The sequence below is a fragment of the Clarias gariepinus genome, chromosome 9, assembly GCF_024256425.1.
Source record: "Clarias gariepinus isolate MV-2021 ecotype Netherlands chromosome 9, CGAR_prim_01v2, whole genome shotgun sequence".
In the NCBI taxonomy this organism is placed as follows: domain Eukaryota; kingdom Metazoa; phylum Chordata; class Actinopteri; order Siluriformes; family Clariidae; genus Clarias; species Clarias gariepinus.
This window is the reverse complement of record NC_071108.1, coordinates 21,539,619-21,611,707: the sequence shown is the minus strand read 5'-3', so window position 1 is coordinate 21,611,707 and position 72,089 is coordinate 21,539,619.

The following is a 72,089-nucleotide window of genomic DNA, read 5'->3' as shown; positions in this document are numbered from 1 at the left end:
CCTGCGAGTCAAAATAGATCATTTTAGCCATGGAATTCAAACATACATACACTGTCACTTCCAAAGAAAACATGCATTAAACAATCTCTATTCTGGCTTCCTTACAGTTAAATTGCATATTTATCACAAAAATACATTTTACTCGCAATAAACCAACTATAATTAAACTTTTTTTTTTTTTCCGCTAGCGCTCCATCAGAACTCACCTCTCTCCAGCCACGCTAACCGCGCGCGAACTAAAGGTGAGCAGATGCCATTACAACCCCTGCTATGACAAACAGAACGCAGATTTGTTCTTTTCAAGAAAACTATAGTACCAGGTTTTTAACACATGGTCCTCGTATATATATAAGCATATGTAAAACCGGCTAGACTTTTACCCGATCTGTTGGGTCAGTTCATCATACCATTCCTGACAAAATGATCATGGCACAAAGTGCACTGATAATTCACGGATCAACTTTTGTTCCTTCTAATATTACTAATCACTACACACACGGTCACCTCAGCTCTAGTGTTAGAGAACTTTTTAAAAGACATAATAGGCACAGTCCCACCTAAAAACTGTGTTCAGAACAACAGAGTTAGATAAGCACTGAAAAATAAACACCTTTCGCGACTAAGCAGAAGAGGCGGAGGCGGGGTTCCGTCACGCGCAGATCCGGCCAATCACAGCGCTCGAGAGGAAACCCGTTTGATTCCCCTTTCACCAAACTCTGGCCGTACCAGACGCGAACTCGCTGTTCATGCGCTACACGCTCTTAACATCGGACAAGCTCACGCTGCAAAAACGTTTACGCGCAGACCTCGCGCTTGTCTTCTTTACTCTTTTCTTAGACTCGCGGGCATATTCGCAACAACGTTTTAGGCGTATCATCGAGACCAACTTTTTCCTTCTTCTTCAACGACTCGGGGCTCTCGCCCTCTGGTAACGTTTATTCTTCTTCTCTTTAAGTAACTTAAAAACTAACAACTTCAACAGTCTTCAGTCATTCAAAACTCATCAAGTTTTTTTTACCAAAGTTAATAAAATGTTTCATTGTTCACCCTTTGGTAATAAATAAATTCACCCTGTCTTAATAGTTAAACACAAGCACCTTGAAATCGAGTCCCCGCACCAAGCATATTTTTTTCATATAAAAAACACCCTGAACAAATTCTTATAATAAATAAATAAATACGTATATAAATAAATACGTATATAAATGAAATAAATCTATGGAATAAATAAATTAAATAAGTGAATAAAACGATGTCTAGCGCATAAGCATCGTCCCCCCCCCCCCCCCTTTTTTTATCGGAAACTCCAGGTCATAAAAAATCCTAAAGGTCATCCAAAGGTCAACTCAAAGGTCATAAAAGGTCATAAAAGGGGCAATAAAACTGTCAAGATTGAGTTTGACGAAAGGTTGTTAGGTACTATTTTTCATATGCTACTTCTACTTCTGAGAGCACAACACAATACCACATGCTTATTTATAGCATTGTTGTTGATTTATTTGGGTACATTCATTGAATATATATTAGGTAATATTTTAAATAGGCTTACACTATGGTAGTGTATATATGTTTTTATTTTCTTAGTGCTTAACACTTTGTGCACTGTATATCTTAAATAAGTGAACAGTACAGATAACATTCATTATAAGTGAAAACCTCTAACACTACAAATATTGTTATGAGAAATTTCTCTTTGTTTTTTTTAACAAAGATACTCACTTGAAAACTCACCTTTTTGTTCGCACAAACGAAAACAAGGCTGTGCTCCAACCGGCATAAATAATGCTTTCGTAGGGCACTTCGAAGGGAGAACAATTGCGATGGTATCGCTGTTATATCGTTTTAAAGTGAATTTGTAATCAAAATAACCAAAAAATTAAAAACCTAATATCTGAGCACCAAAATATTAAGTTTTCCAAATCGCTCAAAGTGGTTGGGAAGATTTTTAGAAACTAATAGTGCGTAGGGTTGTGAACTGTGAATAGAACACACCCAGCCGCGGCAGGGAACTATGCTTCTAACCACAGGTCGAAGGCTGTAGTTCCAACCACGTAAGTTTGCGACGCTGTTTGCGAATGTCCGTTTGAAATATGGTTTCGAGAAACACCGAATTGTTGAACTATGGTACCGACGGAATTTGCGACCATTGTTGGCTAACAATGCTTTTGGGAAACGCACCCCTGGTGGACATTACTGCTGTCAGCATGCCAATTGCACGCTCACTCAAAACTTTCAACATCTGTGGCATTGTGCTGTGTGATTCAACTGAACCTTTCAAAGTGGCCTTTTACAGCTGGCCAGTCTAAGGTACACCTGTGCAATAATCATGCTATCTAATCAGCATCTTGATATGGCACACCTGTGAGGTGGGATGGATTATCTCGGCAAAGGAGAAGTGCTCACTATCACAGATTTGTGAACAATATTTGAAAGATATGGTTATTTTGTGTATGTAGAAAATGTTTCAGATCTCATAAAAAATGGCAGCAAAAACAAAAGTGTTGCGTTTATATTTTTGTTCAGTGTTGTTAAGTAATATTTTAAATAGGCTTACACTATGGTAGTGTACAGTGTTGCCAACTTAGCGACTTTGTCGCTATATTTAGCGACTTTTCAAATCCCTCTAGCGACAATTTTTTAAAAAAGCAACTAGCGACAAATCTGGCGACTTTTTCTTGTGTTACTGGAGACTTTTGGAGACTCTGATGTGTCTGTACTGACTCTTCTCAACTTGCCACAGCAGCTGCCGCCGCCGGCCCCTCCCCCGTCGGCCCCTCCCCCGTCCCAAAGCACTCACAGACCCCCCCCCAGCTGCAGTTACTGCAGGAGATGCTCACTCCGACGAGTCTTGATTGCAAATAAATTGCCCATGCGCAAATCCGCCGTTAAGTGATCCCGCCTTGACGACTTTTTTTTTTTTTTTTAAGCGCCTAGTGACAAATCTAGCAACTTTTGGACAAACCTTAGCAAGTTTCCAAATGTCGCCAATACTGTCCTGTAAGCACGAGGTCTTGCTTTCCCGGTACAGTTACTCATCTCCCTGTGTCTGCTCTGATCAGTGAGCGCTAGCTCCGGCTGAAAGGAGCAGCATATTCCCCTGACTGCACAGCAGCTAACATGGATGTGAATGAGCTGCACACGTGCAAACGGTGTTGCAACGGACCTATCACTTACCTACTTCTCCTTTGCTTGAAATAAAACTATTTAATTTGACCATTTTCTTTTTTTTTCTTATTTATTTATTTTTTTCTTCCGATGCACTTATATTACTCACTGTTACAAAGCTTAAGTTCATAATTATATTGGACACATGAGGAAGGATTAGGAAAAACACGCAAAATGCAAATACGACGTAATTACGTCATCAATATGCAAATATACGCATGACGTCATCTAGCGACATTTGGCGACTTTCCGAGCAGACTTTAGCTACTTTCCGTTGAAAATAGTTGGCAACACTGGTAGTGTATAATTTTTTTTTCTTAGTGCTTAACACTTTGTGCACTGTAGATGTTGAAAACGTGAACAGTACGAATAACATTCATTATAAGTGAAATCCTCTAACACTACAAATATTTTTATGAGAAATTTCTCTTTGGTTATGTTTTAACAAAGATACTCACTTGAAAACTCACCTTTTCTTCGCACAATCGAAACCAAGGCTGTGTTTCAACTGGCATAAATAATGCTTTCGTAGGGCACTTAGAAGGAAGAATAATTGCAATGGTATCTCTGTTATTAAAATAACCGAAAAATTAATAACATAATATCTGAGCACCAAAGCATTAAGTTTTCCAAAGCGCTCAAAGTAATTGGGGAAATTTTTTAAACTAATAGAGAGTAGGGTCGTTAATTGTGTATAGAACACACCCAGCCGCGGCAAGGAACTATGCTTCTAACCACAGGTCGAAGGCTGTAGTTCCAACCACGTAAGTTTGCGACGCTGTTTGTGAATATTCGTTTGAACTATGGTTTCGAGAAACACCAAATTGTTAAACTATGTTGGTAACGACGGAACTTGCGACCATAGTTGGCTGACGATGCTTTTGGGAAACGCACCCCTGCTCTGTGCAGCCAATGTGGCCACAGTCTATCCATTTTCCTGGAGCAAGAGACCAAGACCCAGACCCTCCCCCAGGGACAGTGGGTCTAGAAGTTCCCAAGAACCTCCCTCTGAAGGTGGAAGCCAAGAAGTACATCAGGCCATTTAAGATCAACAACGGTTAATTTCGGTTGCGTACCACCGCTCACTCTCTGGTTAATGAAGATAAACCCTACCTCAAGCTCGCGCAGAACTGTGCAGCACTCTGTCACAAAATATTGTATAAGTTTAAGGCACGACATAAGTTTAAGGCACGTGTCATTCTATGCATCATTGCTACTGATTGCTTGGTGGCGTCTGTTATGGCGCAGGTGCTTGGGTCGGTCATGGTTTGTGTAGGATGCGTAGGGTGTGTGTAGGCTGTGTATTGTGTGTGTGTGTGTGTGTGTGTGTGTTAGTGTGGTGGGATTTCTACTGTATGTGTGGTATAAATGGTTGGGTGTGCCTTTGTTTCTGTGCAGTATGTGTTTGTGTATGTAGTGTGTGTGTGTATAGTGTGTGTCTGAAGGTTTTGTGTGTACTGAATATGATGTGTAGTGTTTGTGTGTCTGTAATATGTGTGTATGTAGTTAATGTCTGTGTATGAGTAGTATATGTGTATTTGTGTATGTTTGTGTACGATATGTGTGTGTGTGTGTGTGTGTGTGTGTGTGTGTGTATACGTTTATAGAAAGTAATGTCTGTAGTGTGTGTGTGTGAGTGTACAAAAATTTAAATCACATGGAGATGGCCGAAGGGCTGCAGGATGTGCTAGGTGAGCGATTCATAGTAGGCTGCAGTACGTTTGTGAAAATTCATGGGATACTTGTGCCATTTTGACGATCAGATAGTGTCTTATAGTCTGGGCTATCTTAACCACTCACATGCACATTCCCCAGAGTTTCACAAACAGGTGGACTTATAGGAGGTATTCTCAAGGAGTTAGGGCCTTGCTCTCTTCCCCCACAAAGATCCTAGGATCTTTTCCTACAATCAAACTGCACTCAATTTTGTTACCATCTACCCATGTTCCCAGAGCAAGCCCCTAAGGAATGTAAAAACCAAGAAGAGGGCCATGAAGATTTTTTTTTTTTAAATAGCAAGAAAAACAGTTACAAGTTAAAATAAGCCCTTTTAAACAAATATGACAAGCCATCCTCAAGTTTGGACGTGTCTTTCTGATCTGCCATTGCTAGCTGTCACTCAGTGTAGACGGGGTTTGGTGGTGACTGTTACGGCTCAGGTGCTTGAGTAGGTCATCATTTGTGTATGATGCGTAGGATATGTGATGTGTGTGAGACGTGTGTGTGTGCGTGTGTGTGCGTTTTTTATGCTATGTATGTCTGTCTGTAGGATTTGTTGTGTGTATTTATGTGTGTTGTGTGTGTGTGTTATGTGTCTTTGTAATGACCGTGTGTATATGCGTATGTGTATACTATGCCTATGTAATGTTTGTGTGTGTGTGTGTGTGTGTGTGTGTGTGTGCAGTATGTGTGAATGTAGGATGTATAGTGTTTGTGTCTGTGGTAAGTATGTGTGGTAAGTGTGTGTGTGTGTTCAGGATGTGTCTGTATTCCTGGAACTAACCCTAAACCGCCAGCTCAGTTTATCGCTGCTGTCTGCCACAACTTTTCCTAGGACCCATCTTTGTGGCACAGAAATAAAAAGCACAGTGATGACGCTGAAGCACTGTATGTTATGCTATCTGAACCGATCACATGCCAGTGTTTTACAAACAGGTGGAATTATAGGAGATATTCTCAAGGGGTTAGCGCCAAAAACCAGGCCCAATACCCACCACAAAGTTGGGATGTTAGGATCTGGTCTGTGCAGACAATTTGGCTGTCGTCTACCGATTTTTCCAGTGCAAGCCCCCAAGGCCCATGACCCACCCACAATACAGGAGGTCCCCAAGAACCATCCGTTGAAGATTGAATCCAAGAAGTTATCCCTGTGTCCTTTTGAAATAAAGAAGAAAAATTGTTACAAGCAACAATGAGTGGGCCCAAGCACCTGAGCCATCGCCTCTTGGGTGTACCTCACAACCTGTGTACTTTTCCAGCACACTAAGACCTGTTAAACATATATGACATGAGTTTAAGCCATCATCATGGATGGACGTGTCTTTATAATTTTTATAAAAAATTTCTTCTCGCTGTACATCAAAATGTGAAAAAGATAAACAGTTGTTATTCATAATATAACAATATTGAATGTTTTTTAATATGTTTTCCAAAATGCATGAATGTGACCTTTTATTTGACCTTTAGGCTGCTGATGCTTCAATAATGCGTATCCATTGTTCTTGATCAAAATTTGAAAAATAATAACAAAGAAAATATTTTTCAACATTTATTCTGGATTTTTATTCAGACTTTTTGGCTGCTGATGCTGAAATTGTACTGCTGATGCTGAAACTATGCATATAATGAATGACGAATTGTCTGAAAGACATTTTTAATATACATTAAATTAACATTTTTGTGATTTTGTGAACATGGAACAAGGAATTCTTTCAATTGACATACATCATGTTCTAGTAGTTTAAACACGTTTATGACATTTTTATTATTGTTTAATGTGCCATCAAATTTGTTGTGACAAATAAATTGGAAATAAATTAGAGTGAAACTTCTTCTTCTTCTTCTTTGTCTTTCGGCTGTTCCCTTTCAGGGGTCGCCACAGCGAATCATCTGCCTCCATCTAACCCTATCCCTAACGAATGTATAGTTATGTAAAACATACAAAACAAGTTTATAATTATTTTTAAGCATCACAATATGAAAAAGAATAACGAAAAAGTTGATTTTTTTAACATGTATGCCAAAATGCATGAATGTTGTGGAAATCTTCATTCATTAGAGTCTTTTGCCTTGTTTATGTGAGAGAAAGCGTTTGCTGCGTTCTTAGCGCTGTACGAGCTCAGGAAAGCGGTTTTCTCACACAACTAATGTATAATTATGTAAGACATACAAAACGAATTTATAAACCTTTTTTCAGAATCAAATAATAAAAAAGAATAACGAAAAAGTTGTTTTTTACCATGTATGCCAAAATGCATGAATGTTGAGGAAATGATCATTTATTAGGGTTTTTGCCCATTTTAGCTGTGAGAAAGTGTTTGCTGCGTTCTTAGCGCTGTGCGAGCTCACACAACTAATGCATGGTCATTGTAAAAGATGCAAAACAAGTTTATAAGCATTTTTTTAAGAATCAAATAATGAAAAAGAATAACAAAAAAAGTTGTTTTTCAACATGTATGCCAAAATGCATGAATGTTGTGGAAATGATTATTTGTTAGACTTTTTTGCCTTGTTTATGTGAGAGAAAGCGTTTGCTGGGTTCTTAGCACTGTACGAGTTCAGGAAAGCAGTTTTCTCGCACAACTAATGTATAATTATGTAAAACATACAAAACAAGCTTATTAGCATTTTTCAAAGAAGTAAATAATGAAAAAGAATAACGAAAAAGTTGTTTTTCAACATTGTATGCCAGAATGCATGAATGTTGTGAAAACGATCATTTATTAAATTTTCTTAATTGTTAAGCTGAGATAACGCGTTTGCTGTGTTCTTAGCGCTGTACGAGCTCAGGAAAGTGGTTTTCTCACACAACACAATGGAAAGTTATGTAAAACATACAAAACAAGTTTATAATCATTTTTAAGCATCAAAATATGAAAAAGAATAACAAAAAAGTTGTTTTTCAACATGTATGCCAAAATGCATGAATGTTGTGGAAATGATCATTCATTAGAGTTTTTTGCCTTGTTTAGGTGAGAGAAAGCGTTTGCTGCGTTCTTAGCGCTGTGCGAGCTCAGGAAAGCGGTTTTCTCACACAACAAATGCATGGTCATTGTAAAAGATGCAAAACAAGTTCATAAACATTTTTTAGAATCAAATAATAAAAAAGAATAACGAAAAAGTTGTTTTTCAACATGTATGCCAAAATGCATGAATGTTGTGGAAATGACCATTCATTAGAATTTTTTGCCTTGTTTAGGTGAGAGAAAGCGATTGCTGTGTTCTTAGCGCTGTACGAGCTCAGGAAAGCGGTTTTCTCACACCACACAATGGAAAGTTATGTAAAACATACAAAACAAGTTTATAATATTTTTAAGCATCAAAATATGAAAAAGAATAACGAAATTGCTGCGTTCTTAGGGCTGTACGAGCTCAGGAAAGCGGTTTTCTCACACAACTAATGTATAATTATGTAAGAGATACAAAACAAGTTAATAAGCATTTTTTAAAGAATCAAATAATGAAAAAGAATAACGAAAAAGTTGTTTTTCAACATGTATGCCAAAATGCATAAATGTTGTGGAAATGATCATTCATTAGAGTCTTTTGCCTTGTTTAGGTGAGAGAAAGCGTTTGCTGCGTTCTTAGGGCTGTACGAGCTCAGGAAAGCGGTTTTCTCACACAACTAATGGATAATTATGTAAGATATACAAAACAAGTTCATAAGCATTTTTTAAAGAATCAAATAATGAAAAAGAATAACGAAAAAGTTGTTTTTTTAACATGTATGCCAAAATGCATGAATGTTGTGGAAATTATCATTCATTCGAGTTTTTTGCCTTAGCGCTGTACGAGCTCAGGAAAGCGGTTTTCTCACACCACACAATGGAAAGTTATGTAATGTATAATTATGTAAGACATACAAATCGAGTTCATAAACATTTTTTAGAATCAAATAATAAAAAAGAATAACGAAAAAGTTGTTTTTCAACATGTATGCCAAAATGCATGAATGTTGTGGAAATGATCATTCATTAGAGTTTTTTGCCTTGTTTAGGTCAGAGAAAGCATTTGCTGCGTTCTTAGCGCTGTGCGAGCTCAGGAAAGCGGTTTTCTCACACAACAAATGCATGGTCATTGTAAAAGATGCAAAACAAGTTCATAAACATTTTTTAGAATCAAATAATAAAAAAGAATAACGAAAAAGTTGTTTTTCAACATGTATGCCAAAATGCATGAATGTTGTGGAAATGATCATTCATTAGAGTTTTTTGCCTTGTTTAGGTGAGAGAAAGCATTTGCTGCGTTCTTAGCGCTGTGCGAGCTCAGGAAAGCGGTTTTCTCACACAACAAATGCATGGTCATTGTAAAAGATGCAAAACAAGTTCATAAACATTTTTTAGAATCAAATAATAAAAAAGAATAACGAAAAAGTTGTTTTTCAACATGTATGCCAAAATGCATGAATGTTGTGGAAATTATCATTCATTCGAGTTTTTTGCCTTAGCGCTGTACGAGCTCAGGAAAGCGGTTTTCTCACACCACACAATGGAAAGTTATGTAATGTATAATTATGTAAGACATACAAATCGAGTTCATAAACATTTTTTAGAATCAAATAGTAAAAAAGAATAACGAAAAAGTTGTTTTTCAACATGTATGCCAAAATGCATGAATGTTGTGGAAATGACCATTCATTAGAGTTTTTTGCCTTGTTTAGGTGAGAGAAAGCGTTTGCTGCGTTCTTAGCGCTGTGCGAGCTTAGGAAAGCGGTTTTCTCACACAACAAATGCATGGTCATTGTAAAAGATGCAAAACAAGTTCATAAACATTTTTTAGAATCAAATAATAAAAAAGAATAACAAAAAAGTTGTTTTTCAACATGTATGCCAAAATGCATGAATGTTGTGGAAATTATCATTCATTCGAGTTTTTTGCCTTAGCGCTGTACGAGCTCAGGAAAGCGGTTTTCTCACACCACACAATGGAAAGTTATGTAATGTATAATTATGTAAGACATACAAATCAAGTTCATAAACATTTTTTAGAATCAAATAATAAAAAAGAATAACGAAAAAGTTGTTTTTCAACATGTATGCCAAAATGCATGAATGTTGTGGAAATGACCATTCATTAGAGTTTTTTGCCTTGTTTAGGTGAGAGAAAGCGTTTGCTGCGTTCTTAGCGCTGTGCGAGCTCAGGAAAGCGGTTTTCTCAAACAACTAATGTATAATTATGTAAGAGATACAAAACAAGTTAATAAGCATTTTTTAAAGAATCAAATAATGAAAAAGAATAACGAAAAAGTTGTTTTTCAACATGTATGCCAAAATGCATGAATGTTGTGGAAATGATCATTCATTAGAGTTTTTTGCCTTGTTTAGGTGAGAGAAAGCGTTTGCTGCGTTCTTAGCGCTGTGCGAGCTCAGGAAAGCGGTTTTCTCACACAACAAATGCATGGTCATTGTAAAAGATGCAAAACAAGTTCATAAACATTTTTTAGAATCAAATAATAAAAAAGAATAACGAAAAAGTTGTTTTTCAACATGTATGCCAAAATGCATGAATGTTGTGGAAATGATCATTCATTAGAGTTTTTTGCCTTGTTTAGGTGAGAGAAAGCGTTTGCTGTGTTCTTAGCGCTGTGTGAGCTCAGGAAAGCGGTTTTCTCACACAACAAATGCATGGTCATTGTCAAAGATGCAAAACAAGTTCATAAGCATTTTTTAAAGAATCAAATAATGAAAAAGAATAACGAAAAAGTTGTTTTTTTTAATATGTATGCCAAAATGCATGAATGTTGTGGAAATGATCATTGATTAGAGTCTTTTGCCTTGTTTAGGTGAGAGAAAGCGCTTGCTGCGTTCTTAGGGCTGTACGAGCTCAGGAAAGCGGTTTTCTCACACAACTAATGCATGGTCATTGTAAAACATTAAAAACGAGTTCATAAACATTTTTAAGAATCAAATAATTAAAAAGAATAACAAAAAAGTTTTTTTAACATGTATGCCAAAATGCATGAATGTTGTGGAAATCTTTATTTATTAGAATTTTTTTTGCCTTGTTTATGTGAGAGAAAGCGTTTGCTGCGTTCTTAGCGCTGTACGAGCTCAGGAAAGGGGTTTCCTCTCACAAGTAATGTATAATTTTGTAAGACATATAAAACAAGTTTCTAAGCATTTTTTAAAGAATCAAATAATGAAAAAGGATAACGAAAAAGTTGTTTTTTACCATGTATGCCAAAATGCATGAATGTTGAGGAAATGATCATTCATTAGAGTTTTTGCCTTGTTTATGTGAGAGAATGCGTTTGCTGGGTACTTAGCGCTGTTCGAGCACAGGAAAGCGGTTTTCTCACACAACTAAAGTTGTTTTTCAACATGTATGCCAAAATGCATGAATGTTGTGGAAATGATCATTCATTAGAGCCTTTTGCCTTGTTTAGGTGAGAGAAAGCGTTGGCTGCGTTCTTAGGGCTGTACGAGCTCAGGAAAGCGGTTTTCTCACACAACTAATGTATAATTATGTAAGACGTACAAAACAAGTTTATAAGCATTTTTTAAAGAATTAAATAATGAAAAAGAATAACTAAAAAGTTGTTTTTTTAACATGTATGCCAAAATGCATGAATGTTGTGGAAATTATCATTCATTCGAGTTTTTTTGCCTTGTTTAGGTGAGAGAAAGCGTTTGCTGGGTACTTAGCAAATACCTGTTCGAGATCAGGAAAGCGGTTTTCTCACACAACTAATGCATGGTCATTGTAAAACATTAAAAACAAGTTTATAATCATTTTTAAGCATCAAAATATGAAAAAGAATAACGAAATAGTTGTTTTTTTAACAAGTATGCCAAAATGCATGAATGTTGTGGAAATGATCATTCATTAGAGTTTTTTGCCTTGTTAAGGTGAGAGAAAGCGTTTGCTGCGTTCTTAGCGCTGTACGAGTTCAGGAAAGCGGTTTTCTAGCACAACTAATGCATGGTCATTGTAAAACATTAAAAGCGAGTTCATAAACATTTTTAAAAATCAAATAATGAAAAAGAATAACGAAAAAAAAATTAACATGTATGCCAAAATGCATAAATGTTGTGGAAATCTTCATTTAGTAGATTTTTTTTGCCTTGTTTATGTGAGAGAAAGCGTTTGCTGCGTTCTTAGCGCTGTACGAGTTCAGGAAAGCGGTTTTCTAGCACAACTAATGCATGGTCATTGTAAAACATTAAAAGCGAGTTCATAAACATTTTTAAAAATCAAATAATGAAAAAGAATAACGAAAAAAAAATTAACATGTATGCCAAAATGCATAAATGTTGTGGAAATCTTCATTTAGTAGATTTTTTTTGCCTTGTTTATGTGAGAGAAAGCGTTTGCTGCGTTCTTAGCGCTGTACGAGCTCAGGAAAGCGGTTTTCTCACACAACTAATGTATAATTATGTAAGACATACAAAACAAGTTTATAAGCATTTTTTAAAGAATCAAATAATGAAAAAGAATAATGAAAAAGTTGTTTTTTACCATGTATGCCAAAATGCATGAATGTTGAGGAAATGATCATTTATTAGGGTTTTTGCCCATTTTAGCTGTGAGAAAGCGTTTGCTGCGTTTGCTCCGTTCTTAGCGCTGTTCGAGCTCGGAAAAGCGGTTTTCTCACACAACTAATGCATGGTCATTGTAAAACATTAAAAACGAGTTTATAAACATTTTTAAGAATCGTATAATGAAAAAGAATAACGAAAAAGTTTTTTTAACATGTATGCCAAAATGCATGAATTTTGTGGAAATGTTTATTTATTAGATTTTTTTTTTTTCCTTGTTTATGTGAGGGAAAGCGTTTGCTGCGTTCTTAGGGCTGTACGAGCTCAGGAAAGCGGTTCTCTCACACAACTAATGTATAATTATGTAAGACATACAAAACAAGTTTATAAGCATTTTTTAAAGAATCAAATAATGAAAAAGAATAACGAAAAAGTTGTTTTTTACCATGCATGCCAAAATGCATGAATGTTGAGGAAATGATCATTTATGAGGGTTTTTGCCCATTTTAGCTGTGAGAAAGCGTTTGCTGCGTTCCTAGCGCTGTTCGAGCTCGGAAAAGCGGTTTTCTCACACAACTAATGCATGGTCATTGTAAAACATTAAAAACGAGTTCATAAACATTTTTAAGAATCATATAATGAAAAAGAATAACAAAAAAGTTGTTTTTCAACATGTATGCCAAAATGCATGAATGTTGTGGAAATGACCATTCATTAGAATTTTTTGCCTTGTTTAGGTGAGAAAAAGCGTTTGCTGTGTTCTTAGCGCTGTACGAGCTCAGGAAAGTGGTTTTCTCACACCACACAATGGAAAGTTATTTAAAACATACAAAACAAGTTTATAATCATTTTTAAGCATCAAAATATGAAAAAGAATAACGAAATAGTTGTTTTTTTAACATGTATGCCAAAATGCATGAATGTTGTGGAAATGATCATTCATTAGAGTTTTTTGCCTTGTTTAGGTTAGAGAAAGCGTTTGCTGCGTTTTTAGCGCTTTACGAGTACAGGAAAGCGGTTTTCTGGCACAACTGATGCATGGTCATTGTAAAACATTAAACACGAGTTAATAAACATTTTTAAAAATCAAATAATGAAAAAGAATAACGAAAAAGTTTTTTTTAACATGTATGCCAAAATGCATAAATGTTTTGGAAATCTTTATTTATTAGATTTTTTTGCCTTGTTTATGTGAGAGAAAGCGTTTGCTGGGTACTTAGCACTGTACGAGCTCAGGAAAGCGGTTTTCTGACACAACTAATGCATGGTCCTTGTAAAACATTAAAAACGAGTTCATAAACATTTTTAAGAATCATATAATGAAAAAGAATAACGAAAAAGTTGTTTTTTAACATGTATGCCAAAATGCATAAATGTTGTGGAAATCTCTATTTATTAGAGATTTTTGCCTTGTTTATCTGAAAGAAAGGGCTGCGTTCTTAGCACTGTGCGAGCTCAGGAAAGCGGTTTTCTTATACAACAAATGCATGGTCATTGTAAAAGATGCAAAACAAGTTCATAAGCATTTTTTTAAGAATCAAATAATGAAAAAGAATAACGAAAAAGTTGTTTTTCAACATGTATGCCAAAATGCATGAATGTTGTGGAAATAATCATTCATTAGAGTTTTTTGCATTGTTTAGGTGAGAGAAAGCGTTGGCTGCGTTCTTAGGGCTGTACGAGCTCAGGAAAGCGGTTTTCTCACACAACTAATGTATAATTATGTAAGAGATACAAAACAAGTTTATAAGCATTTTTTAAAGAATCAAATAATGAAAAAGAATAACGAAAAAGTTGTTTTTCAACATGTATGCCAAAATGCATGAATGTTGTGGAAATGATCATTCATTAGAGTTTTTTGCCTTGTTTAGGTGAGAGAAAGCGTTTGCTGCGTTCTTAGCGCTGTACGAGTTCAGGAAAGCGGTTTTCTAGCACAACTAATGCATGGTCATTGTAAAACATTAAAAACGAGTTCATAAACATTTTTAAAAATCAAATAATGAAAAAGAATAACGAAAAAAAAATTAACATGTATGCCAAAATGCATAAATGTTGTGGAAATTTTTATTTATTTGTTTTTTTTTTTGCCTTGTTTATGTGAGAGAAAGCGTTTGCTGCGTTCTTAGCGCTGTACGAGCTCAGGAAAGCGGTTTTCTCACACAACTAATGTATAATTATGTAAGACATACAAAACGAGTTTATAAACCTTTTTTCAGAATCAAATAATGAAAAAGAATAACGAAAAAGTTGTTTTTCAACATGTATGCCAATATGCATGAATGTTTTGGAAATCTTTATTTATTAGATTTTTTTGCCTTGTTTATGTGAGAGAAAGCGTTTGCTGGGTACTTAGCGCTGTTCGAGCTCAGGAAAGCGGTTTTCTCACACAACTAATGCATGGTCATTGTAAAACATTAAAAACGAGTTTATAAACATTTTTAAGAATCATATAATGAAAAAGAATAACGAAAAAGTTGTTTTTAACATGTATGCCAAAATGAATAAATGTTGTGGAAATCTTTATTCATTAGATTTTTTTGCCTTGTTTATGTGAGAGAAAGCGTTTGCTGCGTTCTTAGGGCTGTACGGGAACAGGAAAGCGGTTTTCTCACACAACTAATGTATAATCATGTAAGACATACAAAACAAGTTTATAAGCATTTTTTAAAGAATTAAATAATGAAAAAGAATAACGAAAAAGTTGTTTTTCAACATGTATGCCAAAATGCATGAATGGTGTGGAAATGATCATTGACTAGAGTCTTTTGCGTTGTTTAGGTGAGAGAAAGCGTTTGCTGCGTTCTTAGCGCTGTTCGAGCTCGGAAAAGCGGTTTTCTCACACAACTAATGCATGGTCATTGTAAAACATTAAAAACGAGTTCATAAACATTTTTAAGAATCATATAATGAAAAAGAATAACGAAAAAGTTGTTTTTCAACATGTATGCCAAAATGCATGAATGTTGTGGAAATGACCATTCATTAGAATTTTTTGCCTTGTTTAGGTGAGAGAAAGCGTTTGCTGTGTTCTTAGCGCTGTACAAGCTCCGGAAAGTGGTTTCTCACACCACACAATGGAAAGTTATTTAAAACATACAAAACAAGTTTATAATCATTTTTAAGCATCAAAATATGAAAAAGAATAACGAAATAGCTGTTTTTTTAACATGTATGCCAAAATGCATGAATGTTGTGGAAATGATCATTCATTAGAGTTTTTTGCCTTGTTTAGGTGAGAGAAAGCGTTTGCTCCGTTCTTAGCGCTTTACGAGTTCAGTAAAGCGGTTTTCTGGCACAACTAATGCATGGTCATTGTAAAACATTAAAAACGAGTTCATAAACATTTTTAAGAATCATATAATGAGATAACGAAGAAGTTGTTTTTTAACATGTATGCCAAAATGCATAAATGTTGTGGAAATCTTTATTTATTAGAGATTTTTGCCTTTTTTAGGTGAGAGAAAGCGTTTTCTGCGTTCTTCGCGCTGTACATCAAAATGTGAAAAAGATAAACAGTTGTTATTCATAATATAACAATATTGAATGTTTTTTAATATGTTTTCCAAAATGCATGAATGTGACCTTTTATTTGACCTTTAGACTGCTGATGCTTCAATAATGCTTATGCATTGTTCTTGATCAAAATGTGAAAAATAATAACAAAGAAAATATTTTTCAACATTTATTCTGGATTTTTATTCAGACTTTTTGGCTGCTGATGCTGAAATTGTACTGCTGATGCTGAAACTATGCATATAATGAATGACGAATTGTCTGAAAGACATTTTTAATATACATTAAATTAACATTTTTGTGATTTTGTGAACATGGAACAAGGAATTCTTTCAATTGACATACATCATGTTCTAGTAGTTTAAACACGTTTATGACATTTTTGTTATTGTTTAATGTGCCATCAAATTTGTTGTGACAAATAAATTGGAAATAAATTAGAGTGAAAGAACTTATCACTTCTTCTTCCTTTTCTTCTTCTTTGTCTTTCGGCTGTTCCCTTTCAGGGGTCGCCACAGCGAATCATCTGCCTCCATCTAACCCTATCCTCTGCATTCTCTTCTCTCACACCAACTAACTTCACGTCCTCTCTCACTGCATCCATAAATCTCCTCTTTGGTCTTCCTCTAGACCTCCTGCCTGGCAGTTCCAACCTCAGCATCTTAAAGCACTAATATCGATTATTTAATATAATTATTATAATTGATTATTATTGGTAAGCGGACGCACAAAGCATGCGAGTTCTACACATTGTTCAAGCTCAGAATCCCAGAGATCTTGCAACACTTGTACATCGTTAAGTAAAATAAAGTTCTGAAAAGTATTGTTTGACACACTAATTATGAATTAGAATAACACACGTCATTGTTTTTAAAACAATCAGTAAACCACCTCAGTCAGGTAATCCAAAAGTTTCTATTACATGAAGTTTTCTATATGTTCATAATAAGTCATTATGAGAAATCTAATTTTCACTTTATGTGAAAGCAGATTTACACGCTTATGTGTTTAAATACAGTTAAAAAAGAAACAATATGAATGACGGAAGTTGCGAACATCTTTATATAATGGATCATGTTAAATATATTCAGTCAGTATTCAAACTAAGTGTACATGCATGTTATTCCCAAGTTCTGACGCCTGTCTTTTGTTACACAGTGTCACTGACGACTTCAGACGTTTCGTTGATTTCTTTGTCTCTTGTTTATTTTCAAAATCAAAGTACAACGGTTGTTACAGTTTCTCGAATAAATCCACTGTAGTCACGACAAGTTGCTTGCTGTGTTCTGTAGCTTCAATAGATTACAGTTACAACAACTTAATTTACTGTATTCCTTTTAGCTTACTGTCTCACGGTCAAAAGCTTGTGTGCTCCACACCTTTCTGTATCCTTCCGTGACTCTACAACAACTAACATCTGACGTGCATGATAGACATGAAACTGCATAACTGTGGGATGATGTCACAGAACAACTCATGAAATGATGTCACAATACAAATTATGAATATGATACTTAATGCTTAATGCTTAACTAATAAACTGAAATAAGATAAACATAACAACAAATCACAAGAATGAAACATGTCCCTTACATTTCCAGCCCCTAATTGACAGGCAGGAAGACTGACAATTACACACATTTTTTGTTTTGTTGTCTTTTCCTTTTTTTTTTTTTACAATTGGGCCACAACATTTACTATTGGATTAAAATTTGAATTAACTTTCTTAACATTTTAAACATTTGTGTCACGATTCGGTTGTATCGGGCTGTTGGGACGCCGTGGGCTTACAAAGGGCAGGCATAGATGCAGAGGGTTCTTTTCAAAAATAAAGAGTTTTTATTGACAAAACAAACTAATCACATGAAACTAAACAAACAAAACACTGGCTCTGGACAACATCACACTGAGGTATTTATAAACCAAATCACATGGGGATACAAGAAAACCCTTAACACTTCACATCTACCTAGAGTGGGGACAGAGACTCTCACAGTCAGGCTCTAATACCTGAAACATACACACACACACTCGCTCTGTGTTGTGACACAGGCTCAGTTACAAACAGGCTCTAATACCTGAGACATACACACACACTCGCTCTGTGTTGTGACACAGGCTCAGTTACAAACAGGCTCTAATACCTGGGACATACACACACTCTCCTCTGTGTTGTGACACAGGCTCAAGTACACACAGGCTCTAATACCTGGGACATACACACACTCTCCTCTGTGTTGTGACACAGGCTCAAGTACCCACAGGCTCTAATACCTGGGACATACACACACTCTCCTCTGTGTTGTGACACAGGCTGGATTACCCACAGGCTCTAATACCTGGGACATACACACACTCACTCTAGGCTAGACATTTTTCCCTCATAGGGCTGTGATCAAGGCTTAAAAACACATCTTGTATACACCACCCAACACAACTCACGCTCCTATGAGCGGCATACACAACTCACACACGACCCACGCTCCTATGAGCGGCACACACGACCCACGCTCCTATGAGCGGCACACACGACCCACGCTCCTATGAGCGGCACACACGACCCACGCTCCTATGAGCGGCACACACGACCCACACACACTACACACGCAGACCCACGCTCCTATGAGCGGCACACACACACACACTACACACGCAGACCCACGCTCCTATGAGCGGCACACACACACACACTACACCCGCAGACTCACGCTCCTATGAGCGGCACACACGCAGACCCACGCTCCTATGAGCGGCACACACACACACACACACACACACACACACACTACACCCGCAGACTCACGCTCCTATGAGCGGCACACACACGACCCACGCTCCTATGAGCGGCACACACGACCCACGCTCCTATGAGCGGCATACACACACTACACACGCAGACCCACGCTCCTATGAGCGGCATACACACACTACACACGCAGACCCACGCTCCTATGAGCGGCACACACTACACACGCAGACCCACGCTCCTTATGAGCGGCACACACACTACACACGCACAACACACGCTCCTATGAGCGGCAATCAGACACACACAACATGCACATCCTACCTACCTCTAAAAGCCATACACACAGACTCGTAGAGCAGACCCAGGCTTTAGAGCTTATATTAAACACAGGGAAAAGACACTAAATACATACAAACGAAATAACAAGGAATGACTGCAAACTAAAGAACACTAGTCACATAATTAATAACCACAAATGACTGCAAAACCAAAAATACACTTAATCACATTTAACCTAAACATGCCCTCAGAGCCAGTTTAATCCAAAAACTGAATTCAAACAAAATAAAACAAAAGCCCACTAGACATTGTTAATGCTCGACCCAGTTTCCCAGAACTAACAGCTTTTTATAATGTCCCTTAATGTGAACTTCGTCAACACCTGACCGAGGTGCCTTCTGGGAAACTGGGTCTTCTAACAAAACTACATACAAAAAACAAACAGCCACAGTGCCCTCTAGGGGCAGTCCCTTACAATTTGTTAACGGTTTAACTTAAGGTATTCATATTGCTACGTACCAAATAAAAGGAACATGACTACTTTATAAGGTAATTAACAGTCCATTTCACATATGAGGCACAGCTTATCGATGGGTCTTTCCAGGGTGCTGGTTTTAGTTTTGACCAGTACACGTCTCACAAGTCCTTTTTTATCAGGGAACACTTTCGTGATCCGTCCGACGACCCATGAATTTCTTGGAGAAGATTAATCAATTATTAGAACTACCTCTCCGATCGTGAGGTTTTTTCTCACCTGAGACCATTTTTGGCGCTCCTGAAGCAAGGGCAAGTATTCACGCACCCATCGCTTCCAGAATAGGTCGGCAAGGTACTGAATTTGCTTCCACTTGCGACGTGCGTAAGTGTCCTCCTTTTTAAAAAAGTCCAGGAGGCAAGTTTGGCTGTTTTTTCATCAGCAGCAGGTGGTTAGGTGTCAGGGGCTCTAGGTCTGTGGGATCGTCTGTAGCGGTGGTACAGTAAGGGGACGGTCATTCATTATAGCTTCCACCTCACAAAGGAATGTATGCAAGCTCTCATCGTTTAGTGTTTGTTCTTTTAGTACAGACCTCAAGATTTTTTTAACTGACCTTATCTGCCTTTCCCATATTCCACCAAAGTGAGACCCAGCAGGAGGATTAAATATCCATTGTATCCCCTTTTGCATGAGGACGCCTTCAATTTTTGACTGATTCCACTGTTGGATAGCTTTACGCAATTCAGTCGCAGCGCCTATGTCTCATAACTGACACCTGGCCTCTTCTGCACATGAAGCATCGAATAGCATTTAAGCAGGAGTCTGTATCTAATGACTGCGCGACTTCAATGTGCACGGCTCTTGTTGTCAGACAAGTAAACAATACGCCATATCTATTAACATTACGTCTACCCTGTTTGACCTCGAAGGGTCCAAAATAGTCTACCCCTACGTTAGTGAACAGTGGGTGATCTGGTGTTATTCTATTACATGGCAGTTCTGACATTTTTTGTTCACTATTCTTTGCTCTGATCTTTCTGCATGTCACGCAACTGGACAGAAACTTTCTCACAAGGGAATTTGCCGTTGGAATCCAGTATTTCTGTCGCAATTTTGAAAGCATATAATTCCTTCCACAATGTCCGACCTGTTCGTGAGTGTTTCTTAAGATTAAAGTTGTAATGTGTGAGTCTTTGGGTATAATGACAGGGTGTTTTGCATGCTCAGTCATTGCTGACCTACCAAGACGTCCTCCAACTCTTAGCACTCCATCCTGCAGTACTGGATCTAGTTTGGAGAGACAACTGTTTCTTTTTTTACGGATGCATTACCCTTTTGTAACATGGAAATTTCGTCTTTGAATTTTTGGTTATGAACGAACCTAATGACTTCGTTTTCTGCCATTGTTAAGTCCTTAATTGTTAGAGACTTATGGTTTTCTGTTATTGAGTTGTTTGCCTGTCCCTTAATCCTTTTTGTTCTCTGTTTAAGCATGTCTTTAACGCAAAGAATTTGTTCTCTGTTTAAGCATGTCTTTAACGCAAAAAATCTGTTTAAGCATGTCTTTAACGCAACGGATCTTTTTAACTTATACCAGTCAGAGTGATAGTTAATCAGTTTACTCACGGCATCTGTGCTCTCTGTAGTCTTTACGAGGTTCGCTGAGGCTGAGTGTTTAATCTCAATGTCATCCTCCTTCATCGACAGATCGTGAATGTTCTCAGGCCATTTACTCTCTGTTTTTTTAAGAAAGGGGGGACCATGGATCCAATTGTTGTTTTTCATGAATTTTTCACAGGAAACTCCTCTGGAGGCAGCGTCAGCAGGGTTTTTTGAAGTGTTGACATACCTCCACTGCTGTGGCTTGGTTGACTCTCGTATGATGAAGATTCTGTTAGCAACAAAGGTTTTAAAGCGAAGTTTTTCATTAACAATGTATCTCAAGACAGTTGTGCTGTCGGTCCAAAACACAGAGTCCAGCAGTTCTATTTCCAGTTGACCTTTCAACATTTTGTCGTTGTTTACAGCAACCACTGCCGCTGTCAATTCCATTCGGGGGATAATAGTTTGTTTCAGGGGCGCTACGCGAGAATTCTGAGTCCATCAGCATTTACTAACCTAATATATGAGACAACTCCATATCCCATTTCACTTGCATCTGAGAAGTGGTGAAGTTGTGCTGTAGTTGTAACTCCAAAGTCAACTGGTTTTACGCATCTTGCTACGCTAAACTCAGACAATTGATGCAACTCTTGTAGCCAGGCCCTCCATCTTTTTATAAACTGTTCGGGAATGTCATCGTCCCAAGCGAGTCTCTCTTTACATAACTGCTGCATTAAGGTCTTAGCTGGCAGTATGACTGGTGCAAGGAAGCCTAAGGGGTAATAAATTGAACTAGTGACTGACAAGATTCCTCTTCTAGTCACAGGCCGCTCTTTTAAACTAATCTTAAACTTGAGCGTGTCTGAACTAATACACCACAACACCCCTAGAGCCCTCTCAACAGGGAGTGCGTCTTTACTCAAATCTAAGTCCCTCATGTCTTTGATTCTTTCACTTTCAGGGATGGAAGTTAGTAATGTACGACTATTACTTGCCCACTTGGTGAGGTGAAACCCTCCACTTGCGCACAGTTTGGTGAGATTACTATATAGCGCAACTGCTTGACTATGACTAGAGACACACTTCAAGCAGTCATCTACATAAAAGTTTTAAGTACTGTGTTGACTGCCTTGGCAGATGCATTGCTGCGGTTTTCTTCTGCTGTTTTCCTAAGGGCGAAGTTAGCTACCCTTGGAGATGATTTTGCACCAAACAAATAAACGACCATTTTATACTCAACCAAGTCCTGACTCACATCTCCATTCGGCCACCACAGGAAACGCAACAAGTCTGTGTCCTTTTACGGAACTCTAACCTGATAATACATGGCTTCCACATCTGCCAGCTTGGGAACTTCCTCTTGTCTAAAGCGTGCGAGCACCCCAATGAGTGAGTTTGTCAGGTCGGGTCCCTGCAGAAGCTCGCTATTTAATGATATTCCCTGATAGCTGGCAGCACAGTCAAAGACTACCCTTAGCTTTTTCTTTTGAGGATGGTATACACCATGGTGAGGTATATATCACACTTGCCCGTCTTGTCGACTTAGGTGAGGTGTGGGGACCTTGACTGCATGACCCTTTTCAAACATGTCGTTCATGAAGTTTAAATACTCTTCGTGAAAGGAGCGGTTATTTTTAAACTTCCGTTTGAGGTTCAGTGCGCGCTGCATGGCTGCGCTTCGGTTGTTGGGCATTTGAATAGCCGCTTTCTTAAATGGTAGGCCAATGTAGAAGTGATTGTCAGTGAACTGCAGGGAGTTAGTTACAGAGTCTAAAAACTGATAGTCCTCTAGTGACAACTCAGCTTTGTCATCACAGTTCCGTTCAGGAAAATCATGATTGTACTGTTGTATCAGCATTTGTTCTACACTTTCGATGGAAACTCTGTTGACTGCAATGCTCACTTGCTCATTGTCACATGTGCCTTCCTCGACCGACTCTCGAAGAGGTCCATTTATGGTACATCCAAGAGCGATCTTTACTGCGTATGGCCCATTGTGCCTGCTGTTAATTACTCGCCATGGTTCTAGGAGCCTGTGCTCTTTGTTACCTATGAGAATTTCAACTCCAGCATTAATGTGAGGCAGTTTTACTTCGCTGAGGTATGGCCACTTATCGATGTCGTGCTGTTGTGGAATGTTTTCCACTGAGACTGGGATACTCTTTTGTGTGAACACTTTGGGGAGTTCAACAAAGGTGTTTTCTTCCAGACTACTAACCTCTAGGTCAGTAAGCACGTAACTTTCTACTTGTTTCGCCGCTTCGGAAGACTGCGCAGGGAGAATGTTCTGGTTCACGGGGGTCGGGGTGTGTTCGATGTCGTGACCACCCACACGCTCTTCAACCCGCTCGCAGTGTCGACAACGCTCTTTGCTGCACGGCCGGCGGGATAACGCATCGGCGGTAGCATGCAATTTTCCCGCTCGCTGCTGAACGGTAATGTGATAGTCCTGCAACCGCTCGAGCCAACGCGCTAACTGCCCCTCGGGCTCTTTAAAACTAAGCAGCCACACTAGCGAAGCGTGATCGTTCCGCAGCAAGAAGGATTGCCCGTATAAATACGGCCTAAAATGCTTAAGGGCCACGACGACCGCTAGCAGCTCGCGCCGCGTGACGCAGTAATTCTTCTCCGGCTCAGACAACGCGCGGCTGAAGTAAGCGACAACACGCTCTTTGCCCCCGGCAACCTGAGACAGGACGGCCCCCAGCCCTACATCGCTCGCGTTCGTGTCGAGAATAAACGTACGAGCTATATCAGGATATTCGAGAACGGGCGACGTAACCAGAGCTTCCCGTAACCGAGTAAACGCACGCGCGTACTCCCTGTCCCAGCGAAACGGCTGGTTCTTTCTCGTGAGCGCGTGCAGCGGGCTGGCGATCGTAGCAAAATCCCTCACAAACCGGCGATAGTACGACGCAAACCCGAGAAAAGTGCGTAGCTGCGACACATTTGACGGCTCAGGCCAATTCTGTACCGCGGCAATTTTGGCTGGATCGGTGGCAATCCCTCGAGCGCTAATGACGTGTCCCAGAAAGACAGTTTCTTGCCGCAACAACTGGCACTTTTTGGGATTGAGCCGCAAATTCGCCCGCCGGATAGCTAGAAACACCTCCCGTAGGTTAGCTAGCGCGACCGCAAAATCCTTGCCGTGCACCAATAAATCGTTCAAGTAGACGACACAACGGTTGCGAGGGATCTCTGCCAATACTCTCTCCATCAACCGTTCGAACGTAGCGGGAGCGTTGCAGAGCGCCGAAATTGCCATAGCCCTTGTCCGATCGAAAACGCGGTTTTGGGTCGTGCTTCTGGGGCGAGCTCTACTTGCCAGTACCCGCTACGCAGATCCAACGAGCTAAACCACGCCGAGCCCGCAACGTGTTCCAGCGCATCATCTATTCGCGGCAACGGATAAGAATCTTTACGCGTCACCTCGTTTAACCGCCGGTAGTCCACACAAAACCGCCACGATTCGTCCTTTTTACGCACAAGTACAACGGGTGAAGACCACGGTCCGGATGCTGGCTCTATGACACCCGAGTCGGCCATCTCACGCAGCTGCTGCTCGGCTATAGCTCGTTTAGCTAACGGGAGGCGTCTCGGATGTAACCGAACAGGAGCGGCGTTACCTGTATCGATATTGTGCTGCACCAAATCGGTATGCGTGCACTCGCGCTCATCTACTGCGAAAATATCTGCGAACTCGTGCAAAAGGGACGTCGGTCTGCGTCTGATTTAGCCCCACACTGCTACGCTGCATCAGCTCGGCCATTATTCTCGCTCGGACAGCTACCGGATGTTTACATGGCGCGTCCACCGGAAGTTCCGCCCCCCTGGTGCGTGCTACTAACCCGTCCGGCTGCGCTTTGGGCACTAGCAACCTAGCTAAACCGAAACTACCACGCAGAGTCCCGTCCGCGAGATTCAGTACCGCACCCCACCTTTCCAAAATGTCTAATCCCAAGATACAATCATCCTCGATATCGCCCGCAGCGAAACGTTGTCCAGGCCACAGTCCACATAGACGCACGATTTTCGACACGTCCCGACCGGAAGTTAAATCTGGCAGTTGGGGAAACAAAGATGGCTGTGGGAGGCGGTTTCCCCTCGGCGCCCCCCGAAGCTAGTTTAACGGCTGCTGGGGTACGCTGTTCTCCGGCCGGAGAACGTTGCAGCGGTGGTCTGGCGGTCCCTGGCCTCAGCGTCGTCGCGGAAACTCGGAGGCTGGGTCGAGGCCTAGCCATGACGGGTAGCCCTGTCCCCAGCTAGGTTCACCTACCCAGCGGCCGCGAGCCACCAAAGATCGCTCGGCTCTCTCGCCGCGGTGTTCACCCAAGATGGGCTCGGCGGGCTCGGCGCGCTCGGCCTCGCGCAGCGCCTCGGACAGGGACGCCGGTGCCGCTAACCGGAGGTGCTCGCGAAGCCGGTACGGCCGGACTCCCCGAAGGAACGCGCGACGAGCTAGCTCTTCCTGCTGGCCGTGTCCGAAATCCGGGTAGCCCTGGCGCGCGAGAGATCGCAGGTCCATGGCGAACGCCCCTAGTGGTTTAGAGGCGCTCCGCACGCGGGTTGCCAACTCCTCGCCCGCGGCCTCGTTACGGTCCCCTGCGCCGAAACGGAAACAGAGCGACTGCTGCAGCTTCACCCAATCCTCCCGCTCATCAGCCCGGAGATCTTGCAACGCCCGCAGCGCGTCACCCTTTAACGAGAGGGCCACCCGGACGTCTGTTTCCGCCGGGGACCAGCCCGCGAATTTGGCGGCTAGCTCTACCTGGGCGATGAACGCGTGGGGATGGCCGGCAGGCGCAGCTGTAGGTCGCTTCGCTGGCGGACGGGGCACGGAGCTGTAGCTTGCTCCGACGTCGGCGCCGTGTCACTGGAGGAATCCTCTCCGAGGTCCAATGCCGGAACCTGGAACGCGCCGCTCCGCTCCGGTCGCCGCTCTTTGCCCGCGCTGGTCCCGTCAGGGAGGGTCTTCTTCCTCCTCAGCTGCTCTGCCACTCGGCGGCCTATTTGGATCCTCTGGATTTCCTCCGGGGTGCGCTCTAACTCGCGACTCTCCATCCCACTTCTGACACCAATTGTAGTGTTTTTACGCCCGAAAGGATGGTGGAGAGACGAGTTAGTTCACTTGCTGCCCAATGCAAATGGCTGGGAGTATTTTATTTAACTCACACAGGTGAACCAGCAGCATAACAACACACCCACATCACACATATCCTGGCTGAAGCCACTAAACCAAATACCTTCTCCCAACAGGGTGAACACATAACAGCCCCTCCCGCAAAGCATGATGGTTCCCAAGCGAAACCCCGCCCCCGCCACAATATCAATCAGTTAACAAGTCATTAACAAAGAGAATTAAAGAAGAATTAAAGAAGACTACGCCACGCAGAGCTGGATGAAGTAAGTCAGGCTTTTATTGCAGCAATAAGAACCCAGATGAGCCAGCCTAGCCATGCCTTGGATCAGAACCAAAGCAGTGCCAAGTCCAGACTGAATTCACAGTCAAAAGCACGCTCCTTTTATACAGTTTCTGAGAGGGGGGATCTCCAGTCCCCCCCCCCCACCCCCCTTGTACCTTCACCTCGTTTGACCACAGGAAAATTATAATCCATTATAATTAAGTTTTTTATCAATTAATTTTTCTATTAAATTACATTTCTCTCATCTTGTACCATTATGTCATACACCTCGCTATCTGACTCCTCTCCATGCTCATAACTCTTTCCCTTTATATTTACACCTCGTTATTTGACTTCTTCCTGCGCTTATCTGACTCTTACTATGCTATACTATTACTATACTTACTATACTATTATTTTTACACTTTTCATATCTTTTTATAAAAATATAGGGGTGCCGCTTGTTTTCAAGGCTTTTTCCTTGTTTTTCTTTGGTATGTTCTTCATTTTTCAAGAGACCAGCCATGGGTAAGCATCTCCTTTACACTATTTTACTTATTTGCCTTATTTTACCCCATTCAATGTTTTTATGCATTTTATTCTATTTTATAGCCAACTGCGACTTCTCCATTGATGACTTCATCCCTTTGGATGATTCGGACAGCCAGGGCAGTTCAGACCGTGTTCCTTCTGAGGAATTTTATTTCTGTTGACGCTTTTACCCTGGCCCCTTATGTTTTGCATTCTATATTGGGCTTTTACACTTTGCATTTTATATTATTACCATGTAGATATGCCTTTTTACTCTTTGTCTACTCTTATTAAAATATCTTATTCACAAGACTAGCTCTGTGTCTCTAATTTTTCCTATTTCTTATCTGCCCGTTCAGTCTGCCCACATGGCCATCTTCACACACACATACTGTCTAGTTTATTACATAGTTTCCCGTACACCTCGTTAGCCCCACTTTTTATCTGGTTTCTAGTTCCTTGTGCTTATCTGGTGTCTGTCACCTGATTATTTCACCTTGTTTTTTCTATCTGTTGGTTGTTCCTGATTTATTCTACAGTTCTCAAGAGACAGACCATGTATGAGCATCTCTTTATTTGGTAGATGCACATACTAGTTTAATTTTGTGTCTACTTTTATTAAACTCAGTATTCCTAAAACTGATTGTGTGTCTTTTGGATATTTGTCTATATTTTTACTTAGACATGTATACGTGTATCCAACACTTGTTTCAATCCTTCATTAGGCCAAGTCCGACACCTGGCACCTTATCTTGTCTTATCTGGGTCACTCTAACCATTCCCTTACTGCTATGTTTTATGACCTGTCTGCTTTTCTCACTTAACCTCTATATTATTTCACTAAGATTAATATTATGTTGATTAATATTATCATATTGTTACATTGCTGCATAAACAAATATATTTAATTAAAATATGCTTACATATTTTCCCCTCTGCGACTTTTATGTTGCATAAAGAAAAACTCTGCAACTTTTCTTATCAATCCATTTTTCTGTCCTTCTTACATTTTTCTGTCCTTCTTACAAATTACTGTCCTTCTTACATATTACCCCCTCAATCAACGGACCACCCTGAAATTAGTAAGCATAAACGTATACAGTATAATCAGGTGTAAACATATGGTGAGTAAATAAGAAGTAATAATGAGTAAATGAGAAATAAATGTTGGTTACAAACTTGAGTAAATAGCGGGTACATATAATGAGTAATTAACGGGTATATATGATGAGTTCAGAGGTGGGCGAAAAACCCTCAAGTTTAGCCAATCCAGAGGGAAAATTCCACACCTTGCCAGCATCTTATGCTCGACAGTGTATTTATCACCTGAACTCATCCCTTTGGATATATAGCAAATATCATACGTATACATTGAAAGACAAGTCGAACATAGAATTAGGGTCCCTGTAGAACAAAGATAGAGAGTCCAGGTTTTCACTTCCCTCGTCCATCATCAGTTTGCAGTCCTCCTTAGTGTAGTCAAGGATGTGTAAGTCTGTACAGGTCAGGAGGAATGATAGCGGTTCGAATAACAGTTCTCCTCCTTGACAAAAAAGATCTAACCAGTGCTCTGGCGTGGGCAATGCATCCAACATTCGTTGTGTGGCGATTGGAGTATCTGTTCATAAACGTCTTCTCCCAACCGTACCTTAGTTATGGTCTTTGATGCTGTTAGATAGACATGTTCGAATTCAATCGTCCCAAAGGTTCATACCTTTCGCCATGCTCTTTACTGTTTGCAGTAGTGCAGCAGCCAAACTTAAGGTATCTCCCTAGTTGGTATGATGTTGTCTCTAGAAGTCCTCAGTTCTCATTAAGGGAAACCATGTCCCGTGCCTTTGCTGTAACCCACTTGAGGTCCTGAGACACTACGTCTGCCATGGTGATGAATTTCTTAGGCTGTGTTGGGTAGCGTGGATACCAGTCGACCAGATCATGTCGTAATGCGTCCCATCTTTCCTGGGGGTCCGTGCCTTAGTCTGCTTCCAGATCTCGGTGCAGATCGTACAGGAGATTTTCCACTGTGGAAAAGCCTTGCTTCCCCCTCTGGTACAGGTTCTATAGGGTCCATTCTTGTATGGTCCTTCTCTTCTAGCTTGATTTCACCTTCTTCTGAACACTCGAATAAATACCCAGGCAGCACTGTTCTTTCGTCTGTCTCCTCTGCGTCGTTAGCTGGTCTCTGCCTGTTGTCAACAAGCACTGTCGCTCCCTTAACCTGTTGGAAAATAACTTTGTGTATTTCAGATTAGTGTTTTACATAATGATCAAGTTCACTTTGTAGTTATTCGTGAGATGGACCTTTATAGGGTCCTCAAACAAAGGATGTCAGCATTGGTCTGCCAGTAAGCATTTCATACGGTGTTAAATGTGCGTTTTGGTTAGTTTTGCGATCTCATGCACATTAGAGCTAGCAGTAAAGCTTGTGACCAGCTCATACCTGTATCTGCACATATTTTAGCCAATTTCATTTTTAGAATGCTGTTCTCTCTCTTTCTACCATCCCCTGAGATTGGGGCAATACACACATCCGAATCTATGCTTGATGTTTCTGTATAACCTTGATTGCAAAGTGCTTTCCGTTATCTGAGCTTAGGGTGTCTGGGATTCCAAATCTTGGTATTACTTCTCTACATAGGAATTTTACTACAGCAGTTGCTTCCTCCTTAGCTGTTGCTACAGCTTCTACCCATCTGCTGAATCTATCAACAACCACTAAGATGTATTGTTTTTCTTGGAACCTAGGCTCACCCATGTCTACAGAGTCACACATTATGTGTCTAAATGGTCCGTCTGGTTCTGGAATATGTTTTATTGGTGATGCAAAGTGCTTTTTATTGTTTAATCTAGCACAAATGTCGCAGAACTATGATAGCATTCGATGAACCATGGGGCCTAAATAGGGTGCCCACTATTCTTTTGGATTCTTTTTATCACTTCCCCTCTTGCTGCATGATCTTTACCATGAGCTTGTTTTATCAAGGTTATGAGAAAACTTTGTGGAGCAAAACAACGCCCATGGAACAACTCCTGGAACATCTCTTAAGTGGGATCTGGCAGAGTTGGATAGAAGTATTTGTGCACGAGGGCAGAGGCTGCATGAGCTCTGGAGAGATAATCCAGAGACATAGCAAAACACATTAATATATTATATGAGCTCTGGAGAGATAATCCAGAGACAAATAGAGTAATGGAAGATAATAGAGCACACAATAATCTGAGAAGAAGGAGACGAGGAACACAGTCACCAAGCACCAACCCTGTACACACACATGCCAATTTTTTGATTCCATATTATTACCAAATGGTTCCCTCACAAGCACCTATGTCCAACCAGCACTTACTCAGAATATCACGAGGCACGGGGCGAATGATGGAAGAACAATTATTTAGGAACGCACCATTTCCAGAACGTTTAATAGCCCTCGCATTAACTGCTATGAACGTAGATTTGATATGCTTGCCAATGCAGATAGTATTTTCAATCCCACATACTTGGGGGGGACACATGTTTGTGAGGCGATATTATTTGGGTAGAGAAAAAAGGCTGCAAAAGAAAACATATATATTAAATGTTGGTAGATGAACTGAACTGTTTAATTAAACAACCGTATAGAAATGAGAAACTGAACTGAATATGTGTATTAATTAGAATAATAATAATAAAATCATATATGCTCATATTATGCAATACATAACTGATATAAAAGGAAATAATCTAATTAAAATTATAACTGATATCCGTTACATTGTGTTTGAGTTGAAGCAGACGTGGCTGTGGGTGAATCAGGAAACGGCACACCGCAGCGCACACGAATCACATGCACCACGAACATTGAGAGAAGGAAATCTCCTGTGGCAAGCAAGGGAGATTTGGCCGACCAACTTGGACGCCTGGTTGCTGAGGGAGAAGACTTCACATAGTAACATAAAAATTGTTTTATATGCATATATAAATAATGTAGGACGACGACTGCTACTGATAGACTTATTACTGAAATATAAATCTGTAATTGTGCACGAATATATGTTAAAGTCAACCAGCTAAGAAAAAGCGGAACAAACCGCTCACAAGCTTCTGTGAAAATGTGTGCTAGATCTTAATTTAGAAACGTCTAAGAGGCGGAATAGAGGAAACACGTGAAGAAACTGCAATGAAGCGCCATTGATGTAGTCTTTACTGCTATGTTATAATTTTCTATGGCGCCATCTAGTGTCCCATAGAAAGAATTGGAAATCATTGTTGAATTTACAAGGGGTAATAGTGTGGATAACAGAGGATACTGTTACTAACAAAGGAATAAATACATTGTCATTTTTTTCCATTTTCTAATAAAAATTAAATAATAAATAACGATTTATATACATACACAAAATTCAGTAAACTTCAGTAGCAAGAGTAATAATTAAATAATAAAATCCCAGAATGGAAAAACCAGTAGAAATCATAGTTGAGCAACACCGTCTACTCGAAAAAGAGATCAGAAAATATATGAAAAATGGCATGATAAAACAAAAGGATATTCAAACCAATGGCCTACTGATGGGTCATTTAACATAGAAACATGTACCCAATTGAGGCAAAAGATCATAAGCTGGGGAGCGAAAAAAAAGAAAAAAGAAATGGAAGAAAAACTCAAACTTAAGTTAATGATAATAGATTATTTTAAGGAAGAAGGACAACGTAGAAAGAAAAGGCAACAAGAAAAAACTGAACAACAAATGATGAACATGATTGTAAGGGCCATATTTCATTCTTGTGATTTGTTGTTATGTTTATCTTATTTCAGTTTATTAGTTAAGCATTAAGCATTAAGTATCATAAATATAATTTGTATTGTGACATCACTTCATGGGTTGTTCTGTGACATCATCCCACAGTTATGCAGTTCCATGTCTATCACGCACGTTAGTTGTAGTTGTTGTTAAGACACGGAAGGATACAGAAAGGTTTGGAGCACACAAGCTTTTGACCGTGATAACGTGAGACAGTAAGCTAAAAGGAATACAGTAAAATAAGTTGTTGTAACTGTAATCTATCGAAGCTACAGAACACAGCAAGCGACTTGTCGTGACTACAGTGGATTTATGCAAGAAACTGTAACAACCGTTGTTTTTGATGTTGAAAATAAACAAGAGACAAAGAAATCAACGAAACGTCTGATGTCGTCAGTGACACTGTGTAACAAAAGACACGCGTCAGAACTTGTGAATAACATGCACCTACATTAAAGTCAAGAGCTTTGCTCCGCCGCAGAAATGAAAATAAGTGATTTAAGATTGTGAAGAGCGCGCGTGCGACTTCAAAAACGCGCATTAACCCAAACTGAAAGCGAGAAGAGGACTTGCCTGCCTTAAACTTCACCATGTCACACGGCGAGGACAACGCCGCTATCGCCGAATCTGAGCAGGTGATGGTGCTCGACGAACTGAAGAGCGCCAGAGAAGGCAAGTGGAGTCAGCTGACTGTATTATACAATGAACTAGAGGCGCTTATGGACAATGCTTGTAATTTGCATGACGTTAAAGCCAAGCGCCGCCAATACAAAGCGCTGCTAAATGACTTTATTGAAAGTAATGTAACAGTGCGATCGTGCGCAAAGGTTGAAGAGCGTGAAACTGATCAGCAACACTGGTTTCACCCTAGATTAACGCGCTGCTCAGAATTCATTATAAGAGTGGAGTCGTGGATCGCGGACACTAGTAATCGCTTTAAGTTGTCTCAAACAGTTGACGATGGAGTTTCGCCAAACGACAGTGTGTCAATGGCGGAGCGTAAGACGCCCGCCCCCCAAAGGCACGGAAGCGTAACGTCAGCGGCATCCAAGAGGTCCTTAACGTCAGCAGCATCCGAAGCTCGACTAAAAAAGGCAGAAGCCAATAGAGCAGCTTTGCTGGCTAAAGCAGCAACTTTAAGCCATCGGCAGGCGCTGGAGCTGGAGGAAGCACGATTAAAGGCTGAGGAAGAGCAATTGAAAGCAAGATTAAAGGCCGAGGAAGAGCAATTGAAAGCAAGATTAAAGGTTGAGGAAGAGCAATTGAAAGCAAGATTAAAGGTTGAGGAAGAGCAATTGAAAGCAACTAAAGGCTAAACAAGCACAATTAAAGGCACAAAAGGAAAGGCTGGAAATGGAAACTGCAACCACAGTTCGGCAACGGAATACCTCGAGCTGCCATCACGCCTCCGAGCAACCCACTTAAGCATGCCAGTGAGTGCCAAACCCATAATGTCAAGCACCCTAATGGAACGGCCCACCCAAGGTAACGAACACTCACTTTACAACACTGACATAGTGGAGCCTCAGGGTAGGATGCCACTTCAGGCAGATCTTACAGAAACGTTTGCAAAGAGTCAGAGGCAACATTCCTTACCTCCGCGCAACGTTCCTCCATTCTATGGTGACCCTCTTAAGTTCACGTCCTTCGTAAGAGCTTTTAAACATGCCATCGAAACCAACACTGATAGCAATCATGATAGGCTGTTCTTTCTCGAGCAGTATACTGAAGGACAGCCTAAGGACCTAGTGAGAAGCTGTCTGCTCATGCCAGAACATCGTGGCTACGCAGAGGCTATGAAACTGTTACATGACAATTTCGGAAATAGACAAATAATCGCTACAACGCTGATGCAAAAGGCACTCAACTGGCCGGAAATAAAGTCAGAGGACGGAAAGTCGCTAAAAACTTTCTCCCTGTTCCTAGTAGAATGTTACAATACCATGTCAAGCATTGATTACATGGATGAGCTAGACAATGCTACCAACTTGAGAGGTGTTGCCTCAAAACTGCCCTACAAATTGCGTGAAAAATGGAGAAGCCACGTATACAAGTACGAGGAGCGCAATCAGGAAAGAGCTAAGTTCGTGCAGCTGATGAAATTCGTAGAACGAGAAGCAAAGGTAATGTCCAACCCACTCTTTGGAGACCTGAACGTTTCGACTAGTGGTACAACGACTAGTGGTAAAAAACACAGCAGCAAATCGTCTCCAGGATTCAAGCAAAAAACTGAGGAAAAGAGGGGCAGCAGCTTTGCGACCGGCGTAAAACAGGTTGGTAAAAATCATAGAGACTCAATCACAGTAAAGAGTAGTGGTGCATTAGTTATTAGTGCCTTCACTAAACCTTGTGCATCCTGTGAGCAAGATCATACCCTAGACGAATGCCACAAGTTTAACAATGAGACATATAAGGTCAAATTGGACTTTCTAAAAAAGAATGGATTCTGCTTTGGCTGTTTAGTAAAAGGACATTTAAGCAAAGACTGCACGAAGAAAATTACCTGTCAGTTGTGCTCAAAGAAACATCCTCGCATGCTACACATTGCAGCAAAAGACACAGCTCAAGCGATCGCAAAGGCTGACGAAACCGAACCAGTTCAAACATTGCCTGTTGCAGCGAGTCACGAAACGAGTGCGTGTATCGGGGCTGGAGATGACTGTATTCTCTCCATAGTACCTGTTAAAATAAAGTCCAAAAAAGGCAACAAGACAGTAAAAGTATACGCCTTTATGGACCCAGGTAGCTCTGCTACATTTTGTACAGAGTCACTAGCAAGGCGATTAAACGTACAAGGTAAAAAAATTGACATCATGTTAAGCACCCTGAACGCGAAGAAACAAGTAAAAAGCTATGTGCTTACTGATCTAGAGGTTAGCAGTCTGGAAGAAAACACCTTTGTTGAACTCCCCAAAGTGTTCACACAAAAGAGTATCCCAGTCTCAGTGGAAAATATTCCACAACAGCACGACATTGATAAGTGGCCATACCTCAGCGAAGTAAAACTGCCTTACATTAATGCTGGAGTTGAAATTCTCATAGGTAACAAAGAGCACAGGCTCCTAGAACCATGGCGAGTAATTAACAGCAGGCACAATGGGCCATATGCAGTAAAGACTGCTCTTGGATGGACCATAAATGGACCTCTTCGAGAGTCGGTCGAGGAAGGCACATGTGACAATGAGCAAGTGAGCGTTGCAGTCAACAGAGTCTCCATCGAAAGTGTGGAACAAATGCTGATACAACAGTACAACCATGATTTTCCTGAACGGAACTGTGATGACAAAGCTGAGTTGTCACAAGAGGACTATCAGTTTTTAGACTCTGTAACTAACTCCCTGCAATTTACCGATAATCACTTCTACATCGGTCTCCCATTTAAGAAAGCAGCTATTCAAATGCCCAATAACCGAAGCGCAGCCATGCAGCGCGCACTGAACCTCAAACGGAAGTTTAAGCATAACCGCTCCTTTCACAAAGAGTATTTAAACTTCATGAATGACATGTTTGAGAAGGGTCATGCAGTCAAGGTCCCCACACCCCACCTAAGTCGACAAGACGGGCAGGTGTGGTACATACCTCACCATGGTGTGTACCATCCTCAAAAGAAAAAGCTAAGGGTAGTCTTTGACTGTGCTGCTAGCTATCAGGGAATATCATTAAATAGCGAGCTTCTGCAGGGACCCGACCTGACAAACTCACTCATTGGGGTGCTCGCACGCTTTAGACAAGAAGAAGTTGCTATGATGGCAGATGTGGAAGCCATGTACTATCAGGTCAGAGTTCCGGAAAAGGACACAGACTTGTTGCGTTTCCTGTGGTGGCCGAACGGAGACGTGAGTCAGGACTTGGTTGAGTATAAAATGGTTGTTCATTTGTTTGGTGCAAAATCATCTCCAAGTGTAGCTAACTTCGCCCTTAGGAAAACAGCAGAAGAAAACCGCAGCAATGCATCTGCCGAGGCAGTCAACACAGTACTTAAAAACTTTTATGTAGACGACTGCTTGAAGTCTGTCTCTAGTCATAGTCAAGCAGTTGCGCTATATAGTAATCTCACCAAACTGTGCGCAAGTGGAGGGTTTCACCTCACCAAGTGGGCAAGTAATAGTCGTACACTGCTAGCTTCCATCCCTGAGGGTGAGAGAATTAAAGACATGAGGGACTTAGATTTGAGTAAAGACGTACTCCCTGTTGAGAGGGCTCTAGGGGTGCTATGGTGTATTAATTCAGACACGCTCAAGTTCAAGATTAGTTTAAAAGAGCGGCCTGTGACTAGAAGAGGAATCTTGTCAGTCACTAGTTCAATTTATGACCCCTTAGGCTTCCTTGCACCAGTCATGTTATGTAAAGAGTTATGTAAAGAGAGACTCGCTTGGGACGATGACATTCCCGAACAATTTATAAAAAGATGGAGGGCCTGGCTACACGAGTTGCATCAATTGTCTGAGTTTAGTGTAGCAAGATGCGTAAAACCAGTTGATTTTGGAGTCACAAATACAGCACAACTTCACCACTTCTCAGATGCAAGTGAAATGGGATATGGAGTTGTCTCATATATTAGGTTAGTAAATGCTGATGGACTTACACACTGTGCATTCATGATGGGGAATTCTCGCGTAGCGCCCTTGAAACAAACTACTATCCCCCGAATGGAATTGACAGCGGCAGTGGTCGCCGTAAACAACGACAAAATGCTGAAAGGTCAACTGGAAATAGAACTGCTGGACTCTGTGTTTTGGACCGACAGCACAACTGTTTTGAGATACATTGTTAATGAAAAACTTCGCTTCAAAACCTTTGTCGCTAACAGAATCTCCATCATACGAGAGTCAACCAAGCCACAGCAGTGGAGGTACGTCAACACTTTAAAAAACCCAGCCGACGCTGCTTCCAGAAGAGTTTCCTGTGAAAAATTCATGAAAAACAACAATTGGATCCATGGTCCGCCCTTTCTTAAAACACCAGAGAGTAAATGGCCTGAAAACATTCACGATCTGTCGACGAAAGAGGATGACATTGAGATTAAACACTCAGCCTCAGCGAATCTCGTAAAAACTACAGAGAGCACAGATGCCGTGAGTAAACTGATTAACTATCACTCTGACTGGTATAAGTTAAAAAGATCCGTTGCCTGGATTCTTTGCGTTAAAGATATGCTTAAACAGAGAACAAAAAGGATCAAGGGACAGGCAAACAACTCAATAACAGAAAACCATAAGTCTCTAACAATTAAGGACTTAACAAGGGCAGAAAACGAAGTCATTAAGTTTGTTCAAAACCAAAAATTCAAGGACGAAATTTCCATGTTACAAAAGGGTAATGCTTCCGTAAAAGGAAACAGTTGTCTCTCCAAACTAGATCCAGTACTGCAGGATGGAGTGCTAAGAGTTGGAGGACGTCTTGGTAGGTCTGCAATGCCTGAGCATGCAAAACACCCTGTCATTATACCCAAAGACTCGCACATTACAACCCTAATCTTAAGAAACACTCACGAACAGGTCGGACATTGTGGAAGGAATTATATGCTTTCAAAATTGCGGCAGCAATACTGGATTCCGACAGCAAATTCCCTTGTGAGAAAGTTTCTGTCCAGTTGTGTGACATGCAGAAAGATCAGAACGAAGAATAGTGAACAAAAAATGTCAGAACTGCCACGCGATAGAATAACACCAGATCACCCACCGTTCACTAACGTAGGGGTAGACTATTTTGGACACTTCGAGGTCAAACGGGGTAGAAGTAATGTTAAAAGATATGGCGTATTGTTTACTTGTCTGACAACAAGAGCCGTGCACATTGAAGTCGCGCAGTCATTAGATACAGACTCCTGCTTAAATGCTATTCGACGCTTCATGTGCAGAAGAGGCCAGGTGTCAGTTATGAGAAGTGATAATGGAACAAACTTCATAGGCGCTGAGACTGAATTGCGTAAAGCTATCCAACAGTGGAATCAGTCAAAAATTGAAGGCGTCCTCATGCAAAAGGGGATACAATGGATATTTAATCCTCCTGCTGGGTCTCACTTCGGTGGAATATGGGAAAGGCAGATAAGGTCAGTAAAAAAAATCTTGAGGTCTGTACTAAAAGAACAAACACTAAACGATGAGAGCTTGCACACATTCCTGTGTGAAGTGGAAGCTATAATAAATGACCGTCCCCTTACCACCGCTACAAACGATCCCACAGACCTGGAGCCCCTGACACCTAACCACCTGCTGCTGATGAAAAAACAGCCAAACTTGCCTCCTGGTCTTTTCAAAAAAGAGGACACTTACGCACGTCGCAAGTGGAAGCAAATTCAGTACCTTGCCGACCTATTCTGGAAGCGATGGGTGCGTGAATACTTGCCCTTGCTTCAGGAGCGCCAAAAATGGTCTCAGGTGAGAAAAAACCTCTCGATTGGAGACGTAGTTCTAATAATTGATGAGTCTTCTCCAAGAAATTCATGGGTCATCGGACGGATCACGAAAGTGTTCCCTGATAAAAAAGGACTTGTGAGACGTGTACTGGTCAAAACTAAAACCAGTACCCTGGAAAGACCCATCGATAAGCTGTGCCTGATATGTGAAATGGACTGTTAATTACCTTATAAAGTAGTCATGTTCCTTTCACTTGGTACGCAGCAATATGAATACCTTAAGTTAAACCGTTAAAAAATGTTTAAAGTGTTAAGAAAGTTAATTCTAAAGTGTTAAGAAAGTTAATTCAAATTTTAATCCAATAGTAAATGTTATGGCCCAATCGTAAAAAAAAAAAAAACAACAAAACAAAAAATGTGTGTAATTGTCAGTCTTCCTGCCTGTCAATTAGGGGCTGGAAATGTAAGGGCCATATTTCATTCTTGTGATTTGTTGTTATGTTTATCTTATTTCAGTTTATTAGTTAAGCATTAAGCATTAAGTATCATAAATATAATTTGTATTGTGACATCACTTCATGGGTTGTTCTGTGACATCATCCCACAGTTATGCAGTTCCATGTCTATCACGCATGTTAGTTGTAGTTGTTGTTAAGACACGGAAGGATACAGAAAGGTTTGGAGCACACAAGCTTTTGACCGTGATAACGTGAGACAGTAAGCTAAAAGGAATACAGTAAAATAAGTTGTTGTAACTGTAATCTATCGAAGCTACAGAACACAGCAAGCGACTTGTCGTGACTACAGTGGATTTATGCAAGAAACTGTAACAACCGTTGTTTTTGATGTTGAAAATAAACAAGAGACAAAGAAATCAACGAAACGTCTGATGTCGTCAGTGACACTGTGTAACAAAAGACACGCGTCAGAACTTGTGAATAACATGCACCTACAATGATATTAAAAAGAGAAAAGGAAATCAAGGAAAATGAACAAAAGAACAGAGCCAAACAAGAAGAAACTACAGAAATTCAAGATGGACAGAAAGAAACATTTCCGCCACCACCAGAGATGTGCATGAGGCCACCACCCTATAACACTGAACAGCCCCAGGAGAATATAGTGTATTCTACTATCCCTATGATAGGAGTAACAACAATTGAAGATGAATGGACAAACGTAGAATTACAAGTCAATGGTACACTGAAAGGATTAGCACGGTCAAAGGAGCAGGAACCAAATCTAATGTCGGCTGGTAGGGGAGCTGGAAGAAGAGCTCAATCTTCAACCCCAGGTTCAAAAAATATTGCAGAAAAAAGGTTACCAAGTGAAGAAATCTCAATTTTCCCTGAAGGGCAGTCATGGAAAAACATGATGAATAAAAATGCTCAGACATACTGGAATGAATACCCGAGCACTAGTTCACCATGAGGGCAAGGAACCGAAGATATCACTAAAATGAAACCTCGATGGGTCTCATGTCCTGGTGAAAGTTCATGCCTGAAAAAAGAACTACCTATCCCTCAACAAGGTGAAGCAAGCACAAGACCAAAGAGTTTTGCCCATACTCGTTCCGAGATGGAAGAAAGAAAGAATATGAAAGAAAACAATCAGGGAAAATTAGTCAAGCTAGAAGGGGAAGTGAAGATAACTCCAGTAGAAGAGGAAGATAAGTTACTTCATGGAGTCTTTGAAGATCTCAATGGAAGAAGCACTACCGACGTAACAAGACAAATAGGACTGATAGAGAAACAAAAAGAAGCCCTTAAAGAAAGTCAAAGCCTAGTAAAAGTTTTAAACGAAATGGCAGACAGTATTAAAAATATAACTCGACTAAATGCAACGCAAGAACATAGCTGGACTGCAACCAAGGAAGTATCAGAACCTAACAACAGAGAATGTGCAACTGAAAACCTACAAGGAAGAGAAAAACTTTCACATAGCTTAAGGGCACAAAATCATGACTCAAATGTAACAAGTCTCATAGAGATAGATATGGAGGTGGAAGGGGAAAAAGCCATTCAAACTACTAGAGCACTGAGAGACAGATCCACTCTGAGAAAACCGGATCGATACAGCAGCACAACACTCGCTTGCTTTCAACACGAAAGGTGCCGAAGAGAAGAAGAAAGGAAAAGACAAGTGGATGAAGATGTACCTACAGCCTCTTCATCCCAGTGTCCACTAATAGTAAAAGGAACAGCACTACACTATGTGCCATGGAGCTTTATGGATGTGACTGGACTCATAGGTAGACTTCCAGACCTATGCGAGGGGGCACAGAGATGGATCACCCAATTTGAAGAAAAAAACAATGGGCCACCAACTGGCCCTCGGAGACATCAAGGCCATATTAGGTCAAACTATCGGAAAAAATAAAACCACTCAAGTTTTGCAAGAAGCTGGATAGCCACAAGAGGCCGAAGATGCTAGATATGATCATTACCCACTGGGACCCAACAAAAAATGCAATCTGGGGAGCCCTAAAGAAAATGTACCCAACAAAGATGGATCCAGGACGATTGGAAACTATTAAAGTGGCTGAAGAAGAAAATGTAGTTAAATTCATACAAAATTTCCAAGATGCTTGGAGAGATGAAACTGGTGATCATTGGGATGAAAATGATACAAGTAGAGGCCTGTTTAGAATGATGTTGAAGAAAACTTTGCCACTCTCAGTGCAGGAGAAATTGGATGGAGTGATCGGCCTCAACACCATGCCCTGGAAAACCTTCCAAGCCCACATAATCCATTTTGTCAATCAATATCGAAAGGCAAAACTCGAAGCGAAAGAAATGTCAAATAATTTGATGACACAATTGTGTAAATCGCAACTGGGAGAAATAGTTAGAAACAAACAAGAAGAAAAAGAAAAGAAGAAAGAAAAAGAAGCGGCTACCAAGCAGGCTGCACTTATGGTAAATCCCCAACCAACTTCCCCACCCGTGACTCAGCCTTATCAAAACAACCCCCCAATGCAAACAATGACTTCATTTACGCCAAGATATCGAATGACAAGACCACCCCAATATGGCAGAGGCAACGGAAGAGGATGTTGGGCCTGTGGTGATTTACGCCACTTTAGAAGAGACTGTCCCCATGTTCAATTCCTATGGGGAGACAGAGTGGAAAGAGCCGAGCAACAAGGTCAAACATTGGGACCCCGAGGACCTCGAGGACCACAGACAGCCCAAATGTCCCCGCCATTGCCAGCTACACAACAATCTGGCTGGTCAGATACATGGAAGGGACAAAACCAACCAAACCAAAGACATGATCAACTACCTCCTCCAATTCAAAGTGGACAATGGGAAGGCCCCTCAGAAGGCCAAAACCCCAATTATTGAAGATGCCCAGAGAAGCCTAATAAGGGGGAACTTATGCAGTTTGTCACCACTTTGTATCCGGCCCAAGAACCAACGGTGACAGTGAAAATAGGACAATATCTAGAGGCACCATTTATGATTGACACCGGAGCTACGTACTCAAGCATTGGACAAGCAGGCTCTAGACTCCCCCTGACCCGTAAAGCAATACAAACAGTGGGCTTCTCGGGAAAAACTCAGACTTTACGGTTTACTGAACCTCAAGAACTAACATTAGACGGTGTAACTATCAATGCTCCACTGCTGTATTCCCCACATGCACCTATGAATCTCTTGGGGAGAGACGCATTATGTAAATTAGGAGCAAAAATACACTGTGGACCAACAGGACTCTGGGTGACTTTTCCAGAAACCCTAGTAACACAATGTTTACTCATTCATAACCCAGATATAACCCCGAAAGAAGTTAATGTGGTATACTGGTTAGAATACAACCAACGATCTGGCCTTTGGAATACTTATCAAGAATGGAAACCATGGATTACGCACTTACGTCCAGATTGTCAAGAAACAGACTTACCCCTACATTGCACCATAAAGTATAACTCAAAACACGATGAGGAATTCGCTACATTGTGGGAAGACTTAATAGAAGGCCGTGAAATGGACATGAAAACCATGGAGATTATAATCGGCCCACAAGGAGTGGCAGCCATTGCACTACTGCCCGAGAAAATTCAAGAGTGGTACCAAGTTGAACATGCAGCGCCACATGTCTCCCTGATGATCGCGGAAAACTTTGAACAAAAAGATTTAGGTAAGATGGTTGAGGAAGCCAAACAAATAAATGATCACAAGAAAACATAGGCAGAGTTGTTGCCACCCATGTAGACATAGAATTGCAAGATAAAGACATAGCAATTTCACAGATGTCAGTGATTAAACAGGAAGAAAAAGAAACAGAAGACAAAATACTTCAAGCTGTTCCAGAAATAGTACGGTCAAAGCATCATACAGATGTAGGACTAGTCAAATCAGCAGGATTAGTAAAAATCCAGGTTAAACCCAATGTCCGGCTCCCATACATAAAACAGTATCCGCTGTCGTCCAGGGCAATTGAAGGCATTAGACCCACAATTTTAGGATTAGTGGAAGCAGGAGTACTTATTCCTACTTCAAGTCCTTGCAATACCCCTATTTTTCCACTTCGAAAAGAAAATTCACAAAAGTGGAGATTAGTTCACGATCTCAGAGCTATTAACAATATAGTCATTGCAGACACTCCCGTAGTTCCTAATCCACACACAATATTGTCAAATATCCCTGAGGGGACTAAGTGGTACTCAGTTATTGATTTCTGCTCTGCCTTTTTTAGCATTCCTCTACATCCTGACTCACAGTACTTATTCGCATTTACTTACGAAGGGCAACAATATACGTACAAATCCATACCACAAGGATATGTGGAGTCTCCTTCCCTCTTTAACCAGGTGTTAGCACGCGATTTAGCGACACTCTCGATACCAAGTCGTCTGTTAATATATGTTGATGACATTTTGATTTGCAGTCCAACAAAAGAACAATGTCAAAAGGACACAATAAAAGTATTGACTATGCTGGCAGAAAATGGACATAAGGTAAGCAAAGACAAGCTACAATTCTGTAAACAAACAGTCGAATATTTAGGTCGAGTGTTAGAAGGAACGAACAAAAAAATTTCACCAACCCACATTGAAGTCATCCTTAAGGCACCTCAACCCCAAACAGTAAAACAAATGTTATCATTTCTGGGAATGGCAGGGTTTAGCCGACCCTGGATATGCGATTTTGCATCTCAAGTACAACCATTGAGAGATCTAATTAAAGCTGCCGATCGAACTAAACCTAACTCCCTTCTTACCTGGACACCTGAAGCATTAGCTTCATTTAACTGTATCAAGACAGCATTGGCCACAGCGCCTGCTCTAGCCAGTCCTGATTATACCAAACCGTTTCAATTATACGTGTCAGAACGACAAGGATTTGCTTCTGCCGTACTAACCCAAGCTCAACACGGAATGGGCAAACAGCCCATAGCATATTATAGTGCTGCCCTCGATAATATTGAAAAAGGGATGCCCCCTGTTACCGTGGTCTTGCAGCAGCTGCATTTGCGTATGAAAAAGCATCAAGTATTACCATGGGGCATCCAACCACACTATATACTACTCATGCAATACACGCGTTACTAACTAGTCAAATGTTTGTAATAACTAATGCTAGATGCTCAGCATATGATGTAATTTTATCCGCGTCTGAATTAACCATTGAACGATGTAAGACGGTAAACCCGGCTAGCTTAATGGTGCTGCCAATAGATGGAACCCCTCACGATTGCTCAGAAGAGTCTAATAAATTTGTTAAAGCCCGACCTGATTTAGAAAACCAACCACTAAAAGAAGCAGAGCAGGTATTCTTTGTAGACGGATCATGTTTCCGAGACCAATGTGTAAATAAAGCTGGATACGCTGTAGTGTCCCTATCTGCAGACAATAAAACGTATCAGGTCGTTTCCTCTGCTTTCATCCCTCAGCCATGCTCTGCTCAACTAGCGGAAATTAAAGCATTAACAGCCGCTTGTAACCTCGGCGCAGAAAAAAGGTGCACCATATATACTGATTCATCATACGGATATGGGGTAATACATGTTTTCGGAACAATATGAGCGCAGAGAGGATTTTTGCGTACTGACGGGTCGCCAATTTCCCATGGACAAGCAATATCTGACCTCTTACATGCTATGACACTCCCATCAAAATTAGCTGTTGTAAAATGCCGTGCCCACAAGTCAGACGGGTCATTTGTTTCACAAGGCAATGCTGCAGCCGATGAAGCTGCAAAGAAAGCAGCCTTAGGACCTACTTGCAGTATGGTCCCAGTAATTGCAGAAGACGTGGAACCGTGTGACACAGAATTAACTTTAAAAACCATTGCAGAAATGCAAAACTCAGCCCCTGCATACAAAAAAGCAATTTGGATAAGGCGCGGAGCAAAATTTGACCAAGATACTAATATTTGGCGTAATTGCGAAGGACTTTTTGTAGCACCTGCGTCATACCTTCCCATGTTAATAAAGTCCGCGCACGGAATTGATCACTGCGCCAGGGGGGAAATCCTGCGAACAATACGCTCAGAATGGTGGTCTCCTTATCTTGCTAGCCAGGTCGATAACTATCTATCAACATGTGAAATCTGTGGTCAATATAACATAAGAAAAGCATCAACAACACCTCTAGGACATATTCCTCAACCTATGGGCCCATTTAGACACATAATAATGGATTTTGTAGACATGATAGAGCGCAAAAGTGGAAAAAGATACATTTTAGTAGTGGAAGACCGATTTAGTCGATGGGTAGAAGCTGCTCCAACTGCTAAAGCAGATGCAAAAACCGTAGCAAAATTTCTAGTCAGAGAAATAATTCCAAGATTTGGAATCCCAGATATATTGAGTTCGGATAATGGATCCCACTTTGTAAATGACATTATAAAACATATCACAGAGGCTCTATGCATCACACACAAATTAGGATGCGTTTATCACCCTCAATCACAAGGAATGGTAGAACGTGCTAATGGAGTATTAAAAACCAAAACTGCCAAGATTTGTGCAAGCTCTAAATTATCTTGGATTGATGCGCTACCCCTAGCACTAATGAAGATGCGGTCTCAGACCAATCGCATGACACACTTAACTCCACATGAAATGCTTACCGGACGACCAATGTCTGTCCCCCACATTCGCACACCATATGATGGACCTGCTCTTGAACAACTTGAAAATGAAATGGAGAGTTACGTCAAACACTTAACGGATATTCATAAAGTTCTATTTTCACAGACTAACGCAGCAACTCACAGAGGAACAATTAACAAGAAAGAACTTCTATCAGCAGAAATAGGAGACTGGGTATATATCAAAGTATTTAAAAGAAAACACTGGGCACAAGGTCGCAGAGAAGGACCATACAAGGTGATACTTGCTACTCCAACAGCCATCAAAGTAGAAGGTAAAGAGCACTGGTATCACTTAAATCACTGTTGCAAGGCAAAAGGTCCTAGAGACCTCCAAGCTCCACCAAAGGACATAGAAATCCCGTCGACAGAAAACAATTATTTCAACGACGATGATAGTGAAAATGAAGAACATGGTCCAGCACACCGTACCCGAGCACGAGTAAAAGCCACACAACCATCAGCTTTATAAAGAAAGTGGAAAAATTCCACAACTCTGTCAAATTAGGATCTAAAACAGCTACTAGAAATTATTTGGACATTGGTAAACATACACAACCACACAGTAAAACACAGTAAATCCACCACCATGCGACAGCAAAGCAGACTAAATCATGCTAACATACATGCATTAACATTAGCAATGGGTTTTATGTTTGGAACTGTCATCATGATAAGAATATTGTATATAGTACTAACAAACCCAGAACCCTTAAACCCGACCCGCAATGACTATCTGCCAAACATGAGTTATCGATATAAGCGAGCCGCTAATATGACTCGCAACCGCATTACAATTCCATAGACCATCAAAAAGAGCATAAACACCCGCAACAACATAGTTATTAATTTGGATTCTAGAAAATTGATCCACCTAAAAGAAACACTCCATCAACATGTAGAATGTGGAATGGCTATGCTAGTCCTAGGAAATGGAAAAACCATGGTGTCACCTTACAAAACACTAGTTGCTACATACCAAGCCCAAAGGTACAATCACTATATAACATTGGCGAGCCAGCCAGGAGCTCGTCATTAGAAACTAATTTCTTTATTATGACTGGTAAACCTAAAGACAAACGGTGTCTAGGTTGGAAAAATGATATAGATGGCCAGATTTACACCCTAATAAATTCCAATACCGTAACTGCAGAAAAAGGAATCAAAGACTCAATAACTATTCAATTCAATTTTCAATGCATCAAAGTCGGATGTTGGCCTTTCGCTGAAACCAGCAACAGCAAGTCTAAGAATATACCACCCGCACACTATGCCTTTACGGTATTCAGGCTAACAGCATATCAACTGGTAACCGATGTCATCACATCTCCAAAAGCGCATAATGCACACACTTACCAACAGGAGAGCCTATATAAACAATGGCTAACATACAGTGCCCTTAGTGTAACTAATGAAACATGCATTGTATGTCACGAAAGAAACAGTCGTCCTTTACTAGTTAAACCCACTAGAGGGCTAGATGAATGCTCTCAACCTCCCTACAACACAAAATTTTTATGCCCAATCGCCTGTCTGCTTGGAGCAGCGGCCAAACCGGCTGGTGCTGAATGGATGCGAAATTTAAGTACTAGCTGCACTTACTCACCATTGGACACTTTAGAGGAAGCACATCCTACTGTATACATAAAAGGCACAACGTCTTTACCATTGTGCCTATGTTCCAATGGGCTAATTCCAGTAGGAAATGCCTCTAAGCAATGTGAATCTGTAATGGATACCCGTAACACCCTAATCGCGACTAGCACTATATGTAATAGGAAATTAGACTACTCATGCATGGAATCAAGTAAAGCCTTTTTAATAATACCAAGCTTACACAGGGGTACCCGACCGCTAGCTGATATCTTTTGGTATTGTGGAGAAAACCAGGTGCATCAAAATGGATGGTATGGTTGTTGTGCACCTGTATTGTTAGAAGGTAAAGTGCAAATAATACAGTTTGACTGGTCCAGACTACGACACAAACGCGACACTGATGATTGGACGCAATACTTACTTACAGACAATACTAGCGTCTTACAAATTCAAAAATGGGCACCTGATCCAAATGTTAAAATCGATTGGTCTGGAACTCCAGTAGGGATTCCAGAGGAACACATCATAATGGATATGACAGGAACAGGACTCACAACTGGCATATTTCCCTGGTTTCAAATTGTACGTAATACTAAATGGATTAATTATGTATGGTACAATCAACAACGATTTATCAATTATACTATCTCTGCTTTAGACTTGGTTAAAGGACAATTGCATGCTACCACACTCATGGCAGTACAAAATCGATTTGCCATAGACATGATGAGAGCCCCAAATGAGGGAGTATGTGAGTTAATAGGAACCTCATGCTGTACACAAATCCCCCTACACACTGGCCCACATGGAGCTCTAACGTTAGTTATCGAAAGAATGAAAGCCCTACGAGATGAACATGTAAAAAATACTATTGAAACACATACAACGTGGACACCATGGTTCTTCTCAACTGACTGGAAAGCATACTTAATCAGAATAGGTACCATGATAGGAATAATCCTATTAGCCACATTACTAATAATCTGTTGTGTTATACCCTTAATAAGGAGGTTAATTAGTAAACTCAGAAGTACTTTGCTAGGACAATACGTAATGTCAATACATGAAACGGAAACGCATGAATTACATGAATCACCTATTGAACATAGCTATGAAACCATACCTAGTGAGAGGATTAGCATGGTCATGGAAAGAGTAGAGGAAAGCACACTGTATACAAATAACATAACTGTATAACTATATAACCAGTAAACAAATAACCATGTAGATATACATATAAAAGAATTTTCACACATGTAGACAAAATATTAATGGAACTATAAACCTGATGAAATGTAAACTCTTAATTGAACTTGTGAACTTTTATTATGAAATTGTTTAGTATGTATGTAGTTTAGTGTGTGCAGGACCAGAACTTTATCATGGCGACAGGAGGCAGAGACTGCCATCTCACTGTTGACATGTTCATACATGAATTGATCCATAAAGAATGCCAAAATGTGGGAGGAGACGCCATATGCTACGTCTGCCAACAAGCAAGACTACATCGCTCTGACACAAGTTTTGCACCTTGGAGAGACAATACACACCGGATCGTAGCCTTGCAGACTTAAAACAATGGACTACAGTGCATGAGCTCCTTCGGCCTACTGAACTCCTACTTGACTTTGTAAATCTAATATTGAATCGAGACACGTGGGTAAACCGTAAGACTGTAACAAGATACTTCATAAAGACCACTCCTGAACTATGCCTTACCACAACTCAATGGTACTGCTTACGAACAGTATCTGTCTCTGAATATTATGAGACAGAAAATTATCAAGTATACTTAATCTCGGAAGACATTCGTCAATACCGGACATTTAACGTTGTCTCTTTTTCAATCAACGATTTTGAGCTATGGAACTCTAGCCCAAAGCAACAAGCCTGGTTGGCAAGCCTGCCAACAACCTCCCCAAATAGAACATTCATGCGGGATAACTCTGATCTGTACTATACCAATAAAAACAAAGCGGACTATGGATGCATAAAAAACATTTGGTCAACGCACGTAAGCAACTTGCCAACCTGGATGCATAAACGCTATCGTCGCTACCAACAGTATCGTACTCGGCAGGAACCATGCCGACTTTAGAAACCATAAACTCCTGGTCCATAAAAAAATTATATATAAATGTAAATTCACTGTAATCAAGTTAGGTATTAATGATTTTACTTTATAATCATTTTTTGATTTTTGTCTTAATGTTTTATTTTGAATATTTGATATCTGATATTTCGTTTTACAACTGATTATGTGCTACAATGATCTGTAGTGTTTATTACTGTTGAGTCCTCTGACCAGATGCCAATGCATTGTCGAGTGCTAAGCCACTGGCAGGGTAGGAATTTTTCCTCAAATTTAGTCCATGAGGTTTTTTCGCCTACCCCTGAGCAGAGAACCTAAAATTAGCTATAATTTCTCCTGATTACAAGGTAGAGACCACAAGGTCTATCCGAGAAAGGGAAGAAAAAGTAGCAATTGTTAAAGGTATCAATTCTATCATAAATGTGTTTATAATCTAGAAAGGATTACTAGAGCTCCTCCTTAATCATGGAATAGGCGGGAATGTGGAAAATTTGAGTAAAGCCATATTCATGGCTTTCAGGGGGGAATGTGGAAAAAAATTATTGAACTATAATTGAAGTTGAGTGGAAGGTACCAAATACTCAGAAGGCCTTAGTTCAAGAGGCCTTAATCCTCGCAGCCTGCACGACAAATTGAGGAAGTGAGAAAAACATGCAGGCAGAAGGCAGGAGTTAGATAATAGAGCAATAAGATAAGAAAACTAACATCAGGAAAAATAATAACCTGTAATCTTTAATAATAATACTAATAATATTTACTACGTTTACGCTTAAGATGATTAACGATGGTTGGGTAATGTAAATTAAAGAAAATGTGCAAAGTGTGACCCAAGAACAACCCGTACACACAGAGTGCAAGAAGTTGTGCAACTTTATTGGAATGGAAAATTCAGAAAGTGCAGGCAGTGATCCAAAATATAAAAATAAACTTTCGGTTCTGCTTTAATTGGGATAAAGTGCAAAAAAGCCAGACTTCTGCTTTGAAAAACAGATAAACAAGATCAGATTTATCAAATTGTTAAGAAAAATATAAGAAGTATATCAGGTAAATTGTTGAAGTAAATCACAATTTCCAGGTGGCGGACTAGGCCCATCAGAGCTCGAATCAGACGCAAATGGTGACGATTTGGGTAAGGGAAGATGTAGCCACCTGCTCCCAGAATCGTAGACGAGAAGAGCGCTGCCTGCGAACTGGAACAATAAGAAAATCTGAACATATGCACTTTGCACATATTAAAAAACAATATAACAAAACAAAGCATACTGCAACATGCACAACTAAAATAATTTATTATTACTTTACCAACCAGTAACCAAATTGAACTAATATTGTAATATACACAATAATAATTTATATATATGTATACTGTACATGTAATCTTGATTTTAGTAGTGTAAGTTCAAAACTGGCAAATAATCATGCAATGATCAGAGTAATGTGATTGTTTAAACTAACCTTATATTCCCACGTAATATGGGAATAGTAAGTAAACAAAAATTAAATACTAACAAACATGATCAATTGATTGAATTAATCTGGTTAAAGTCATTTCAATACTTTAATCAGATTTAAGCTGATTAAATATACCTCAATGCTTATCTCAGTTAAAATATAAGGGAAAAAATCATTAAAATAATCTGTTAAATTAATTAGTTATAAGCATAATCTAAATGAATAACCAGAACATATGTTAAAGTACTAATAGACAAATAATTTCTATAAATGTCTCTAGAATGGCTAAAGTCTCTAAAATATATAATGGACAGTTAAAAACAAATAAGGCAAAATATACTGTGATGAGAATAATAAAAAAAATAAATATATTTATGAAAATAGAATACTTACACATCTTGATGAGGAAATTTCAGAAAAATTGATTGCGGCTTCAACAAAACCTCAAGTCACCAGCGGTGGTCAATGGTCTGGTCAAGAAAAAGGAACAAACCAAATTTTCTCCAAAAAAGGGAAAGCATAAGACTTCGTAGGCCCAGACTTAAATAAATATGAGATGGAAAAAAAAAAGGAAAAAGGGAGATTACGCAATTGGGAGGCGCTACATCAACCTAACCTACGCAAAATTGGCTTACATCTAATAAATATTAAGTGATTTCTTGACTTAAGGAGGGGCAAACAATGATGTAAGTGTTAAATGAAGGTATATAAACCATGTAAAATTAGGGAAGTTAGAGAAGGTGAGAGATAGACAGCTTCGCAGTTTGTCTGTTTGTCTTTTGTCTGGCTGGCCCAGTGCTGTCCATTTACTTTTGGCTTCAATAAACTCTTTTGCTATTTCAGTGCTTGAGTAGTTATTGATTTTGTTTTGGAAATTATTTGGCATAGTACACAACAAATTTGCCACGACACTGCACTTTGCCATAAATTAGTGTCATTATTTTTATTCTGGCTTCCTGTTTATCTGTTTTACTGCTGGTTTCTTTGCTACTTCAGCTGCTGCTTCATTTCCATCAGTAACAAAAGTACTATCTTTTCTATGTGCTGTACACATTTGAATATGGCTAGGCTTGATGGTAGTTTGATTGCATCTAATAGCTCTGCTATTGCTTCTCCATGTACTACTGATGTTCCGTCCGCTCTTTCGTAACCTCTTTGTGCCCATATGGGGCCATACAAATGGCATAAGCTATTAAATTGCGTAAGCTAAATCAGTATGTATTGTACATGCTTTTCCTTCTGCTATCTTACAGGCGCCTGACAAAGCGATCAACTCGGCTAACTGGGTACAAGGTAGTGGCACATGTTCTGCTTGTACTATTCTAAATGCTTTTCCATCTAGAGCTGGTGTTACTATAGCATAGCCTGGTTTATTGCTATCCCCATCTCTAAAACACAACCCATCCACAAAAAATATACAATCTGTATGTGACAGAGGTTAATTCTCTAAATCTTGGCGTGTCTATATACATATATAGTTAACTCAGGTGCAGAAAGTATTACATAATATTCTTTTCTTCTAGCATTTGTAATTACAAACTATGGCTGGTCAGGAGTGCATGTAATACGTGGGTGGTATATGACTGGATGTCCCATGGTAATTGATGAGGCTTGTCACTAAGCAAATGCTGCTGCTCGGTAGCAGGGTGGCATGCCTTTTCCCATATTATCAAGCGCTGTACTATAATAAGCGATTGGTTGCTTGCTAGGACCTTGTTGTTGAGTCAGAACCCCCGTGGCAAAACAGCTACACTCTGAGACATACAGGTGGAATGGCTTATTATACTCTGGACTAGCGAGTGCTGGTGCTGTACAAAGTTCTCTCTTTAGCTGTTCAAAAGCCTCCAGTGCTTCAGGTGTCCATTCTAACACTGCACTATTTTTTTGTCTGTTCAGCTGCTTTAACTATTGCTCTCAATGGATCACAAATCCAGTCTCTACTAAATCATACCTAGAAAAGACAGCATCTCTTTTACAGTCCGTGGTTTAGGGGCTTTTAATATTGCTTCTATATGTTCAGGAGATATGTGTCTAGATGTTCCTTTCAATACTCTGCCTAGATATTCTACTTCCAACTTTTCTCTACTGGCTTTGTTCATTTTCACATGTAGTGGAATACTAAAAAATGCTGAACATAAATCTATGACAGTGTGCCACTGAGTATCTTCTGGTATATTAGACAGTGGTGTGTGAGGATCAGGCATTACAGGCAATTCTGCTTCTACAATTTTTTTATCTATGGCTCATAAGTCATGCACAAGTCTCTATTATCTACATCCTAAAAAATGCTGGGTTAAAAACAACCCAGTCTGGGTTGTTTTTAACCCAGCTGCTGGGTAACTATTGGACTAACTAAATGCTGGGTTAATTTAACCCAGCAAAATGGGTTATTTTTTTAACCCAGCAAAATGGGTTAAATATTCAACCCAAATGCTGGGTCATATTTAACTATAATGCTGGGTTAATTCTACCACATAAATTGGTCAAATGTTCTATCCAGATGTTGGCTCATTTTAACTGGAATGTTAAGTTAATTCTACCTCACAAATAGGTTATTATTATTTTCATGTTTTACAGTGAATCTGTAAAAAAAAAAAAAAAAACTACCCACATCTATTAAACAGTTAAATTACTTTGATATACTGGTTAATTAAAAGTTTTGCAAAGCATACATATATGCAATAAACAACATCCTATTAAATGTTTACAGAAAAAACTTTTATTTTTCAAAAGCACAAGAGCAGATAATCAACAGCGACATCATTACTATACTATTACTCACAAGGGCAGAATGGAGTAATAACACAAATAGGCTGAGATAGCTTCTACAGAGCAGGATCTCTTTGTGACATTAGATATCTTTTCTGCAGAACAAAACTATCCAGCCCTGGTTCTGTTTTAACATACAAACACTGTCTATGACTTTTTAAGTAGGCCTTGCACTATTTCATAGCAACATTACAAAAAGTCCTATACAGGAGCACACTGCTTTAAATAGTTAATGTCAAAAAATTTAAAATGCCTTGAAGCACACATCAACCGCCCCAAGTAGTGTGCATTGCTCCAGAGCCTGTCCCACCAGATTGACGAATGCCTGAGAGCAGCGCTGGTCATTATCTCCCAACATCAGGATGTACAGTAGGGGTACGGCCTTGACCCTTCAGCCTGCTGGAGGTATTCCACCATGTTGGTGCCAACCCTTAGAAAGAAATGTAAGAAAGTTAAAAATTGGTTAAATAACAAAGATTAAACTGAATAAGACTATCAATTTAATGTGTAATAGGATTTATACTAAAAAAAAAAAATGACAAAGCTAGGGTATAGGTAACATAAAAAAAAACATGGAGACAGCTACTACCAAACAGTCTGTACAGCTGAATGATAGTTAATTTAGTCTGAGTCACAAGCAACTTTGGTTCAAGGGGGCTACCTGGTTAGCTTACATGCAGCAGTCATATTTGCATACTACTTGCCAAAGGGGGAAAGGTGTAAAATATTGTTATAACTCGGGAGAAACGCGGGCGACTTTTGGCCGCGGAGTAAATTACTAGCTAGTGAAAAACGGGAGGTTAGCAGGTGCGTATATTTGTGAGAGGGTCAGTGTTTTGTAACACCCCAGCATTTTATTGTCTCAAACAGTAAGTTTAATAAAGTTCTAATGTTAACTAAATGCTAGCGTCATGCTAATACTACAGTTACAGTTTCGTCACCCTGCAAACATTCTACAGAGAAAGATAAAAAGCTCAGACATCTTATCCGTTTCATTCACACACAGGTGGGGTTCTTTGGCTAACTATAGCAGCTATTGTCAGCTAAATTATCTTACCTCAGACCAGCCTGAAAGTTTGAGTGTAACCTTAACACGGTAACAGTAATAAATCTCACATATAGTAATAATTTTTCAGTCATATGTGACTTAGGTGAGTGAACATGTGTATACAGACCTTGTATTTAACGCCATTTTCCCTTAATTGAACCGTCATCAGCGGTGTGGGAGTTCAAGAGAGACACGAAGCTCTGACTGACAGCCGCTGAATCCACCGGTGAACTTTGGGGGAGGGGCCACCAAACTTCATCCCAGCAGCTGGGTTACACAAAAACTACCCAACTCTCTGTAAATAACCCAGAAAAATGACCCAACAGAGGCAACCCAGCGCTTGGGTAAAAAAAACAACCCAGCGTTTTTTAATCAAATCAAATTCAAATTCAAATCAAATTCAAATTTTATTTCTCACATACACAATCATACAGAGTACAATATGCAGTGAAATGTTTTTGTGCGACCACAGAGTCGCGACGGCAGCCGCCTAAACAGCGCCATCATAGAAGATAAGAAATAGATACATTAGGATACGAGGGTAAAAAATCCCCTCCCAGACTGTCCTTCGAAAAGGGCAGTGTGCGATCAGGGGTACAAAAATACCTCAGCAACAAGCACATAAAAACATGTAAACACAAGACATAAACATTGCAACGATTAGGGGATAGGAAATGTCCAATGTAGGCAAACAGCTCCAGTCCCTGCAGCTAGAGAGCGCTGGTCCCGATTCCGCCTGCCCACACTGAAGGGAATAAGCACACGAAGGCGTTGGATATGGGGAAGGTAGAGTGTCTATCTGTAGCTGTTATGTGTGTGCGTGAGTGCGTGCGTATCAGTTTGTAAGCCTGTAGCATCCCGTAATAGTCTGCGCCAGGTGTCCTTGAAGGGGGAGGGAGTAAGATTCCAGAGCGTCTCGTTATCTTGGTCTTCGGGGAGTTTGTTATGACTCCAGCCACGGCCTTGAATGCAGTAGCTGGAAGAAAAAAGGGGCAGCCGAAAAAGAAAATCATATTTTCCAGGTTTCGAACAATATCTGCCAATTTCACAGATATTTAATGTCCATCACTGGTCTGCAGGTCTGTCCAAATCACGTTGCATAGCTGCTAGTCTCTCCAAGATATTATCCAATTTGCGGTCCAGAACCACAGTCTGATTACCGACAGCTCTCGTCACCACTATTTCCCAGCCAGCCAGTCTCTTGGGGTTGAGACTGACTGCTTTTAAGATTTTTCGATATCCAAGTATCCCACCTAATCCAATCAGCAGAATCCCAGTTATCAGAGTTCCGAATAGGTAGATATCTTCAACATCCTCCAGAGACAGTGCGGCCAGGCACACAATGCGCCACTTCTCCCAACTGTCCATCGTGTATCCAGCAGCAAACGTCCCAGCAGGACAAGTAGGTTCCCCAGAACCCACACTTCTCGTCGAGAAGATCGTGTCAATTGCATTCAGAGACCAGTTGATCAAATCCATATTCCTTTTTAATTTTCAAAAGCAAGACGAGGAGAGTCTCTGAATATATTCACAAGACAGACAAGAGAAGCAAGCGTTTAGAGTGTAATTTGGGCTTTCTGACAGGAAATATGGGAGTATTAGAAGGACTTTTAGTGGGCATTAATACTCCAGCTTCTAATAACCCATCTATTGTAGGCTTAATACCTGTTATAGCTTGAGGTGTCAGTGGATATTGTCTTTGATGAGGCAATGTTGCATTTGTCTTATTGTTATTAACGCTTGTCCTCCAGCCTTAACTAATCCTACCTCTGTGGAATGTCTTGTCCATAATTTCTCTGGGATTGTTTTCAGCTATTCCTCCTCTATTGCTAATTCTTTTTTATCTATCCGTCCTGCCATCTTAAATGACATTTGTGTGTGTGATGACAACAGAATCCAACAGAAGGATGCTTAAAAATGACTGTGAACTCATTTTGTATGTTTTACACAACTATTCATTAGTTGTGTGAGAAAATTGTTTTCTTGAGCTCGTACAGCGCTAAGAACGCAGCAAACGCTTTCTCTCAGCTAATCAAGGCATAAAATGTAATAAATGATCATTTCCACAACATTCATGCATTTTGGCATAATTTTTGAAAAACAACATTTTAGTTATTCTTTTTCATTTTTTAATCCTTAAAAATGCTTATAAACTTATTTTGTATGTCTTACATAACTATACATTAGTTGTGTGAGAAAACTGCTTTCTTGAACTCGAACAGCGCCAAGAACTTACATAAACAAGGCAAAAAAATCTAATAAATAATAATTTCCACAACAATCATGCATTTTGGCATACATGTTGGAAAATCTTTTTCGTTATTCTTTTTCATATTTTAATGCCTAAAAATGATTATGGACTTATATTGTATGTTTTACATAACTATACATTAGTTGTGTAAGAAAACTGCTTTCTTGAGCTCGTACAGCGCTAAGAACGCAGCAAACGCTTTCTCACAGCTGAAAAGGGAAAAAACTCTAATAAATGATCATTTCCACAACATTCATGCATTTTGGCATACATGATGAAAAACAAAATTTTGGTTATTCTTTTTCATTATGTAATTCTTAAAAATGCTTATAAACTTATTTTGTATGTTTTACATAACTATATATTCGTTTTGTGAGAACACCGCTTACCTGATCTCGTACAGCACTAAGAACGCAGCAAATGCTTTCTCTTACATAAACAAGGCAAAAAAAATCTAATAAATGATCATTTCCACAACATTCATGCATTTTGGCATACATGTTGTAAAAAAACAGCTTTTTTGTTGTTCTTTTTCATTACTTGATTCTTAAAATTGCCTATAAACTTATTTTGTAAAATTTACCTAATTATACATTAGTTGTGGGAGAACACCGCTTTCTTGAGCCCGTACAGCGCTAAGAACGCAGCAAACGCTTTCTCTCAGCTGAAAAGGGAAAAAACTCCAATAAATGATCATTTCCACAACATTCATGCATTTTGGCATACATGTTGAAAAACTAAATTTTGGTTATTCTTTTTCATTATGTAATTCTTAAAAGTGCTTATAAACTTATTTTGTATGTTTTACATAACTATACATTCGTTGTGTGACAACACCGCTTTCCTGAGCTCGTACAGCGCTAAGAACGCACCAAATGCTTTCTCTCAGCTAAACAAGGCAAAAAATGTAATAAATGATCATTTCCACAACATTCATGCATTTTGACCTACGTGTTGAAAAACAACTTTTTCGTTAATCTTTTTCATATTTTGATGCTTAAAAATGCTTATAACCTTATTTTGTATATTTTACATAACTATACATTCGTTGTGTGAGAACATCGCTTTCCTGAGCTCGTACACCGCTAAGAACGCAGCAAACGCTTTCTCTCAGCTAAACGAGGCAAAAAATGTAATATATGATCATTTCCAAAATATTCATGCATTTTGGCATAATTTTTGAAAAACAACATTTTAGTTATTCTTTTTCATTATTTAATCCTTAAAAATGCTTATAAACTTATTTTGTATGTCTTACATAACTATACATTAGTTGTGTGAGAAAACTGCTTTCTTGAACTCGTACGGCGCCAAGAACTTACATAAACAAGTGTAGCGAATAACAGGGCTCCCATAGAGAGAACAGTCAATGGATCACATTCCTAAACACCCTCTTCCAGCATGCATGGCACCATCCTGATAACCTTATCTGGTTTGCTATCTTAAGGGGGACGTCTGTAAAACTAAGAAACTCCACAAGGCCAGATGCTTTGAAGTAGACCCCGAAACCGAGGGTGTAAATCGGCGATCCGGTAAACAAAGAAGACAGTTTTACAGCTCCACCCCAAGCTGGGGAGGAAGAGATCTCATCACACCTGGACAGTCTCTTGACCTCTGGAAGACATGCCTTTCCATAAACAAAGACATACGGCATGGACACTATTTTAAACATCCTTAAAGTGTGCCAGTAGGGCAAAACGTATTTACATATATTTACTCAGTTCCTTTTATTCCTGTGTATATGTTTGATTAATCTGCATAACGTTCAAGGTGTAATCAGCATTTACAAACCTTTTTATTAGATAAAGGAAGGAATGAGTGGGTAAGATATGTAATGTTTGGTGTCAATCTCAAGCTGGCTTTATTTCAAAAAAAATGTTGGTGAACATGGGTAATTGGTAGCATGAACAAAGCTCATGCAAAATTAATTTTTATAAAGTATTAAAAACTCCAACCGGATGGGTCACACGTGACAGCCGAAACACCTGGCTAATTTATGCATGGAAGGAGGAACCACGTGAGGCGTGGCTAAGCCCTGCAATCACATCCGATTGGAGGAATCACCTGTGGGACGGACTGACCGCCAAGGGACAAAAACCCTCAGGAAGTCCACAGTGAAAAGAAGAGAAGATATCATCACAACTGCAACCTACAACATCTTCCAAGCAGCTCGGGCTTCGCCCTTGCGGGCGCTGCGCCACCGCTGCTAGCGTCATCCGCTCTTCAAGAACTCTCAACCAGACTTCGTGCCAGAACTCCAAAGTCCCGCAACGAAGGAAACCTCAGGAGAAGTTCCAGAGCGCAGCCATCGGTAACCAGGCAACCAACGCCTCACCGAAGGGCTTTTTCCGATTGACGTCATCTCTACAACAGCGCACCAACCAATCAGCAACGCCGTGATTCCCTTTGCTGGAGGCGAACCAAAGGATGAGAACGAAACGTAACGCAAGTAAACAAACAATGCTGCATACCTTGCTGAAGTTGGTGCTCGTTTCATAACTAAACCGTAAGATTAAACCCAAGACTCTGGTCTTGTGACTTTCGTTGATCTAGTAACCAGTACTAGAATAACTTCATTCATTTTCACTTGCCAAACTGTTTGTATGTATGTATGTGTGTGTGTGTGTGTGCTTGCGTTCAAGTAGTGTAGTTTCATGTATCGTAGATTAGTCAAATAAATTCTCGTTTCTTTATAAAGAACTGTTGTCTTGGTCATGTATTTTAAAGTCTAAACATTTGCCCAGATCGTGTTACCTTGCTCATAAATTGCTAAATACTAGATTTTGTGTTATAGCCGTTGGCCATGTGATAACCAGAACTGGTAAGATACACTAAATTGTGCTAAACGCTGGACGGGTAGTCAATATAGTGTACGTTATAAAGTTTGATTCAATTAATCAAATTAAACCGAATTGTTAAAGATTCGATACAACTCTGACCCAGAGCTAAAAATTACTTATTAATGATAAAGGATGCGTTGGCATTGTGTTCACATTAAAATGTCTATATTTATTGGTAAACAATGCAAGCGTCATTCGTTGTCTTTATTATGTAAACCCTACGTATTAATGATGAAGAATGCCAGAAACTATTCATGGTCATTATTATGTTAAAACTCTACCTATATATTATGGTGGAGAATCCCGGCAGCTATTCATTGTCATTATAACGTTAAAACGCTACACAAGGCAAAAAAATCTAATAAATAATAATTTCCACAACAATCATGCATTTTGGCATACATGTTGGAAAATCTTTTTCGTTATTCTTTTTCATATTTTGATGCCTAAAAATGATTATGGACTTATATTGTATGTTTTACATAACTATACATTAGTTGTGTAAGAAAACTGCTTTCCTGAGCTCGTACAGCGCTAAGAACACAGCAAACGCTTTCTCACAGCTGAAAAGGGAAAAAACTCTAATAAATGATCATTTCCACAACATTCATGCATTTTGGCATACATGTTGAAAAACAAAATTTTGGTTATTATTTTTCATTATGTAATTCTTAAAAATGCTTATAAACTTATTTTGTATGTTTTACATAACTATACATTCTTTGTGTGAAAACACCGCTTTCCTGATCTCGTACAGCGCTAAGAACGCAGCAAATGCTTTCTCTTACATAAAAAAGGCAAAAAAAATCTAATAAATGATCATTTCCACAACATTCATGCATTTTGGCAAATGTTTTGAAAAACATAATTTTAGTTATTCTTTTTCATTATTTAATCCTTAAAAATGCTTATAAACTTATTTTGTATGTTTTACATAACTATACACTATACATTCTCATTGTGTGAGAAAACTGTTTTATTGAGCTCGTACAGCGCTGAGCGCAGAAAACGCTTTCTCTCACCTAAACAAGGCAAAAATCTCTAATAAATGATAATTTCCACAACATTCATGCATTTTGGCATACATGTTGGAAAATCTTTTTCGTTATTCTTTTTCATATTTTGACGCTTAAAAATGATTATGGACTTATATTGTATGTTTTACATAACTATACATTAGTTGTGTAAGAAAACTGCTTTCTTGAGCTCGTACAGCGCTAAGAACGCAGCAAACGCTTTCTCTCAGCTAATCAAGGCATAAAATGTAATAAAAGATCATTTCCACAACATTCATGTATTTTGGCATACGTGTTGAAAAACAACTTTTTCGTTATTCTTTTTCATATTTTGATGCTTAAAAATGCTTATAACCTTATTTTGTACGTTTTACATAACAATACATTCGTTTTGTGAGAAAAACTGCTTTACTAAGCTTGTACAGCGTTAGAGCGCAGCAAATGCTTTCTTCCACTTAAACCAGGCAAAAAAATCTAATAAATGATAATTTCCACAACATTCATGCATTTTGGCATACGTGTCGTAAAAAAACAGCTTTTTTGTTGTTCTTTTTCATTATTTGATTCTTAAAATTGCCTATAAACTTATTTTGTATATTTTACATAACTATACATTCGTTGTGTGAGAACACCGCTTTCCTGAGCTCGTACAGCGCTAAGAACGCAGCAAATGCTTTCTCTTACATAAACAAGGCAAAAAAATCTAATAAATGATCATTTCCACAACATTCATGCATTTTGGCATACATGTCGTAAAAAAGCTTTTTCGTTGTTCTTATTCACATTTGGATGCTTCAAAATGATTATGAACTTTTTTTGTATGTTTTACATAACTAAACATTCGTTGTGTGAGAACACCGCTTTCCTGAGCTCGTACAGCGCTAAGAACGCAGCAAATGCTTTCTCTTACATAAACAAGCCAAAAAAAATCTAATAAATGATCATTTCCACAACATTCATGCATTTTGGCATACATGTCGTAAAACAGCTTTTTTGTTGTTCTTTTTCATTATCTGATACTTAAAATTGCTTATAAACTTATTTTGTAAAATTTACCTAATTATACATTAGTTGTGGGAGAACACCGCTTTCTTAAGCTCGTACAGCGCTAAGAACGCAGCAAACGCTTTCTCTCAGCTGAAAAGGGAAAAAACTCTAATAAATGATCATTTCCACAACATTCATGCATTTTGAAAAAAACAACTTTTTCGTTATTCTTTTTCATATTTTGATGCTTAAAAATGCTTATAACCTTATTTTGTATGTTTTACATAACTATACATTCGTTGTGTGAGAAAAAACGCTTTTCTAAGCTTGTACAGCGTTAGAGCGCAGCAAATGCTTTCTCCCACTTAAACCAGGCAAAAAAATCTAATAAATGATCATTTCCACAACATTCATGCATTTTGGCATACATGTCGTAAAAAAGCTTTTTCGCTGTTCTTTTTCATTATTTGATTCTTAAAATTGCTTATAAACTTATTTTGTAAAATTTACCTAATTATACATTAGTTGTGGGAGAACACCGCTTTCCTGGGCTTGTACAGCGCTAAGAACGCAGGGTTAAAAATGCTTATAAACTTATTTTGTATGTTGTACATTTCCAAAACAATCATGCATTTTGCCTTTCACATGTTGAAAGAGAACATTTAAGATCTTGACCATGAAAACTGTATGTGAACTCGTTTTGTATGTTTTACAATGACCATGCATTTGTTGTGTGCGAAAACCGAGCTCGGACAGCGTTATAAGCGCTTTATCACGCAAATGTTTTGCTGATGTCATGAATTAGCAAGCACTGTCTTGCTATTTTATAGATTATTATTTATGTATTCATTCATCTTCCCTAAAAACATCTGGATCATTAAGATCTTATTGAACTGAAAACACGTTTTACAATCGCCTAACTCAACTGGAGGTCAAATACAAACACACAAACAAGAACACGCGCACTACATACAGTACCCAGACACTACACATCCCACACAGACCCACACTGCACACGCATAATGAATACACACACACACACACCCACACACACACCAGGCCATTTTTATTCCTGGAGAGAAAGTGCCCTTTTTTTGGGGGGTGCTTTTTTTTTTTTTTTTTTTTTTTTAAATAATATATATTCCTGTTTGCACACAGGTTCTGTAAAGTTTTTCTAAAGTTACGTAGTAGGAGAGGCGAGTTGCTCGGTCTGTCCGCTGTGCTTCGGTAAGCTTCTCTGGCGCCAGGAGAGACTCAGTCAAACACACACACACACACGTTGTCTGTCAGAAAGGTCTCTGTTTATTAACAGCAAAAGATGGGGTTTATATATGTTTGACCAAACGCCGGTGCCATAGACATATGTTACTACAAAGAACATGAACCATTGTAAATGTCCTGGTAAGATCCTGAAGAATCAAAGGAGAGGAAGATAGAGAGGTGTCCGTCCAGAGACAGATCACAAGATGTTGGCTCGAGTTAGGGGGAGAGGGGGAAGGAGACAGAGGGGCAGAGAGAGAGAGGGGGAGAGAGACATGAAGGGAGAATGGGAAGGTGAGCGTGGGAGCGTTCACACCTTAAGGAGCAGATGCAAGAGGAGACAGGAAGATAGCAACAGGAAAGATTTAACACGTTAATATCAGATCTATGAGGAAGAGAGCAAGAGAATAGAAATAACTTCTTTATATATAAAATAATTCTAACAGTTGCCCCCTTAAATTCTAAAAGAATTTGTGAATGTCAATTAGTTAACATAGCAAGAGATATTAACGTGAAGAAGCAGAGATTCATAATTAGTAAAGTCAGCAAAGATGATAAGAAGGATGATAAAGAGAATAGATAGAATAGATAAAACAGTTATAGAGAAGATCAGGATTAAATCACTTCTAGAATCACAATTAGAAATGAAATTAACAGTACATAGGTCATCAGGCGTTGGCACAAAATAAAATAAAATGTGAAAAAAGAGCTAATACAAAGTTGAACCTATATGTGTATGTGAAAAAGGTGAGAAGCGACGAGAGCCCCCTTTTGAGGTGTCTTCAGGACGTGTGTCGCTCCACTAGTCCCTCGGTGCGGGCTAGGAGATCTTGTGAAGTAGTGGTCGATTATCTCAAGCAGTCAGAGTTGTCTGCGGTGCCTTCTTCACACGGCTGGCGTGTATCCACTGTGGCTGTGAATCTGTGAGAACAGCTGTGCGAGTCACTGCAATTACAGTTGTAGGTGTACTGTAGGCAGCGTCCCCCACCTTCCTAGGATTCAAACCTTTTACCAGCACTGTATCACCTGGGATGAAAGAATGAGTAGGCTTGTCTGTAGGCAGAGGGAGAGAAGCAGAGACATTACCATGAACACTGTTCAGTTTTTCAATGAGTGCTTGCGTGTAATCGCCGACAATCACGTCCAGATCACCTGTAAGGGAAACACCAGGGTTACCTTTTACCCAGGGGGTGGGGAATGGTCGTCCCATTATAATCTTAAATGGTGAAAGTTTGGTTGTAGAGTTGGGTGTCATTCTAATTTCACAAAGCACAGACGGTAACAGGTCAACCCAGTTCTTACCTGTATCCATCATGGCTTTGGTCAACCTATCCTTGATTGTTCTGTTCATCCTTTCTACCACACCAGAACTTTGGGGATGGTAGGGGATGTGAAATTTCCAATCAATGCTTAAAAATTTACACAATTTTTGTGTCACTTTGGAGACGAAGGGCGTGCCATTATCACTGTCAATAGATGTTGGAATACCATATCTAGGAATGATTTCTTTAGCCAGAATTTTAACTACTATTGTTGCATTTTCTTTTGAGCATGGAAATGCTTCTACCCATTTAGAAAATCTGTCCACAATTACAAGCATGTATTTAAGATTTCTGACAGGTGGCATGTGTGTAAAGTCAATTTGTAAACATTGAAATGGTGCAATAGGCATTGGCAAGGCATCATGTTTAACATGTTGTCCTTGTGTATTTGCGCGAGCACAGATCAAACAGGAATCTAATAGAACAAGTGTAGCCTGTTTGATATTGCGAATGCAGAATCTGTCCTCGATCATACGGATTACCCCCCGTTTTGCGACATGTGAAATACCATGAAAATGTCGCACTAATAACGGGAGGACAGATGCTGGAAGAGCTATACGGCCAGTCTCATCCCGAATTAGCATATCGCTGCCAGGTGAACACTTACGGGAGGACCAAAAATGTAGATCTTCGGGTGATGAATGGGTTTGCAAGAAGGCTATGTCAATGTCAGATGACAAACTTGGGACGGAGACATGGGACGTCAGAGAGAATACTGTATCCCTACAAACCTGTGGGGACAAAGGTGCTTCTTTAGCGGCCCATTTGGCAACTTCATCAGCTAAACAGTTACCCAAAACCTCTTCAGAGTCACCAGATGCATGACCTTTGACCTTCACTATAGCCAATTGCGAGGGAAGCAAACTAGTCTGTAAAAGATGAGAGACAAGATTAGCATGTGATAATGTCAGCATTGTCAAATGAACCTTCTCCTGGATAATGTCTCCACTGAGAAAAACCCTCCGTCCATCCAGCCAAATTGTTAATGAAAGGTTGAACAAAAATTCCAAATACTTAATTATACATCCAATCATTAGGAGTAAGAGACTGTTTGGAACGACCATTACCCATTTTGTTAGTAAGTTACAGTTAGTAAACAAACCAAGCTTATCGAAGTTAAGAGGACACTTCAAGCTTCTTCTTTTTTTTTTTTTTTTTTTATTACGGGTGGTGTGACGTTCGAACAGAGTGTATCAGAATCTATTTAAAACTGAAGAATACTGTAATTTATAAGTGTATTATCAAAATGTGCAATATCTCTGCGTTCCTGATAACACTATCAGGAATATGGATTCTATTTCAAATCTCACGTGCCTCTACACCTTTGGAGATGATTCACACATTTATCAAATACCAATATAGTGAATTAATAAGGCATTCGGCCAATCTACCCTGTTTCTGAGAACACTCTCAGAAAAATGAACCTCAGGTGCGCCGGGCTGAGTCCACACGCCTCTACGTCAGGGAGACAATAAAACTCATGCACCTCCCACGTGTATAACTGCAACTGCAGGCCGCTCCCTGTTCCAAAGAACACTCTAAGGAATATGGCTATAACCAATTAATTTATTTATTTTCTAGCCACGCGCCTCTACGCCAGGGCCAGCTTATACACAAAGTGCACGCTACAAATGCCTCACTAAATTACTAATATTGTAATGCATAAATTACGTCAACAACAGAAGTTAGTGAACGTAAAACTTTTTTTAAAACACACCCGAAGTAGCGCGTCTCCTCTAACGGGACGCGGTTTTGATGACGTAGGTACTCGCGACGACAGCGCTGTGTATGTTTTTAGCTTATTGCTAACAACACCGGTTCAGTTTCAGTTAAACACCTAGTTTTATCTATATCTCTCAATTAACCACATCCGCTACAGCCGCTGTAATTTAAATCAATAAATCAACGCGAGTAATGCCAAAAACAATGCGAGACAAAAACAAATTAACACGCATAAAGTATCTTTTTCCAAAATATACCCCAAATATACGCCAATTTACTATGTAAAATGAACTATTGGTTCAAAAACTTTTCTGACCAAGGAAGGAAGTACAATAGCAAAAATAATGCTTAACTTACCTTCCTGGAGAGAAAAGGTTAGACGAGCCCCCAGATTGTAAAGTTTTTCTAAAGTTACGTAGTAGGAGAGGCGAGTTGCTCGGTCTGTCCGCTGTGCTTCGGTAAGCTTTTCTGCCGCCAGGAGAGACTCAGTCAAACACACACACACACGTTGTCTGTCAGAAAGGTCTCTGTTTATTAACAGCAAAAGATGGGGTTTATATATGTTTGACCAAACGCCTGTGCCATAGACATATGTTACTACAAAGAACATGAACCATTGTAAATGTCCTGGTAAGATCCTGAAGAATCAAAGGAGAGGAAGGTAGAGAGGTGTCCGTCCAGAGACAGATCACAAGATGTTGGCTCGAGTTAGGGGGAGAGGAGGAAGGAGACAGAGGGGCAGAGAGAGAGAGGGGGAGAGAGACATGAAGGGAGAATGGGAAGGTGAGCGTGGGAGCGTTCACACCTTAAGGAGCAGATGCAAGAGGAGACAGGAAGATAGCAACAGGAAAGATTTAACACGTTCATATCAGATCTATGAGGAAGAGAGCAAGAGAGTAGAAATAAGTTCTTTATATATAAAATAATTCTAACAGGTTCCCTGTCAGACAAATATATTTATTGAAGAATAGTATATCTAAATATCAGGTCAGGAGTTCTGAAGCAAACATTCCCCATCACCCCTGCGCAACGGCGCACATCGGCGCACATCATATACACACACACCTGCGAGCAGCAGCCCCTAAATCATTATTTTGACACAAAATATTAAAAGGGAGTTTATTGATTTAAGCCCGATTGTATTGCTTCGGCTAAATAAAATAGTCCACTCCGTCTCTACGGTTAGAATCCTGTGAGTCCATAGCAACGCTCTGTTCTTTATGTTCTGTTATACTCCGCACAGCGGTCTTTTATCAAGTAAAATAACAGACCGCATTCTACATTGGAATTCAACCAAGCCATCATGTAATAAAATACGTTAGTAATAAGCTTACTAAATAAGCTTAATAAAGTTACTAATAAGCATATATCATAGCATAAATTGGTAAAGAAATTGGTGAGAAATCTACAGATGCAAACAGATGGAGGATAGATACACTCTTAAAAATGTAGTAAACCTGAGTATCTGCACCTGGTACATTAATCAATAAAACTAAGTAGAAATAAGTTAACATTAAACATTAAAAATAACAATATTTATAAGTTCACTTTTTATTTATGAATAATTTAACTCTTTTTTTTTATTTCCTTTAAACCTTTAAGTAAGGAAGTCAGTGTTGTGTTAATATATATACTTTTTTGTTTAAAAAAAGAAAAAAAATACGTAATTATGAGAAGTGCTCTTTATTTCACTTGAGCCCCTGCCCCTTAAAACACATGCACACACACACACACACACGCGGACAGACAAAAAAAAAAAAAACACTCATCAGACTTTATACGCATACTACACAAACGATATCCTGCTCAAGCCCCTGTGCCATCATTTCAGTCACAATAAAAATTATAAAGACAAGTCCATCCATGATGATGGCTTAAACTCATGTAATATATGTTTAAGAGGTCTTAGTGTACTGGAAAAGTACACAGGTTGTGAGGTACACCCAAGAGACCATGGCTCAGGTGCTTGGGCCCACTCATTTTTGCTTGTAACAATTTTTCCTCTTTTTATTTCAAAAGGACAGAGGGATAACTTCTTGGATGCAATCTTCAATGGATGGTTCTTGGGGACCTCCTGTATTGTGGGTGGGTCATGGGCCTTGGGGGCTTGCACTGGAAAAATCGGTAGACGACAGCCAAATTGTCTACACAGACCAGATCCTAACATCTTTGTGGTGGGTATTGGGCCTGGTTTTTGGCGCTAAACCCTTGAGAATATCTCCTATAAGTCCACCTGTTTGTAAAACACTGGCTTGTGATCGGTTCAGATAGCATAACATACAGTGCTTCAGCGTCATCCATGTGCTTTTTATTTCTGTGCCACAAGGATGGGTGCTAGGAAAGGTTGTGGCAGACAGCAGCGATAAACTGAGCTGGCGGTTTAGGGTTAGTTCCAGGAATACAGACACATCCTGAACACACACACACACACTTACCACACATACTTACCACAGACACAAACACTATACATCCTACATTCACACATACTGCACACACACACAAACATTACATAGGCATAGTACACACATATAAACACACACGGTCATTACAAAGACACATAACACACACAATACACATTAATACACACAACAAATCCTACGGACAAACATACATAGCGTAAAAAAATGCACAAACACACACACGCACACACACACGCGCGCACACACTCACACACGTCTCACACACATCACATATCCTACGCATCATACACAAATGATGACCTACTCAAGCACCTGAGCCATTATAGTCACCACCAAACCCCGTCTACATTGAGTGACAGCTAGCAATGGCGGATCAGAAAGACACGTCCAAACATGAGGATGACCTAAACTTGTGTCATATTTGTTTAAGAGGTCTTATTTTAACTTGTAACTGTTTTTCTTCCTTTTTTAAAGGGGTCATCCCGACCCATTTTTCATTAAATGTTAATATGATCTTTAGGGTCCTAATGAAAAGTTTGTAATATATTTAATTAAAAATTCTCAATGGTTGTGTAAAAAAAACACTACTATTACCTGGCAAAAAATTAGCTCTGTTCACAGCAACCTGTTTCAGTACATGCTCCTTTAAATGCTTATAATCTCTGCTGAGCCCGCCCCCCAGGTATAGCCACGGGAGTGTAGTCCAGTGCGGGCAATGCAGTCCAAACTGAAAAACGCTATAATATAGAGCCTGAGCCCGTTTTCTTAAGTAGTTTTTGGTTTGATTTAAGGACGGAACCCACCCGGAAGTTTGTAATATCGCCTGACAACGCAAAAATTAAAACAATGGACATGCATCGACTCAATTTGTCTTTCTCATCACTGCATAAGCATAAATTAACAGGCTGTTACGCTGCCACGAGCAACAACAACAAAAGCGGAGAAGCTTACTGAGAGAGATACAAACGCGATTTACTGATGTGTTTACATGACTTCTTAATCTTTGACAGACACCGTTATAAACCATCTAGCGATACAAAGGTAAGCATAATATAGTTTTCTGACTACGTACACCGTTTGCAACTAGACAATCACCTTAATGCATTGTTTATTATAAAACGGCGATTAAGAATTATATAGAGACGGATGTACATAGAGAAGAAGCCATAACCATGTTCTATGAGAGTATAAGTTAACTTACACTTCACATTCATCGTGATTATTAGAAAAGGCAATCTGCAAAGATTCATAGAAAAAGAAATTACACTCACCAAGCCTGGTGAAGATGAAGCAGGAACACGAAGTTAGTACAGATCCATTTTTCAGGAGCAGCTTCGTAGCAAAACCTGCTTTATATTGACCCGCGTTTATAAAGCAGTCTAGTGAAAAATGATTAGTGCAAAAATGAACGCATTTAGGTAGATCGGCGAGGACGTTAGCTTCAGAAACAAAATTCAGCCACTGCGTCCTTAGCGGCTCAGATGTCGGTAGTGAATGACAACTGCTGTGTTCGCTATTACACCCAATAACTGTACACCACACTCGCTTAGGCGACATTTTGCTCCAGCTGCGATAAACGGCCGACAGCTTCTTCTCACTTGGGGTGGGTCTTTGCTAAAACACCAGTGTCAATCAACTAGTGTAGGAGCGGCGTCTTTTGGTGTGGCGTCACATTGCAAGGCATTTGGGACTGGCCTGATTTCAGAAGGGGCATGTTATTTTAATAAATGAAAAGGAAATCACTGGGCGGCTCTTTATCATCGTAGAGTGGTTGTGTACGCACTCTCCTAACACACAGTTCAGTCCAAACAGCTTAAAAAAGTGCATGTAGGCCTGTATGACCTCTTTAAAAAAATCTTCATGGCCCACTTCTTGATTTTTACATTCCTTAGGGGCTTGCTCTGGGAACATGGGTAACAAAATTGAGTGCAGGGGTGCGCTTCCCGTACAACGATGTAGCTCTTTGCTTAACTACCGTTGTACGATGCAACGTTGAAGAAAATAACTAACTAGTCACGACTGTTTCCCAACACCATAGTACCTGTGTCGCACTTCCATCGTTAAAACCATGTTGGTTTAATTTGTCTTTCTTCTTCTTCTTCTTCGATACAATGGCGGAGTAGTGCCATAGGCACATATCTCTCTCTTCGGCTCGCATTTAATGCGCTTTCGCATTGACGTTACATAGAAGTGGTGTAATAATGTCACGAACGCAAGACTCATTATTTGTACAATAAAACATATATAGGCATACACAGTTTAAATGTGCTCTTTTCGATTAACAAAGTCTATAACTTTTAGTTATATTTCATTTAAACTCATTTTTATTTGGTATTGATACATAAGTACAATTAAAATAAAAATAAATTATGGGTTTTGAAAATGCTGGGATTGTGTTGTGAACACCTGTTACCTATTTTGCTCAAGATCATTTCCTATATAAGTCCCTTTACATAAAGCCATGTTTAATGAGAGTTGATGTAAAAAAATGACACGGAAACCACAATTTACTACAAAAGAGCTTGCAGTTCTTTTGGAGGATGTGGGAAATGACCAAATCTTGCTTTTCTCCAAATTAAAAAACACAGTTACAAATTCTGACAAAAAAAAAACATGGAATGAAATCGCTCAAAAAGTGAATGCTTCTGGAAACAGGTATGAGAGAAGCCCAGAGGAAGTCAGAAACAAGTGGAGGGACTTTGCAAGTGTGACCAAACAAGCAAGTCCAGTGGTGGCCTGAAACCGAACCCCTCCAAAAGCTGCTATGTAATTGTATTTACTGCAATTGTCCACAACATTGCAGTCAAGGAAAATGTCCCGCTTTTTGATGGGGAAGATGGGGTCTTTCTGGTGCTGCTGTGAATATAAATATATAATTTTTATTTTTTTAACCTATGAATAGTCCATATTTTACTTCTACCTCTGAGAGCACAACAAAGATACTCACTTACAGTAAAAACTCACCTTTTCTTTGCACAAACGAAACCGAGGCTGTGTTCCAACCGGCATAAATAATGCTTTCGTAGGGCACTTCGAAGGGAGAATAATTGCGATGGTATTGCTGTTATATCGTTTCAAAGTGAATTTGTAATCAAAATAACCGAAAAATGAATAGCCTAATATCTGAGAACCAAAACATTAAGTTTTCCAAATCGCTCAAAGTGGTTGGGAAATTTTTAGAAACTAATAGGGCGTAAGGTCGTGAACTGTGATTAGAACACACCCAGCCGCGGCAAGGAACTATGCTTCTAACCACAGGTCGAAGGCTGTAGTTCCAACCACGTAAGTTTGCGACGCTGTTTGCAAATGTTTGTTTGAACTATGGTTTCGAGAAACACCGAATTGTTGAACTACGTTGGTATCGACGGAACTTGCGACCATAGTTGGCTAACGATGCTTTTGGGAAATGCACCCCAGATTGATTGTAGGAAAAGATTCTAGGATCTTTGTGGGGGAAGGGAGCATGGCCCTAACTCCTTAAGAATACCTCCTATAAGTCCAACTGTTTGTGAAACTCTGGGGAATGTGCTTGTGAGTGGTTGAGATAGCTTAGACTATAAGACACTATCTGCTCGACAAAATGGCACAAGTATTCCATGAATTTCCACAAACGTACTGCAGCCTACTATGAATCGCTCACCTAGCACATCCTGCAGCCCTTCGGCCATCTCCATGTGATTTTAATTTTTGTACACTCACACACACGCACACACACACACACTACCTACATTACATTCTATAAACGTACACACACACACACACACACATATCGTACACAAAATGCACACAGACATACACAAATACAAACATACTACTCATACACACACATTTACTACAAACACACATATTACAGACACACAAACACTACACATCATATTCAGTACACACACAACCTTCAGACACACACTATAAACACACACTACATACACAAACACATACTGCACAGAAACAAAGGCACACCTAACCATTTATGCCAAACATACAGTAGAAATCCTACACACACACACACACACACACACACACAAACACAATACACAGCCTATACAAACCATGACCGGTCCAAGCACCTGCGCCATCACAGAAGCCACCAAGCAATCAGTAGTAATGATGCATAGAATGACACCCCCCTTAAACTTATGTCGAGTCTTAAACTTATACAATATTTTG